Genomic DNA, 72,089 nt, shown 5'->3' on the forward strand with positions numbered 1-72,089 from the left:
AGCATCTCGTGGTGCAGCTGCTATAGTGGACGCTATAAACACAGGACTGGAGATGGGTGGTTTAAAAAACATCCCAATTGTTGCTCAGAGTTATGACGGTGCCTCCGTAATGTCGGGTCACATTTCAGGCGTGCAGCAAAAAAAATTAAACCCCGTGCTGTGTGTGTGTGTGTGTGTGCGCACACACAGCACTACGGGGTTTCATTAGTACAGCAGGTAGTAGTGTGCTGCTGTACTACCTAAATAACTATTTTTTTAGGGGTTAGGGCATTGTAAAAACGCTAAAATAATAAAATAAAGGTTTAAAAAATCGCTGGTCGCTCGCCAAGCTGTCGCACCCCCTGGCGTCTAGTTCAAGCTCCGCCTATGTGTATATATATATAGTAAGATAGAAATTCTCCGTCAGTATCCAGATATGATCTTCCCCTATTTTCATATTATTTTGAAATGTAATTTAATGTTTCAGTTGGTATGGTTTCCAGTTAGTACAGTAGCTTGTAATATGTCCATGTCAACATTATTGTGCTCTATTGCAGATCAGATTCATAACTATTGATCTGTGAGAAGTTATTATTGTTTTTCTTTCTTTCAGTGTTTAGACATGGCCAGCTCTGCCAGCATGCTCCTGTCTGAAGAGCAGTTCCTGTGTTCTATCTGTCTGGATGTGTTCACTGATCCAGTCAGCACTCCATGTGGACACAACTACTGCAAAACCTGCATCACACATTACTGGGACACTAGTGATGTGTGTCAGTGTCCACTGTGTCAAACAATCTTCTGTAAGAGACCAGGCGTCTTTGTCAATACTTTCATTTCAGAGATGGCTGATCAGTTCAGGAAATCCAAGCAGCTGAACAAAACTTCCAGCCCAAACCAAGACCCTGCTGAACCAGATGACGTGTCATGTGACATCTGTACTGAGACCAATAAGCTCAAAGCCTTGAAGTCCTGCTTGGTGTGTCAGATATCTTACTGTGAGACTCACCTGGAGCCTCATCAGAGACTTCCAGCATTACAACGGCACAGATTAGTTGATCCTGTAAAGAACCTGGAAGGCATTATGTGTAAGAAACATGACAGACGTCTGGAGCTGTTCTGTAAGACTGGACACATGTGTGTTTGTCAGATATGTACTGAGACAGACCACAAGTTACATCAAATTGTATCTCTGAAAGAGGCATATGAAGGGAAGAAGGCTGAGCTGGGAAAGACAGAGGCTGAAGTTCAGCAGATGATCCAGGAGAGACAAGAGAAGATTCAGGAGGTCACGCACTCGGTACAACTCAGTAAGAAAGATGCAGACAGAGATATAGCAGACAGTGTGCAGGTCTTCACTGATCTGATCAGTTGTATTCAGAGAAGTCAGGTTGAGCTCATTGATGGGATTGAAGAGAAGCAGAAAACAACAGAGAAACAAGGTGAAGCATTCATCAAAGATCTGCAACAAGAAATCACTGAGTTAAAGAAGAGAAGCTCTAAGCTGAAGCAGCTCTCACACACTGAAGACCACCTCCACTTCCTCCAGAACTTCCCATCCATCAACATCCCTCCACCCACCAAGGACTGGTCAAAGGTCAATATCCATCATTCATTTGTGGGGACTGTGAGTGTGAGGACCACTCTAAAGACACTTAGTCAAGAGATGGAGAAGAAGCTACGTGATGCTGAGCTGAGAAGGGTCCAGCAATATGCAGTGGATGTGACTCTGGACTCTGATACAGCACACTGCGAACTCATCCTGTCTGAGGATGGAAAACAAGTGATACAAGGAAACATTATGAAGAATCTCCCAATCAACAAAGAGAGATTCTCTATATGTACACGTGTCTTGGGTAAACAAAGCTTCTCCTCGGGAAGGTTTTACTATGAGGTTCAGGTTAAAGGGAAGACGCATTGGACTGTAGGAGTGGCCAGAGAGTCCATCAGCAGGAAACAATCAATCGATCAGCGGCCCAGCAATGGTTACTGGTCTTTGACGCTGAAGAGAAATGAGTACACGGCTCTTGCTTACCCTCGTGTCCCCCTCCGTGTAAGGGAGAAGGTCCAGACAGTGGGAGTGTTTGTGGATTATGAGGAGGGTTTGGTCTCCTTTTATGATGTGGAGGCCAGAGTTCATTTATACTCTTTCACTGGCTGCACCTTCACTTGCAAACTCTATCCAGTCCTTAATCCATGTTTCAAGGATGGTCAAAACTTTGCTCCTCTGGTCATCTCTCCTGTCAATCGAATCGATTAGATTAATTTAACCCTCAATCAGTTTTCAATTAAGACAATACGTGTATAGTATACTGAAGGGTTAATTTAAAAAACTAACGTCATTTTTATTGTTGACCCATTTCTATAGTGCAACTTTCGTTAAACTTTGACCCCTCTGTCACATGGAACTATGGGTTTGTGCTGCTGCTGGTGTAGTGATACTGAATACAGAAAAATCACGTGTGAACTGAGTGGTGCAACTCCCCTCTCCCCCCCTTCTCTCTCTCTCTCTCTCTCTCTCTCTCCCTCTCTCTCTCTCTCTCTCATAGCAGGCAACAGTGCAGCACTATCTCTCTCTCTGTTTCTGGCACAACAGCGCCCCTACTGGTACTAATAGTCATACTGGTGCTCATAGTCACATAGGTGGGTTAACGTCACATAGGCGCATAGGTGAACACGGACATTGCGGTTCCTATGGAGTGGTTGCACCACTCACAAAGACAACCTTTTTGTGATTTGGTAGCCTACTGTCTTTATGTATAACATACCTAAACCGAGTAGGTTGAGATAAGTTCAATACATTTTTCAACAAGCTTAGGTTTCAAGTTTAAGTTCATTACAAAACATCATTGCATCAGTTAATTCATACTGATGCAATGATGTTTTGTAATAAACGTAAACTTAAAAACATTCAACGACTCCTGTATTAATATTATGTGGGGTTATGTTTTACATTTATTTATTTTGCCAGTTTGTTTAGTTTTTCCTGAAGGTTGTTTAGATTAGTTCCACATGTGTCTACTACAATGTAGAGACAGCAGTGTGACATGCAGGGATGTCATGACAAAGATAAAAGACATGGTCAGGTAGGTGACAAAACATCTCTCAGGAGAGAATATAGTCATTTATCAGCTTAATTAGTGTTCCAATTGTGTCTGCTCATTTCTTTGTGTCACCTTGTATCCCTGACTGAGTTCTCTATCCTGATTGGATACAATTGGTATCCCGACCTGTTTAATAAAAAGCTGGAAAGACATGGAGACTCCTGTTACTGAACAAATATAGAGCTTTTAAACACAAATGAATACCGACCATGAATCATACTGAATAATGATACTGACCATGAGTGTGTGTGTGTGTGTGTGTGTGTGTGTGTGTGTGTGTGTGTGTGTGTGTGTGTGTGTGTCTATTAATAGGTGGCTCAGTAATGGACACTAAGGTTTGAATCTTCCACAGTGGTGCCTACCCACCCAGGTGTTGATGTAACTGGTGCATGTAGGCTATACTGGGTAGTAGCAGTTATGAGAACAAATGACATGTCTGACATCTCTCATGATGTTATTAGTGTATGGCCATATCTGGACCTATTTTGTTCTGCAATTCACCCGTTCACACTGGCAGATGCAAAAGATACAAAGATGCAAAGCTACACAGCATATTTATATAGCTTTGTATATATAACTTTGTTGTAGCTATTGTATGTTTTGCAGCTACAAACGTCAGATGTATATCGTATCTTCATGTCGCTGGCTTCCATTGAAAATTAATGGTAAACTGTATCTCCTGTACTGTATCTTTGCATCTGCCCGTGTGGACCCAGCATAATAGACACAGATTCGTGCTGCTACACAAATACACAAGTGTTGGAGCAGCTAGCACTGCTCAAAAATTAAAACAAACACTAGCAGTATTAAATAATAGTTAAATAATTAAATGGCAGAGGTTGGACAAAATTGGATAATTTTGTTTCTCACCTGATTCTGACAGGACATTAGGTCTACTAGACAGGATAAAACAATCTCCTAATCTGCTCACTGCAAATAAGGCAATATTCTCTACATTTTATTATGCTTTAAGTATCATGTGACGTGTCAAACTAGGGGGTTTTCATGATTCTGAATCCAGCCTTAGTTTTGCACAAAAAACACACAGCTCATTTTGGTGACATTTGGGCAAGTGGCTATGGCCAAATTTAGTCCAAGGAGTGTTTTTCATGCAAAACTAATGCTTGGAATGGATTCAGAATCATGAAACCCCCCTAGTTTGACACGTCACATGCTACTTAAAGCATATTGAAATTTAGAAAATATTGCCTTATAATAGGGCCATCTTGGATTAAGGCAAATTCAGGGTATTAGCAGTGAGCAGATTAGGGTAGATCTTTTTATCCTGGCTAGTAGACCTAATGTCCTGTCAGAATCAGTTGAGAAACAAAATAATCCAATTCTGTCCAACCTGAGAGGATTTGTTTAACTCTATTTACATACAGTAACCTCTGAATAAAGTGAAGTGAATGCAGCAATCACTAATCAAATCAAATCAATCAAATCAACCTTTAATAATTATATAGCACATTTAACACAACCAGCTAGAGTTGAGTCAGTTGACCAAAGTGCTTCACAACAAAAGATTAAAATTAAGTAAAGTAAAAATCAGATAACATTAAAAGCCAGGGAAAAAGGGTGCGGGGACTTAAAAATGTCAATGGATTGAGCAGTTATAGGGGGGGGGGTGCACCATAGCTCAGGGGCTGCCACTGCAAAGGCACGGTCACCTCTTGTTCTGAGGGTAGGGTTGTTGGCACAGTCAGCAGTGACTGGTCAGCAGAGCTCGGGAGGGGTTCACACACACACACACACACACACACACACACACACACACACACACACCTGTGGCATACGCCTGCGCATATGCTGTACAAACACCTGATATGGCATCACCACTCAGTTCACGGGTGTGTAGCACCGTACATTATCTAGGGAGCAAGAGTAGCGTCCACCTTTGACTGCAATGAAAGAGGCAGCCATGCGTGTGCCACTGACTTTCTCCCAATGCCGCGATGGGAGGATTGAGGGATCAGCCTTGATGAAACGAGCAGGCACTTCAAACAATGTAGCTGTCAGTCAGTGATCAGTGACTGAAGCCCCTGTGAGTGGTCAGAACTCGGTCTTTTGTGGGGTTTTTGTATGCTTCTCGTTCTCTGTAACCTGGAGGAAGGGGAAAATAATGGGAAAGCGATTAAAAGTCCCATCACTGGCACTGCTACAACTGCTGGTAACATGGGATGAGTAAAAGACAAACAGAATGACAGAATGTGAATGGTTATACTCTTTCTGCAGTACAGTAGAATTCTATTGTTTTACATTTAACCTTTATTTAACCAGGAAGACTGGCAGCAACACAATGGCCAAAGTTGAGGACATACTGTAACTAAAAAACAAACAAAACAAAAATAGGAAAGGTGCTCCATGTCAGGTACCGGTAGGTTATAGTGGGCCAGCGATGTTTGGAATTTGCCAATCGGGATGGAATATGAAAAATTGGACAGATCCGTTGATTACATGATTATAGAGATAATGTGTACCGATAAAAGTAAATGTCAAATAATGTGTTTTGCAAAATTCTGCCTGATGGTGACGCTAATAGGTCAATGTGAAAAGGGTGACATGTCTTCCTCAACCTAATGGGAATGTGCATGCAACAGTCCACGACAATTAAACACTGCATTCATGAACATGTGTGCATGTCAGCAGAAGGTCAAGGTGCAATATGAATCTGTCAAAACATTTACAGCACAATAAGGATAATCTAGATTCTTATAGCACTGTCCGGCAGAAAACAGCTAACTCCATATTTCAGGTTTGGCTTGCGACCATAACATATGGTTACCTTAATGTTTTGTTTTAATTTTAAATTCCTTAGCTGCAGCCTCTTTACAAATTGAGTAAAATTACAAATAAAAACTAAAGGTCCAAAATATCATCCATAAAGTTTTTAATTGTATTTTCATGAACATCGTTATTTGGTCAGTTGCAGAAGAGACCATGCTGCACAAGGCACAAGCTGTAGTGTAAGATTTAATCGCATAACAACACTATCTTTCTATATTGTATAGTTTTGAACAAAACAGGTAGGCCTACCATACCATACAAGTGTTCCTGTCTGATGAAAGCTATTACAAAATGTGAAAGCAATTATTCAGTTGAGGATTGACTACTGACTTATTAGTGATGTTCTCATTGGGGGCATCTTGTGTGCATGTGTGTTTAATAAAAACACGCAAAAGATTGTTATTGACTTAAATGTTGTTTTTAATTATAAGTGTGTGTGTGTGTGTGTGTGTGTGTGTGTGTGTGTGTGTGTGTGTGTGTGGGGGGGGGGGGGGGGGGGGGGGGGCTGATTATGTTTGTAACCTTTAGAAAGCTGCCCAATCTTCTCCAGGAGTTTTCACCACGCTTTGATACACCAACCCATTATAGATAAAGTGACTTTTTAAAATCAAGGCTCCAGTCTGTCAGTCAATCCCTGCTCTTCTCCCTACTGGACCTGCAGTCAATGATGTCCCTCTTTTCTCGGACTCCATCCCATTCACCCTTCTTCACACCGTCTTCATTGTGAAACGATTCGATACTCTGCCCGTCTTGGAGACCCCGTGCGTCTCGGACTCCATCCCATTCACCCTTCTTCACCCTGTCTTCATTGTGAAACGATTCGATACTCTGCCCGTCTTGGAGACCCCGTGCGTCTCTGACTCCATCCCATTCACCCTTCTTCACCCCGTCTTCATTGTGAAACGATTCGATACTCTGCCCGTCTTGGAGACCCCGTGCGTCACAAAACGAGCCATGCCGCTCTCTAGCTAATCTGAGAATGCAGGCGGCTGGAGTCTGAGGCGGAGGTGGATGGAAAAGGCCAGGTTTTTCCACATAGATAAAAGGTTCTGCTTGTGCCTGGAATCAAATACCCTCTAACTTGACCTTTAAATGTAGCCTAATAAGTCCACAGAAAAGGTGCACTCGTGTGTCTCCATGTCTGGATGTTCTTCATCTAGTGGGCCCTTTCTGGAGTGAAGTTGAAGTTTAACCATTTAAACCCCTCCTTTTTTCCCTTCTACACACTACACCAAATTTCTTTGTGGAAAATAACAGATCTACACGTTTATGAGGATATGAGACTGATACACATGCTACTCAGCAATATGACCACAACAAGCATTTTTATTTAGTTCAACTTTGTAATTATGAGTTGTTAGTTATAACTATTAGTTAAATGAGTGCATATATAGAGGGTATGCGCGGTGTGACGGTAACACTTGCTATGCATCCCATGTTCATAACGCATTATGAACACACTTAAGACATTATAATCTTCTCATAACCATGTATAATTATATTTATAAGCGCTCATAAATATTCATAATACTTTATAACTTGCTATCTGCTACGTATTCATGTTTATAACGCAAAACATAAGACAATATAATCTTCATGATTACAATGATAAAGTTCATGATTATAAAAATAATCATGAACTTTATCATAACACATTAGAAAGCTTATGTGGGATGCATAGCAAGTGATACCTACATTTGTATTCATCTTTAGGGCCTCAAATTACACCTTATGGTGTAACTAAATTGGTCTGATGAAGAGTCAAGAGGCTTGAAACGTCCACTATAGTGTGTAAAGAACCCTGCAGGCATTATCGAGTGTGCTGACCTTACCTGTTTTTCTAAGGACCACTATATTGACAGGTGTTTGATCGCGTAGCCACATCTGAAAATGTTTCAGGTCAGTGACCCCCAGCTCTGTATCTCAGAAAGGACATTGAGGGGGCCGTTTCTGGTGAATACAAGGGTTTTCAACGGGCTGTTGCAGGCGGGCTGACACTCGCGGTCTGCTTTTTCCACCACATACTGTACCGACCCAACAACATCCGGGCATGACATCATACACAGCAGTTTGTCATTGTAACATTCGGTTACGGATATTTGGCTCTTCAAAGAAAGTGTTGCGCGCGATAAAACCTTGGCAATACGCTATCGAGGGATTAATTATATTAATATTAATGCTGGCGCGAATTAAAAAAATCTAAATATACAATACTTTCAAAAAAAGGTTCACAAATAGCTATCTGCTATTTTGTAATGGCCAACATATAAAATACAGAAAAAGCAGTTAAAGTGATTGTGATGATGTATTAACACATTTTGCTGGGGACCCCCTGGAAGCCCCTCAAGGAACCTTGGGGGTCCCCAGACCCCAGCCATGAGCAGTTAAACACAGTAAGCTGATGTGAGCATGTGGCAAACCAGATTTCCTTTGCCAGTCTACTCTAATTAGTCCCTCTGTTAGTTTTCTGGAATCACAGCAATTATGGAAATTACTAAACCATTAGATCTTGCCCCTTGGTAAAAAAAAAACAGTATCCTTGAATATACAAGGATGTTATTGCAACAGCTTGAAAAGATGGCAAATTGTGATTGAATTATAGCCTGAGAGAAAATACTGTTTCCTCAGGCCCTTGAGTATTTTTGTATATGTCAGTCGACGATACATTCTGATTTACATACTGTTTCTGCATGTATGTCTTCCTCTGCAAACTGTCTTCCTCTGGGCATCATAGCATGATGCAACTCAACAAGAAGTAAATTAAACTATGTGTGTGACTGGAAGTTAAAGGACCACTTCACCACTTTTCAACCTATCTTCATATAATAGGTCCTCACTAATAATCATAATAATAATCACTAATTGCGCAATTATTTTCTACTCAGTCTGTGTCTCATAGGAGGGCTGTGGGCAGTTAAGAAACCGTCTTCCAGTGACATCATCGATGGGGAATACAAGCTAATAAAAACTGCAGGCTTTCTAGTCCTGAACAGTTGCAATGCGAAAATGGAAGCCATCGTTCTCACGATAATGAAAATCTAAACATTTTTGTAAAAAAATCTTGTTTAAAAAATAATCTGCCTAATGATGATGTCACTGGAAGACGGTTTCTAAACTGCCCACAGCCCTCCTATGAGACACAGACTGAGAAGAAAAAAATTGTGCCATTTTATCATGATTATTAGTGAGGACCCATTATATGAATATAGGTTGAAAAGTGGTGAAGTGGTCCTTTAAGGTGGTGGAGACCTCGGGGCTCGGATAGGATCTCTCTCTCTCTCTCTCTCTCTCTCTCTTCCTATCATGTACATATGTTCATTTGTCTCACAGGCTGGGTACCGCTCAGCTTCACATTCCACCAGATGACTCAAGGAAGACTCCACTGCAGGGAGTGGAATATACTCTGTTAACTTCCTGCAGAGTGCTCTGCCAGGTTCTGTGATCATGTGTGCTACTGAGCCTGATTCTATGACAAAACATACTAGTCATTAAACATACTGTCCATTAAAGTTGATGATGCAGTCAGCTCCAGCTATGCCCTGCTTGCCGTATAGGCCTATGTCCTGGAGAGCATATACGGCAAAGCGGTTAATAAGATTTAAGATCTCCCCTGATCTGCACAACTTCTGATGGAAACTTTCAATTATGTGTTGAAAAAGTACTGCTTAAAGTAACTCAGCCTTCCATTAAATAGAAACTGTGGCTCAGGCTCTGCTTTATTCCGTCGTCTATGCTGAGTTAAAACACGTTTTTCCTCTGCATTAAACAAGACAGATCACTGACTGAAACTGACGATGTCAGACTAATGGGCAAGAGAAGATGGAGGATTGACAATCTCAGAAGTGTGTGTGCGTGCGTTGCCGGTGGTTGTGGTGCGTGGCCGGTGGTTGTGGTGTGCAGAGCCGAAGAGTTTGATCAATCCTCAAGGGGGCCCGTCCCCCCCCCGCAGCCCCGGGGGGGGGAATGCTCGCCAAGTCTGAGCATTTGAGCCACACAGACACAGACACACACACACACAAAAAAAGGTTGACAAAAAGTTGCGACAAAGAGTCGCGACAAAAAAGTTGCGACAAAAAAAGTTGCGACAAAAAAGTCACACAGACACACACACAGACAAACACACACACAGACACACACACACACACACACACACACACAGACAAAAAGTCGACAAAAAGTCGCGACAAAAAAGTTGTTCTTATGAATTATTTGATCGGCCCAAAACATTGTATTCATTGTCATGATTTGTCACGATCCGAGTTGGCTTTGTCCGCGGCGTAACCGTCTTTAAATAAATACTTAAAGAAAATCCTATGGGAGAAATGCATTGCATTTCATTTCCTGGGCCACTCGTCATTCTGAAAGGGGGAGGGACTGCGACGCTCTATGGGTGAGCCTGGTCAGAGGAGCCAATCACCAGCAAGGTCCACCTGGTAGTTAGCCACTCACATTCATGCACCACTCAGTCTACTCACACAAGTTGGCAACCACCCACTCACTCAATCACTACTCATCCCACATTCACCCCCAGCTGGTCCTCTATCAGTCACTCCTCACTCATTCACTCAATCACTACTCATCCCACATTCACCCCCAGCTGGTCCTCTATCAGTCACTCCTCACTCATTCACACAAACACTACTCATCCCACATTCACCCCCAGCTGGTTCTCTATCAGTCACTCCTCACTCATTCACTCAATCACTACTCATCCCACATTCACCCCCAGCTGGTCCTCTAGCAGTCACTCCTCACTCATTCACTCAATCACTACTCATCCCACATTCACCCCCAGCTGGTTATCTATCAGTCACTCCTCACCCACTCACTCAATCACTACTCATCCCACATTCACCCCCAGCTGGTTATCTATCAGTCACTCCTCACTCATTCACTCAATCACTACTCATCCCACATTCACCCCAGCTGGTCCTCTATCAGTCACTCCTCACTCATTCACTCAATCACTACTCATCCCACATTCACCCCCAGCTGGTCCTCTAGCAGTCACTCCTCACTCATTCACTCAATCACTACTCATCCCACATTCACCCCCAGCTGGTTATCTATCAGTCACTCCTCACCCACTCACTCAATCACTACTCATCCCACATTCACCCCAGCTGGTTATCTATCAGTCACTCCTCACTCATTCACTCAATCACTACTCATCCCACATTCACCCCCAGCTGGTTATCTATCAGTCACTCCTCACTCATTCACACAAACACTGAGGGGAAAAGACAGAGCAATACAGGAATATACACATTATGACCCACAGGGCCATAACAGCTGCAAGTTGTGCATAGGGAAGAAGCTATATTCCACGTCGAAAAAATCTACTTCAAATAATATTTGAAGTAGATTTTTTCGGTCCATTTGTACACATGTGTGTACAAATGGACCAATGGACCAAATGGACAAATGGACATATGTGTACAAATTTGTACACATATGTGTACAAATGGACCCATCATCATGTGTACAAACTGTACACTACTATACAGTACACTGTTTAGAGTTAAATAAACACTGCAGAAAAGGGGAGGGGGGACTGCTAATGTTGAAAATGCAAAGTAATACTTTTGGGGACAAAATATGCAATTACTGGGGGCGAGAGAATAAAGTAATGTGTAAAGTAATAAGTAACTAGTTACTTTTATCAGGGAGTAATATGTAGTGTAACTGAGTTGGAGATCGGGGTTCGACTCGGGCTTAAACGTTACAATACATAACCCTCGACCAAAACTTAGAATTATAACCCTCGACCAAAACTTAGAATTAGATGATCAATCTCAAGCACAATTTAATGTCTCTGCAAGTTGATTTGCATAATACTGAAATGAACATGCAGAATCCAATGATTCCAAGAGTGAGTTGTAGCCAGATGGATAAACATTCCAGTCCTTTTTAAGACCAAGTCCTTTTTTTTCTGCCAATATCTCCAGATACCCAGGGTGATTAACATTCTTCTGATCAGTCACTGTGGAGTATGTGTGTGTCTACGGGTTGGTCTATGCATGTACAATACATGCATACTAATGTGTGTATGCATGTGTAAGCCAATATGCATCAATTTGTTTGTTTGTGTATGGGTATAGGACTGTGTCCATAATGTGTGTTTGTGTACTGTAGGTTCATTCAAGGTATTATGCAGGTACAGTATGTACCTGCATACTTTCCTGTTATGGCAGCCAAGATGCTTAATTAAGTTTTTCCTAATCCTGCTTCTATACTACGTCAACAGCTGTGTATATTTATACTGATTGTACTATGGTTTCCCTAGAAACTGTTTAGCTCCTTTTGGCAAAGGCTTAGCACTCCAGTTATGTTCTAATCGAGGTTCAGAAGGCCACAGCTATATAGAGACTATTATTTTCCTGACCTTTTCTCCACCAGCATTCCACCCAAAGAAAATAATATCAAATATTATGAAAAGGGTAATTGTGGTTATAGGCCCCAGGCTACATCGTTTGACTCTACTACTCTAATAACTGTATTCCTATCATCTCAAAATCTATTTAATTTAGGAAATTGTAATAACCCCTTCAGATCAATTCATTTATAAATGCAGTCACATAGCAATACCCTGGGGAAATTGACAGAAATAAAATGCAGTAACATAACATATAGAGTCCGCAATGAGGCGGCCCTCCGTTATCCTTGCATTTACAATACTAGAACGGTGCCTGTGGGGCCTCTACAGCGGTGCCCATGGGGCACTGGCCTACTTGGAACGATAAAATGGTAAATGGTAAATGGTGCATTTATATAGCGCCTTTATCCAAGGCGCTTTACATAGATTGTGCATTACATTCACCCATTCACACACACATTCATACACCGATTGCGGCGGAAGCCATGCAAGGCACCAACCAGCACATCGGGAGCAATTTGGGGTCCAGAGTCTTGCCCAAGGACACTTCGACATGTAGACAGGAGGAGCCGGGATTCGAACCGCCGACCCATGGATCATTGGACGACCTGCTCTACCTCCTGAGCCACAGTCGCAAGTTGGAAATGATTGCCCCACCCAGATATTATGTCTGTCTCCCTTTTATGCCCATATATGGAGTTCTTTGTAAGGCATGCCCAAATATGGAGTATATATGCAGCCAGCTTGTGGAGTTATGTGTCAGGCATGCCCAAATATGGAGTGTTGTGAGGTCAGGAACAGGCCAGCTCCATATATGGACACTGGGCAGGAGCCCGGTCCAGAGCTCGGGCAGAGAGAGGCCTTTTTGAGGCGGTTCTGGACAACCGTGGGTCCGACCGACTCGACACCGGGCACTGCACCCCCTGCAGGGTGCCCCAGCTATGGAACACCTATACAGCAATCTCATCAAATTCTACTTCATTAAAACATTTCAAACATAAGTCCAGGACCCACTTAATTGACCAATTATATTTCTCTGTATCATCTATTCTTTTCTCTAATCATGTAAGATAACCAAAATCATGTTCTTGTTTTTGTTTTGTTGTTTTGTTCATGTTTTATATACTGCAATCATGTTTTCTGGATATTCTATATCTCACGTACAATGTGTCATTATAATTTATATAGGTAGAGGCCTTGTATAAGCCCCTTAAGGCTTTTTTGCCTCAGCCTAGCACCTTACCCTTCTTAAAATGTATATGTTCACTGTGTAGTTTTTATACTGTGCTGAATAAATAAATACAAATACAATGCTGTGGTGTGGAACGTGTGTGTCGAATTTGAAGTCGGGCTTGAAACGTGCTTTTGAATAAAATATACCGGTAATCACATGGAATGTGAAATAATACATGGATTGAGTTAAAAAAGGCTTTTTTTCTCAACACGGCTATAATTGCGTACATGAAAAGAACTGAGCAAATAACATTGTTTTCAACTTTTAGGTCTTCATCAGGGTACACAGGACCACCCACCAAACCAAACATACATTTGTATAGACTTGTATGGGGGTGTCACCCAATCCTGATTGATGAGTGAATACAGGTGGGTGGCAATAATGGATGACAATGAGAAAACTGCACACCACCCAAGGCACTCACTCACTGTACAGAACAAATGAAACTAGATTTCAAGACAATAGAATATACGATACAGCCATCACAATTTTATGCATTTAAAGACAATCAGACACATTAACCATATTATTACTGTTCTACACCATTCTGACCTGAGATCAGATTCTAAAAATGTCTTCTGAATCCTGACAGTTTTCTGAAAAAGCTATGTTTCTATGTCAGTCGCTCTTCGATTTTTCAAAATAGCAGACCTACAAGCTCGTAGCGCGCAACTCGGAGCTTGTAGATCTGCTATTTTTCAATAGCTAAAGCATGACATGATGCTAACACCAAAAGGGGTTCCCGCCCAAAATGGGTTAATAGAAACGAAAGGCAGTATAATTATAAAAGCGGGGAAATAACATTGTATCAAGTACAAAATTATTGCTACCTCTGATGTATTTACATTATCCTAAATGATCATCAATAAGGAATGATTGATTGTACTGTATGTACCTCTTTGAAGTGTTTGTTTGATTATTCATTCACATTCTGCAATCTAATTGTGTATTATTTATGAGGCACTGGGAAAAGTTTTCCCAGTGCCTTTTTTTCTCTTCCAAACTTGACTTTGGTAGCGGTGGTCTCAAAAACATAAGAGAAACTTTGACAGAAAAAGACTCGCTCACCGTATTGAAAATAGAAGTAAAACTCCTTAGACTGAGACTTTATTTAATATTATTTCAAAAGCAAACGTTTCGGTCCCAAGACCTTCGTCAGTGCTATCTGACGAAGGTCTTAGGACCGAAACTTTTGCAGTCTAAGGAGTTTTACTTATATTTTCTATACGGTGAGCGAGTATTATTTATGAGAGAATGTCCAACATGGGTCTTGTTTCCGTGTGTCCTACTGTGCATAAAAAAACAATTATATGGACACTTGGACATATACTGGACGATATACTGCACGATATGAATCTCATTTGAGGTTTCTTACTCCCCCTGCAACTACTCCTGACTCTTTGAAATTGTCCATATAAGAGATACAAATTAGTAAATGTGGAGGGTGAAAAGAATGATAATTATATCTGTAATGTCTTATCATATAATCTCATTAAGTACATTTAAATAATTGTGAAAGGATCATAATTCAGGCTTACTTTCTGTGAGTTGTGAATACTTTATTTCTTTCTTTGCTTTTCAAAAAGTTTTAACTTTTGGCCCCTTATATAATTACTTGAGATAGGTTGCTATGGTTCAACTGCCCATCTCCATCACCTGTTAAATACAAAGCTTTCAACCAAATATCTGAATAATAAAATATCACATAATAAGAAGGACTTATCAAGCATGCATGGAGGATTGGCATGAGCGTATAAAGGTCTTTCAATTCGGCTTGCCCTCGTCTAACCCTTCTGAGAGAGATCACCCAGCCATGCTAACTAATGTAGATTCGTACAGAGAGAATATTAAATATTTGTATCTTGTGACCGATCATCTTTCTCTTCATTACGTTTTGTTATTTTCCCCCCATTACAGCATATACTTCAATGACCAGGTCACCCCCCATGGGGTCTGTACTTGGTCCAAGGTTATAATAGTTCATTATAGTTTAGTTTTATATAGTTTTGACATTTCAGTTTTCTCATAGCGGTTTCTATTCAGTTGAGCTCTTTGCAGGGAGAACAGAGAGTGGCACCCACAGTGCTATAAAGATGCAATTATAGTTACATTATTTCACTAAGTGTTATGTGACTTTTCCCCACAGCCTGGCAGCAATTGAGGCAGCACTATTCATATTCTTGATAACAACCTGACGCAACTCTCCAATGTACCATTGTGAATACAAATGCCAAAGACGCAATAAGCCGCAAGCAATGCAGGCTAGCACAGAGGAGGTCGAATGAAGATAGATGTCAGTGAAGGAAAAAGATGAACATTGGGTGGGCTCCCTGCATGGCACCATGCATGGTTACCTGGGTGGGCTCCCTGCACGGCACCATGCATGGTTACCTGGGTGGGCTCCCTGCATGGCACCATGCATGGTTACCTGGGTGGGCTCCCTGCATGGCACCATGCATGGTTACCTGGGTGGGCTCCCTGCATGGCACCATGCATGGTTACCTGGGTGGGCTCCCTGCGTGGCACCATGCATGGTTACCTGGGTGGGCTCCCTGCATGGCACCATGCATGGTTACCTGGGTGGGCTCCCTGCACGGCACCATGCATGGTTACCTGGGTGGGCTCCCTGCATGGCACCATGCATGGTTACCTGGGTGGGCTCCCTGCATGGCACCATGCATGGTTACCTGGGTGGGCTCCCTGCATGGCACCATGCATGGTTACCTGGGTGGCCCTCTCTGGGTGGGCTCCCTGGCACCATGCATGGTTACCTGCACGGCCCTCTCTGGGTGGGCTCCCTGGCACCATGCATGGTTACCTGCACGGCCCTCTCTGGGTGGGCTCCCTGGCACCATGCATGGTTACCTGCACGGCCCTCTCTGGCAGCTCATTCTGGGGCCCTGTCAAATGCACATGGAAATGCATACAGTCTGGTCGGCGCTGCAAGTTTGCAACATACTGTAGGTGTGAGGGCCGCATAGCACATCCCCAAGGGATACTTCACCCTTTTTGCAAAAAAATATATGTTAATGACGTTTAGAAGCTTTAGAACACTTTCCGGTCTTTATGTATGTAATATGTGGTTTTAGATATTTTAGATTGTAGCAGTGTCTCTGATGTCATGGACACTGGACTCACTTCCTTCCTGGACTACATGTTGTCTCAGTAAGACAGCTCTCCCCCTATCCACAAGGAGGAGCAGTGCACCAAAGAAGTATGGGAATTGTAGTCCAGGAAGGTAGTGAGACCAGTGTCCATGACATCAGAGACACTGCTCACTGCTACAATCTAAAATAGCTAAAACCACATATTACACACATAAAGATCTCCAGGAAAGTGTTCTAAAGCTTCTAAACGTCATTAACATATATTTTTTTGCAAAGTTAAGTTGCAAGCATAATGTAAATTATGAATCTCTAGAGCTCTAGAGCTTTAATTACATTTTGAAATAAAACAAACAAATACAACCTTGAGGTATAGTTTCAAACAGTGTTTCCCCCAATGCCTCATGCAGTAAATTGGCCAAGTAAAGTGCCAACAGAGAGAGAGACAATTATGTTCCAAAGCCTCAGAGCGGCAAATAAGAAAATACTTTATACCGACACATTTAGCCGGAGGATCTGAGTGAGCTTTTTAAGATAATAAAATCATGTTCAAACCATTGTGTCGTCGATCTGTTGGGGTTTACTTTATCCCATAACTGACAACGTGGACTTGGAGAAATCACACTACACTATAGCTGTGAAAGCAAGAACTCACGCTACAGAGAGACTGACCAATCCAGGATGGCAAGCAGGGACGCTGACTTCTTATCACTGCCAAGGGTGCACAATAGGCTGGTTCTGCAAATGAGAAGGTGATTCACAATCAAGGTAGAGGCCAGGGTTGGTCAATAGGCCAGAGTGTGGCTTCATAAGAGGACTGTTATTGCACATTGTGCAGAGAATGGCAGACAGCGAGGAGAAGCTGTGCTGGTCTGTTCTACTTGAATGTAAGACAAAAGCATGAAGAGAACATAAGAGTGTCAGTACTTATGGTGGATAATTGGAATATACATAATTTATTCATACATTCTACTATTCATCACTCTTCAAAAGACATGTAGGCCTATGGCCTTTTTCATGATTATGCCTATATATTTTGTTGTTGCTGTTTCATGTTACTGGAAGAGAACAGGGGCTTTTAGTGAGTTTTAATTTATTTCTTTATGCTTTCAATTGTAGCCTATAGTTTGTTTGGCTTGATCGATGTACAGTAAATAACAGAAAGAGAAGGGAACATTGGGGATCACATCTTTCTGCTGGTTAAAAACATGCACTAATACAGTAATACTGTCTTCTGTATACAAAAAGCACACCAGATTCTCAACCTGGTAATGTGTGGGAAGAATTCAAGACAAAGGGTATGAAAGAATAGGTATGAAAACATGCCACACCAACATTTTGCTACAGAATAAGTGACAAAAACAACAACAAACTACTAAATCTCCAAGTCTCTAAGTCTCCAGACTCTCCACCACTATTTGCATACTGTAGCCTACATACTGTATGAATGTATTCAACTTTGACCCCTCTTAGTCTTCCAATTATTTCCACAAATCTGTGGAAATAAAGAACACTGACTGCTGCTTGTGAATAGTAAGAGGGCAGGACAGGCTCTGAGTTGGACCCTGTTGTAAACAAGTGTAATGCTTAATTGGGTCGTCCACAGTTAACAGTCTTTGTATTGAGTTTGTGCTTGAAAAATACTGTAATTCTGCAAACTGTTTTGCAAATAAATCAATCAATCAATCAATCAATCAATCAATCAATCAATCAACATGTTGTACACATAACATGTATGCCCTCATGTATTTTTTGCTCTGTAATAATTGTTACATTATCCAACAGGGTTAATTGCGAACGCAGTGAGCACTAACTATGAGACCCTGCAGATCATTGCGAACGCAGTGAGCCACTTACTATGACAGCAAGGGCTGAATGTCTGTGTATGTGTGTGTCTGTCCCGCTGTTACACCACCCGCCCGCCACCAGAGGGCGCAGCTGTAGCACACACACACACACACACACACACACACACACAGGGCGCAGCTGTAGCACACACACACACACACACACACACACACAACCACACACACACGAGCTGCGTTCGCTTCCCGCGTTTGCGCGTCTTACTTGTGTCTGTCTGTCTGTGTGTCCGTCTGTCTGTGTGTCTGTCCCGCTGTGACACCACCCGCCCGCCACCAGAGGGCGCAGCTGTAGCACACACACACACACACACACACACACGCGCACACACACACACAGTAGAAAACTTAAAAAAATTACTAACTAAAAAGAAAAAAAAAGTACGTAATTTATTCTAATTGTTGTTATTGCAATTTACGAGCTGCGTTCGCTTCACGCGTTTGCGCGTCTTACTTGTACAATATTATTCAATTCCCACCACCGCCCTTCTTCCTACAGTCAGCCTAGCTGTCACTCCTTGCGATTGCGTATATTTCGCTTAGCGGCAGAAGCTGGGACAAAAGCACTGGTGCATGCATGCAGGCACAGAGGTGATATGGTCTTCCACTTGAGTGAACTGCATGACGTTGCCTCTAGCGCCACCCTCGAGCTAAAACATCAACTTTGCATACAAGATATCTCATATAGAGGGTATGCACATGACATCATCGTACCTGGAAGTTATGCGGCAACGCCCACCGAGTGGCAAAAAAATTACTTTCTGGCCTTGACAGCCCATTCATCCAAACAGAAAAGTCCTGTCTGATTGCATTAAACAATGTTAAACTCGCCAACATTGCAGCTGTATGAAAAGCTTGAATTATCCTCTTTCTATCTGCAAAGTTTTTGTTTCATAAAAATCCACCATAGAAACGTTATGAGCTACTTTCTGTCAAGAAATGCCCTGCATTTGATTATTTTTCTAAGTGTCAGAGTTTGGAAGTGCTTGTTTTCAATAACACAACATTTCGCTGCCTCCTGCACTATGTGACATTTAGAAACAGGTGGTACGCAGGACGGTCGAGTAATTTCCAACGAGCGCTTCCAAACTCCCAACACTCCATGCTGCTCAATGTTTTGCCACTCAGTCTAGATGAGGGGGGCGTGTCCTGATGGGAAAATCATGTGCATACTCTCTATTCTACAAGGCAGATTGTAGGATGAACTCTTATTGATTTTGGTGACCCCAAGGCCTTTTCTCTATAGTGCCTCCCATGAATATACCCACACGTTTGGGTGGTGCAGTGGTGGTAAAAGACTAGTATGTGTCCCCCTTTGTGGTTGTGGCCCCAAGCGACCGCTTATATTGCTTATGCCTAGCCCTCCAAGCAGAACCAAATGCTACTGAAGTTTCTGACATTTGTTAGACCCAGTGCATTGGGTCCTGTTGCATCAGTACCATGCCACCTGGTACGCGGACATACATAAAACATAAACAACATGGATAACGCCTATCTGCGCTCTTTGACGACATTTTTTCGTGTGAGGGTTTCTGAATATGTGAAGTATAAGTACCCATACATGCCGCTGCGAATATCTCCTGTGGCGCGGAAGCCGTTAAGTATTTTTGTTTGACCGATTTGGTTGCTTTGATTCTTCTCTTCCTTCCTTGTTTATTGACACCTCATTGTACCGCCTATCTGGCTAGCTAGTGGCGCTATAGCTATGACAGAGCAGATCAGAGGCAGGGACGTAGCCGGCACTTAAAGTTCCCGAATTCAGAATAACGCAAACAAAAAAAAGACCGTCAAACGCAGCAGATTCGTTCTTAGAGAGAATGTTTATGTCCGCGTTTCAGAATTCCCATACGGAAATATAGTCATGAACAGGGACCCTACATAAAACTCATCAAAATTTCAGAAAAGCTTTATGTAGGGTTCCAAGAGGGGCTAGCTTATGCCTAGAACCGGCCCTGCCTGCATGGCATTGCCAGGGTAAAAGGGTTAGTGTGCTGACAGTTTGTTGACCCTCTCCCTCGCCCCGTCTCTCTCGCGCTCACCTTGTTGAGGTTTGGCCCGGCACCCAGGATTGCCCTCTCTCGAGTTCAGTCAGACATCATCGCGTGGGTAGTCGCTCTCTCTCTCACCATTTTTGTCATCCAGCTCATCATAGACAAACGTATTGTACACTTCAATAGCTTGTGGGCCTGCCATTGTAAGAAGTAATGCTACTGTCCTTGCATCTGACTTTTCTTCCAGTCCCATAGCTGCAATATACAGCTGGAATTGCTGTTTGAAGTCACACCAATTGCTTCTAATTAACGCTCTGGTTTATCTATATCCATGTTGATTGCCGCAATTTCTTCTTTGCTTTATAGTTGAGGTTTTACTCCTGGTACCATGTTCTGTTTGTTGATTCAATGATGACCAAGTACTTTAACTCCAAGGCTTCTTTATTCAATCAAACAGGTATACAAATGTTTGTCCTTGACATGAACTCTAGTATCTGATCTGACTTCCTGTCTCTGTGTGCCCTTCTATGGATTTCACTACTGACACTGACACTACAGACACTGACACCTTGTGGTTAAAGATAATAGATAATGATCATGATCATCACATCTCTCTCTCTCTTGCGCTCTCCAGTTCTGGACAACTGTACCTCCACATGCCTATACGTGAGCGTATCAGTTGGATGGATCATCATCATCATCATCATTAATCATCGTCATTACACAAGTTTGAATTAATTAGGCCATTCTGGGCGGGGACCCCTTTTGGTGTTAGCATTATGTTATGCTTTAGCTATTGAAAAATAGCAGATCTACAAGCTCATAGTGCGCCACCGAGTGGCGCGCTACGAGCTTGTAGGTCTACTATTTTTGAAAAATCGAAGAACCAATGACACAGAAACATGGCTTTTTCAGAAAACTGTCAGGATGTAGAAGACATTTTTTGAATCTGATATCAGGTCAAAATTGTGAGAAGCATCTCAATCTGCTCATACAATATGTATAGTAGTTGTTGCTGGTACATCTTGTGGGGTGTGATTAGTTCACCTTCCTTGGTGAGTGGCTTTGATTAGCACCCAATGACCTTTATACTGTACATACTGTATATGACACCTTATTATATTTATTTTCTTTAAAATGGACCACATTAGGTGTTATAGTGGATACAGTATCTGCACATTAATTTGTACTGAAAGGTATTGTCGGGGGAGAGAAATTAATCCTGCATGTTTCAATTCCATTACCCTCCCATGCAATTTTCTTTGTGCCTGGCCAACACAGTAGCCTATGTGTTAATGGATTTGGATGGAATGCCTTAGAGACATTAAATGTGAAATATGTATGGATTTCATCAATCATTAATGCATGTATTCCGGACTGCATTGGCTTTATGTGTGTGTGTGTGTGTGTGTGTGTGTGTGTGTGTGTGTGTGTGTGTGTGTGTGTGTGTGTGTGTGTGTGTGTGTGTGTGTGTGTGCGTGCGCGTGGGCATGTTTTAGTTAAAACCTATAAGCTAACAGTAGCCGAGTACACAATCATGCATGCATGTTACGTGATGTGTGCACACAGCACAATCAAACTGTGTGTCAGTGTGTGTGTGTGTGCGTGTGTGTGTGTGTGTGTGTGGGGGGGGGGTTTCATAGTCACATTAGCTTAAAAATAGTGACTATTTTGGGCATGTCATTATAGGCGAAATCTTCAAACAGAAAGACTATAATTTATTTGTGCCTTTTGCTTTATCTACAGCATATTATTTGGTTGACAAAGAGGGAGATGATTGGCAGTTTCCTCATTCACTGCATGCTTTGCTTTGAATGATATAAAAGTACTTTCTAAAAAGTTTGGCTTAATTAGGATTTAACACGTCCGCTTTGTGTCCATTGTGTGTCCTTTGTGTCCATATGTGTAGCCCCTGATTTTTGAGGGCTCCTATATTTGGCTATTAGTGTAGATTATCGTCTTACACAAATTCCCATCGACAATGAATGGAGAATATACGCCAATTATGTGGACTGGCGTATATTCTGGCGTGGAATCTTTGTCCTACATCAAAGTCAAAATTCCCATTGACAATGAATGGAGAATTTATGTCTTTTCAAATGCATTTTGTGCAGGTTCAGAAACACTAAACAGGTTTCAAAGAGAGTGTTCCTGCCAGGCGAGTATACAGGTGATGGTCAACTCAGACTCCCACACCTGGCACCAGGCACCCCATGAGACAACGGCATGCATTTGCATTCCTATGGGCGAGGGTCGCGCCACGCGGAGCGGGTGAGGAGCCAAATCTCTCTTTTTTTCCCCCCAGTGTTTTTCAAAGGGAGTTGGGGAGTCAGCTGCCTTCCTTGCCTCTGTAGTACATACTGTAACATACGCCTCTGGTCCGTGAGCAAGACACCGAACCGAATGCATGGTTTCCTCCGCTATCGGTACATGAATGTGTGTGTGTGTGTGAATGGGTGAATGTAATGCCCAATCATTGCAAAGCGCCTTGGATAAAGGCGCTATATAAATGCACCATTTACTGCATGGCTGCTGACAGGGCCTGGCAGGCATGATGTTGGGGTCCTTGATGATTATGATCTAGAATACTAATATGATCTATTGGTTCAAATAAAGTTTCGGTCCAAGGCCTATTATTAAATCCAACCCATGATGTGGATGTGCAAAATGCATGGCACATGGCCACAGAGCTTATATCTAACCAACGCAGCTCATTATAGGGTCACGTCAGTAGGATTTGTCATGGAGTGAGTGAGATATTAGAGAGGGGATAGTCCCTCTATCCCCTCTCTAATATCTCACTCTGCCACGTACAGCGCAATAGAGGGCTGAGAACAACATAGCCATAGACATAGAGCAACATACGGTGTGGATTTGAACTACTTTCAACCTGGCATATCTATTTTTGGGCAAAGGTTGAAACTTTTCAAAACATTTAAAAAACTTTCAAATAATATTTAAAAACATTTCTGGCTTCACTCACACGGTCACAACAGATTGTTGTATAGCTGATGCATGAGACTTGTTTACTGATGCGGGGGGAGGGGGAGGGGGGAGGGGGGGGGGGGGCAGTCGAAACACAGCCGAAAGCCGTACAACAACATTTTTGTGTCAAACCATGTGACTTCCATTGGAAATGCATTGACACTTACCCTTTGTTTACATCTAGTATCCAACAATGTTGTATGCTAGATGCGAAGGTGTGAGTGAGGCCTAAGGACTGACTCACACCTTCACATCAGATTGATGTATAGCTGATGCATGAGACTTGTTTACTGATGCAAGCTCGCAATTCATTTCCAATGGGAGTCACATGGTTTGACACAACATTTTTGTTGTATGAGGGGGAGGGGGACAGTCGAAACACAGCCGAAAGCCGTACAACAAAAATGTTGTGTCAAACCATGTGACTTCCATTGGAAATGCATTGTGGCAAGATGTAAACAAACCCTTTGTTTACATCTAGCATCCAACAATGTTGTATGCTAGATCGAAGACGAAAGGTGTGAGTGAGGCCTAACACTGCACTTGTAACGGGAGTTATTGCTGATGACAGATTATACTGCGGAGCTGTAAATCTGTCTTGAGAGATTACTTCCGACTTGACAGGTCTATTGTTGAGGATCCTAGGAAGGAAGTGCAGCGTTGAATGTCAAGTCGATAGGATCAGCAGTCCCCCAGAACTGGGCTGACCCACTCCGAGCACACTTACGTATGTATCTCATGGCCTGCTCATCTGATGGACTTCACACTGTATTGCTAATGATTCACAGACAAGACATGCAGTATTGAGTATGAAGTTGATTACCGGCACATAGGTACAGGCACTGCACTAGTAGGAATTACTTGAGACAACTTTCAGGTGGCTCCCGAGTCCCAAAGGTAGAAATCAATATCTAGTCAGCTCGTTTCGATTATGTGTCATTTGAAGCTATGCATTGTTTTATTTATCTAACATAACCCTCTTAGAATTCAGAGAAAGCACTAATTTTGTGTTCCACCGCAAAGGCCCTATAATTAATTTGCCACAGCCGAGGTCACTGTAAAACTGGATAGTAATTGATTACTTAGCTAGCTCTAATCAATATCTTATTTAGGTTGTAAATGGATTGTCTTATGGTAAAAATAGTACTCCCATTGAGCTCTGTGCATGTCAAATTGTAGATTTACAGAAGGGTCCAGCTGGCAATGGCCCATAGCACTTACCCTACCCCCTTAGATAGCATTTCTGTAGACTTAGGTGCAATTTACACGAGGAGGGTGTTCATAAAAAACGGCAAAATAAAGTATCGTTTGCTGCTGTCATTTAGACGAGAACCGTGTTCACAGGAGGTGAGAACGCAACGAAGTGAAACCACCTCCCAGAGTGGAAATCTTTTAGAACGTCGTTTCCTATGGTCTCCATATAAACAGGCAAAACGGTGGATCCGCAAAACTTGTGACATCATGGCTTACGTCAGCTCTGGTCGGCTCGCCCCGTGTCCTACGTTTTTACATGGTGTGTCATAGGCATGCGTCAGTTGCTAGGGGAAACGAACAACAACAACCATGTCGGATAGTCCGGTTTGCTGGAGGTGTGATGAGGACGCGACGTTTGTTTACTTTCTGTGTAGAAGAATCGCTCGAAGTAGTTCTACGCATGCGTGACTTATGTCTATGGTTTATATAAGCGCTGCGTCACACGGACCCCACAAGGACACGCGCCACCTAGCGACCTGGCATATATATGCATGCACTTTGTAGCGTGTTCATTCAAGTGTGCGTTCTCATGTAAATGGTCCAAAAAAATGAGAACGCAACGGGACTTTGACGTGTTATATGGAGATGGTCGCCGTCTAAAAGAGGCCTTAGATAGTATCTGATACAGATTTATAGCATGTTATGTAGACGGCACTATAATTGCATTGTATATAGTCATAGCACGCCATAGTACATATGTATAGCATAGTATAGTATATATATATAGTTTATATGTATAGTCTCATAATATAGATATTCCACTGTTACTTTCTTAGCTTACGCATGTTTTATGATAAATGCTTTTGTGATGTATTCCCATGCTTTTGTTCTTGATTATTGTAAGTCGCTCTGGATTAAGAGCGTCTGCTAAATGCCTAAATTGTAAATTGTAATGAAGATTCTCTAAATTGCAGCATGTTAATATTGCATCATAGTAGGCCTAAGAGGCTATATCTCCCTTACTCCATTTCTTTCGTTGAAGGGATGTCCTGCATGATTGCACTAGCAATCCCACTGATTGCATTAATATACCACTGCTGGCAGTCATGATAAACCCATGAGGAAAGAAAGAAAGAAAGAAAGAAAGAAAGAAAGAAAGAAAGAAAGAAAGAAAGAAAGAAAGAAAACCAGTTTATATGCTTATGCTACTGTATGCTACGTATATCATGGAGTTCGTTAGTTTATGTATATCATGGAGTTAGTTAGTTAGGTAGGTAGGTAGTTAGTTATAGTTAGTTAGGTAGTTAGTTATAGTTAGTTAGTTAGGCTAATTGAAAGAGCCGAAATAATGGCGTGACCAAATGAAAGTGCATTACATTGCTGTGTCGTCTCTCCAGAGGTGGAAATTGTCTCACTTATGTATTCACGAAGAGGCAAAAGTGCTTGTGTAAAGCTATTTTACAGTTTGAGACCAGTTTGCAGTCAAATGTAGAACACAAAAGTGTCTATAGTAACCATGCAACCATATCAGATATGCATGCACATATCTGTACATGTACAAGTGTACATGCCTCCAGAAACACCCACACATACAAACATGTATGACCAAACCAATGCTGAGAATCTACAACCGATAAGGAAAAGTTAACCACTTTAATAAGAAGCCATAGTATATCTTCATACACTGTACGATACACATAGATTGTAGATCTGCAATTTTCACTATTACATAATTATATTATTCATTTATTTACTTTTGTTTTAGTCATTTTGGATTTATTTTTGCATATAATAACATGGCCAAAATAGACATGCCATGTTGAACTTGGTTAAGCCATTCTGCAAAAGGTACTCAACTGCACAACGAACTCCATTGGCTCAAATAGGTATCCTGTCAGTAAAGGCCTATTCATAGTCTGGATTTTCGGTGGTGAGGTGACCACCGCTCTGAAATAACGTTGAGCACTGGGTGCTGGGTGGCACTGGGTGAAAAGAAAACTGGGTTACAAAATCGTGGGATAAAAATGTAAGTAAAAAAAAAAGAAATAACGTTGAGCGGTGGTGAGTAAAAACAGAAAGAAGGGCTGGAGCGGTGGCGGCGGTTTGCTCTTCACCACGGCTCGTGACGTCATGTTTGGTGGTCACCTCACCACCGAAAATCCAGACTATGTACTGTATGAGCCTTTAGCAGTTAAAGGCCCTTGATTTGGTGAACATGTTTCAGTAGACATACTGATCAGCTGATTTCAAGGTACTATCCATGGGTTAGGAGACTGTGCAAACATACACCCACCAATACATATGACTAACTAAGGGTGATTATTTTAGGAAATCTCCAGTTATATAAATAACCCGATCTACTGTTGAAAACCTACATAAAGAAAAGAAACAAAATGTAAATCAAGGATTCGTCGTGGGTGGCATTTATTATGTTTCCTGTTGTGATTGTATAAGGAACATGTATTATGTAAGTATTTGACGCTTCAAGTAGATAACGACATCCGTCTGTCGTGCTGTACTTCAGTAGCAATTCAGCCCACATATTTCCCACTCCCCACCAATGAGGCTCTCAGGTCACTCTTTAGTGTAGATTATATGTGATATAATGGGAATAGGCCCCTCTTTGGTATTTTTTTTTTCTTTTTCTAGAATTTGAATCCATCCATCCATTCTGTCCCCTCAGTGATAACCATTGACTCGTGAGTCATGGCCCATAAAAATAAGCCAGTGTATAGGGACTTTAGCAGTCAGAAAATGCTATAAGCAAAAATTAAAAACATAATAATCTAGGATTCTTATATACACACACACACACACACACACACACACACACACACACACACACACACACACACACACACACACACACACACACACACACACACACACACACACACACACACACACAAAACACACAATTGTACAATAACACTGGTAATTTGATTTAATCTTTATACTGTATAGTCTAAATACCTCACCACAGAAACAGTATGGAAGCTGCGGTACATGAGACACAGTATTTGTGACAACATACATTTCATGGCTTTTCATTCCCACAGGACTAAATCCAGTCATCCATGGAGTTTCCTCTCCTCATTTAATGCAGCAGTCCTCATACGTTAGAAAAGGCTTCCTTTCTCCATAGCATAAAGAGCTGTCTCCTTTTAACATGAAATATACTTCAAAACCCTTTCTTTTATTTGCAAGGTGAGTTCAGTAGTCCTTGGGGTAATGACAGACACTCTCTGTCTTTTTTTTTCTCCTCCTGCAGAAATACATGCATAATTTTCTAAGGAGGATATATATCTATGGAACAGATCCCCCAAGAGTTGTTTCACGAATGTCCAATGTGGAGAAAGAAATACATTTCAAATACCTTTGACGATGTGCATACATTTTAACATGAACATTTCACGTCACAGCGATACCAATATCTAATTCCATCCATTTGTCATGATTTCTTAATATATTAGCCTATATATATATAAATGTTTTCATGGACACAAATAGATATCTCTATATTAATATATACATTCTTCATCCTTTTTGTGCTCCATCTTTATCACTCAGTTCATCTTAAAATTGCCCAAACTCCTCTGAAATATGCCAGTTCAATAGCAGTCTGATTGCAACGTTTTCAATAGCACCTTTTGAACTTGATGAGCTTTTGGAAGGCTTGTTTGAACTCATCGTTGAATGCAGTGTAGATGACAGGATTGATGAGGGAGTTCAGGTAACCCAGCCAGGTGAAGGCATCAAAAAGCAGTGGTTCAGGCCAGCAAGAATCGTGGCAGATGCTCACGACCAACGTATACACGAAGAATGGCAGCCAGCAAACAATGAACGCTCCCAGGATGATGCCCAGTGTCTTGGTCGCTTTCCTTTCTCTCGCTGCACACAGGCGTTTCCTTTCCACCATGCTGTCCGCCAGCTTCACTTTCACGCTGTTCACAAAGAGAGGCGAGCCTCCTCCGCCTCCTCCTGGCCCGCTCACCAGCGCACCTACACCCTGTAGGTGCGCTTCCTGGTTGGAGGCAGAAGTGAGAGAACACAGAGAGGAGCCGGCAGATGTCTGGATAAGCTGTGCTGTGGTGAAGCGTTTCCCGGAGGATGCTGGAGTCTTAAAGATGCGCGAGCGGGCAGCCACATAGATCCGCCCATAGAGGATGATGAGGAGGACTGTGGGGACATAGAAGGCGCCAAAGGTGGAGTACAGCGTGTAGAAAAGCTGATCTGTGTTCACCATGCACTCTGTTAGTTCCTCATGGGCTAAGGCTTGGCGCCAGAATAGTGGAGGCATAGAAATCGATATAGAGATCACCCACACAACACCAACCATGACTGCTGCCCGGCGCATCGTGCGGCGTTTTGAGTACTCCAGGGCATCTGTAATGGCCCAGTAGCGGTCCAGTGCAATCACACAGAGGTGCAAGATGGAAGCCGTACAGAAGGTGATGTCAGATGATAGCCATATGTCACAAACTATCTGTCCCAGTGACCAGGTCTTGCTTACAGTGTAGACAATACTTATTGGCATAACTAGGATCGATACCAGCAAGTCAGTCACAGCCAGCGAACCAATTAGGAAATTGGCAGGGGTATGGAGTTTCCTGGTGAGGAAGATGGTAGCTATGACGAAGGCATTGGACAAGACTGTCGCCAGGGTAACAATGGCCAGTAAGGCAGATAGGGAGATCTGAAGGCCCAGTAATGTGGTCTCGTCCCAGGGTGCAGGCGTAATGCTTTCAGGAAACTCTGTGGTGTTGGTGGTGTACAACTCCAGGGAACTGTTATACAGCTCCATCTTGTCTCTGCCTCTTGGGCCCCACCGTGTACAAGTTTTAGACAAGCCTCATTATCACCACCTCTGTACATGGACTAAGTCAGACTGACAGTCTATTTCTGCATGGCAGTGACGATGGTTTTATTAATTTGTGGTTTTCACGTGGTTCTATAAGTAATTTCAGTCACAGAGACAAAGTGTTTCTTCATTTTCCGATCTTTGTAATGCAATTACCAAATGCCTAATTTCGGGATTTTCAGTCCAAAACGAATGACGGCTGTAATTGAAGCCGTATCATTGGCCCATTTTAGTGCACTGCTTTTGATTTATTGCGGTGGTCCTGCTTAAGCGGTTGAGACTGGATTCTAATTTGTATTCAGCTGCTGATTTTCTCTCCAACCAACGCTCTTCTTATCTCATCACCAACCGGCAGCCTGCCAGCAAGGACACCTTCCTATCTATTAGCAGCTGCAATAATCCGTTCCTTTTCAATAACTCTGTGCTGGACAGCGGCAATCCACATGGAGATGAGGACTGCAGATACACACGGGTTGGATTGTTCACGTTCTATCTTTCTAAAGGCAACACGAGCTGTTCTAAATTGAGATTGGCGCTCGTCGTGAGGGATCTACAAAGCTATACTTTTAGCGGATCACAGCAGCAAACATTGTGAGAGACCCTTAAAATCGTTGAGAGCCCTGACATGGTTTGCCAGTATATACTGTAGGTGACTGAAATGAGGAAATAATCAGCAGTGATTGGAGGTACTCCAGCAACCCAAAGTGTCCCTGTATGCCAGATGCCAGAAGATCAGCCAAAATAGGTGCTTGTCTTCTCTCAAAACGTCATGTTTCAGCTGCAGTGTCCAGGGGGGGAATATTGGCAGGATTTGTGGTCTAGCAGGTCAGGTTAGGTCAAATCTCTATCGAGCCTCTTCAGCGACACCCTAGGCAAGATAGAACAGAAAAGAAAGAAAAGTGTGAGTTTTATACAAGTAATGTAACCACACACACATGCACAGCCACACACAGGCATGCACACACACGGGTGCACACACACACACACGCATGCGTGCACACACGCACGCACGCATGCGCGCGCACACACACACAGAGCCTCCTACATTACAATGGATAGCCCACACATTACAATAGGTAAAAACAACGAATGCATAAACAGTTTCTGAACTCAATGCCATCCATGAAAATGAATCATTATACCATAAAAGAAACACTTAACGCCTACACACACACACACACACCTCACAACAGTATGTTCAGTTATTGCCTTTATTGAAATCCTGACTCCTGAGGGAAAGGTAGAACTAAAATGACTTCACCAAACAATGCAATTCCATCAATGAGTGTATTATTAATTTAACTAGAAACTGCAAAACGCCCTGAATTAGTTATTAATTAAGTCTAATCACATGGTCTGCTATCACATTTAAGAATGTGCGCGACACCTGTTTGAGGTACAGTATTATGATCAATAGAGAAGAGAGGCAACCCTTTGTTGTGTGTATTTTACGTATATTGTCTTGTTTTGTTTTGTTTCTGTTTCTGTATGTATTGTCAATGGTCATAGTCGTTTCGTTTACATGTACAGTATGTTTGATTAAAATGAATGTGCGCGAGAACCAGTGTGAGTCGCAGTCCTACATAAACCAATGTTCTCATGCATGAAGTGAAAGCTTGCAAGCTTAAAATCAATGGGAGCAGCATTAATAATGTATAGTGATGTCAGGAGACATGCATGGGAAAGAAAAACTCTTTCTGTGCTGACACATCATATGGAAATGAGGTGTCCAAACATGCAGTGGCAGTGTTTCTTCGCTCAAAATCATTGTAGTCATCTCCAACAGGAATACCAAACCGCTCGCCCCCAAAACACCCTCGCCCCAGAGCAAATCCACCCCTGTGTGGTCTGTCCTGTGACCCGTCACCCCGCAAGCCGTTCCATGCATTTCCACACAGAGGGGAATCGCCCCAGAGCCCCTTCCAGCTATGGTGCGGATTTGCTCTCAAGTGCATTGGTGGCGGTGCCAAGTAACGTAATGAAAGGAAGTGCCATGAGTCACGTGACTGGATGCCACCATGACACTCATGTCCATATAACTGGGTGCAACTTCCGCCAACAGTTCGATACAGGTCGCTCCAATGAATTGCAGCTGCCTACTTTTCTATGTCTATGCTTAAAAGAGTTTTATTGTTTCCTCAGACCATCTTTTGGTTTTATTAGGTATACGTGGTAGCATTGGTAGCATTACCAATTAACTAGCCAACTACATATGTAACCATTTATGTTGCAGGCGGCAGAGACATATAGTTTATACAACTGATTGAAAAGGGCAAATTGCGCCCGCTGGCCAAGTGGTCCAGGTGCATGCCATATACTGTATAGGCTTTGGCCTGACAGCGCGTCGCGTGTTCGAGTCCCGTTCACGATGACCTTTGCTGCGTGTCTCTCCCCTTCTCTCTTTCCCTCTTTCCTGTCTATCTTCACTTGATACTATCAATAAAGGCAGAAAAGCCTAAAACAAATCTTTAAAAAAAGAAAAGGGCAAATAACATACAGTAATTGATCTTAACAATGTGTTATTTGAAAGTGCAATGGAGGATGATGATTACCACTTGACCAGTATACTGTAGCTGTGTAGCACAATGAGCAGAACTTATGCTGCCAACAAGAAACAGATGGTAAGGTACAGTATGTATATGAAAATGGTCTACCAATCATTATTAACTGTTATGTACATCCTAATACATTCCTTGCCTTAAGCCCTTGTTATTCAAGTGTGCAAAGGGTAAGGGGTATGTCTGTGACGTCAAATCAACATAATGTGATTGTGGATTAAATAATTCTATGAGATTAAGTTACTGAACCAGGGATATGTAAAAATGGGAATGTTTATTTCCACAGGAGCATGTCATGTTTTCATACATCAACAAGCGTAGAAGTGCTCATCGAATGCTAAGGAACAAAAACCACTAAGAAATGAGCAGTGGTGTTTGTCACAGTGATTTTGTGTGAAACAGGTTGTTTAATTAGAGACGCCACAGCTCCGGTACACGAGTGTCTTTTCTCTCTTAGTTACGCAGTCTTCTGTTGCTGAACACTGATGTTAATGTTCCCTGAAGTGTGCCTGGTAATTCTCACATGACAAGACAAGAACATTTTAAAAATAAGCTGATTCTGTTATAAAGAAAAATTTCTAATTCATGTTCAATTCATGTGATTTTACTGTTTGAAGATCCAGATCAGTATCTTCTTCCTTCTTCAACAGAAAACGCTAAGGCTTCGTACACACCTACACAACAAATGTTCGGTCCGTGTGTGATTGCTGTTTGATTGCTGCTCCAATTAATTTTCAATGGGAGTCACATGGTTTGACCAAACATTTTTGTTTGATGAGGGGGGAGCAATCAGCAATCAAACACGGCCCAAAAAAAAACAAAAAAATGACCAAACAAAATGATTGGTGTTTGGTACGTGTGAATGAGGCCTAATGATGCCACGTGCCTGAGCTCCCCTATGTACTTCTCATCAACAAATTACAGGGTGTAGGCTTAATTGTCAGACAGAATACAAAGAAAAAACTAAGAAATTAAGTGCTACAAAGTATCAATATAAACCTACTGTAGCATCGGCCACTGTCAGCATCTAAATAACATTCTTAACGTGTGTGGATAAGCAGTATACTGTGCCTACGTATGTCTATGTCAACATGACATACTGTTCAAGCCTCTACCAAAAAATAGACGACATGAAGGGATACAGCTGGGGCTAAGTAATGTACGCACGCAGAGGCACACACACACACACACACACACACACACACACACACACACACACACACACACACACAGTATTTCATGTTTAACCTATTCTGACCTGAGATCAGATTCTAAAAATGTCTTCTACATCCTGACAGTTTTCTGAGAAAGCTATGTTTCTATGTCAGTCGTTCTTCGATTTTTCAAAAATAGCAGACATACAATCTCGGCGCGCTACGAGCTTGTAGATCTGCTATTTTTCAATAGCTAAAGCATGACATAATGCTAACACCAAAAGGGGTTCTCGCCCAAAATGGGTTAATATAGTCATTGATTTATTTTTTAATATACTGCAATCTATCCAGCACAATTCAGATTTCCCTAAAAGTTCACTTGTGCTCACGGAGGCCATGGGCTGGATAATTATTCGAGTGCACGCCCACACAATACTGCTAATTAAATTGATGCAAATTAAATTATTATCAGTCCGCACAGCATGTGTCTGCATCGACGGAGTGTTCTTTTTAAGGGCATCCCTCATGCCGTGTGTGGCATGGCTCCTGTTCCCCCTGCCCCACCATCGATTTGACTCAAGTGCAAATGATCACTGAAGTAAACTTTTCAGGGACTCGCAGAGGAATGTGCAGTGGTAACACATTTTTATGATGTTGACAATTGTGATGTATGTATGTGTCCCTTTAAGGGAAGTGTGGGGGCATTTCAATCTTATTTGAAGACCTACCTCTACACAAAGTGTTTTTCATAATTTGTTATTTATTTGACTGTACATATTTACAGTAAATATTGATACTGTATTTCCTGTATTTTACTGTATTTGCTTGATGTGCTCATTGCTGTTTTTTGACCCTGCTCTGTGCAGCACTTTAGAACATTGTTTTAAAAGGTGCTATATAAATACATTTTATTATTATTATCATTATCGTGCTTCATATAATGATAACAAACAGGCATATAAAGGTGGATGAAAACAGCCTGATCTGTTTCATTCGAAGGCTACAGATGAGCCGGAAATATTGCAGTCGAAATATATCTTGATTTACTCTAAGACTTATCTATCATTTATGGCCCATGCATGTTTAATTCTCAGCAGAGGTGTCATCAGAAATGCAGAGGAGGAATTTCCTTGGGGGTGTTGGTGTAGGACCTGGTGCCTGTAGCTGATAGCACACAAAATAACATTATACGGTATGCATGATATACAGAATATGAGCTTTGCATCAAGTTATTAGAAGCAGTCTAAATTAGAGACCACATTTGCCTAGGGTTATAATATAACCTAAGTCCTTCCACACGCCAGAATGGTACCTACCAGTCCTGGCAGAGTAGTTCAGGAGGAACGGATTGTGTGGCCCTGGTTTTTCCCTAATGGGACTGATCGAGGGTAGCTACTGGGATGTAAATCGGGACTTGATCACCCCGGCTGGGTCACCTGAGTGAGGGGTATGATGTCGGGAGACCCGAAACCACGATGACCTTGGGATACATCACTGAGGATATGTCCCAGGTGCATCCATGTATGTATCTTGATTATTTATACTCAACATAAAATATAGAAGTCTTTATTCATGACCAACTGAAACATTACATATGTACTGTAAGATAGCATGGCTGTCTAAGAATAAGCAGCTGGTTGAGAGGTGGAGAGATAAGGCACAAAAGTGTGTATGTGTCCAGAAAGATTGTCCATATAATATTCATCAAAATAAAAGTAAATTATGCCAAAAATAAATAAGCTATACAACAGGTTGCATCAAGAGACACTATCATGCGATGGAGTATAAATAGGTATTACTCAATTGTTCAATTTCAAATACTCTAATACTCAGCCTCCGTAAGACGAGAAGAGAAAGAAAAACTGGTGACTCAAGTACAACTGAGAAAGCCATTTCCCCTAAGTGAGGGAAACAGAGAGAGAGAGCAAAAAGAGAGGAGGATAGTAAGATAAAGAGGAGAGAGAGAGAGAAGTGGCAAGAGAAAAACTCAACAAAGAGATAAAGAGGCATTCTTTATACATCTCATCATAATTATATAGAGCATTTAGTAGTTGTGGCAGTAAGGGGATAGCTTGCAGAGCTCTGCTCTTTTCAGTAACTTTGGCAAATTGAATAAAGCTTGTGACGGACAATAAAGGACAGAGCATGACTTTTGGGGGCTCCCAAAAAATGACTTAAGGTACTTTCAGACGGGCATCGATTAACACAGACGACAATGCAAGCGTAAAAAGAAATCAGGATCAAGAAACAGGATCCTAGTCAGTCACGGGTGTGTGCACGAAATCACGGGGCCGCACTCACGTAAATACACGTGCGTTGTTGCATACAGAAAAGAAACACAGGTCTCATTGAAAATGAATTACTAGGCGCGTTAATCGCTGCTCATCTGAAAGGACCATCATTTTGTAATTGAAAATATGTACTTTAAAGGTATATTCAGTGATTTCACTCAAAAAACCTTAGGTTTCGTTTTTGGCCTGGGACCCAGCCTTTCGTCCAATCAGGATAGAGAGTCAAAAACGAAACCTAAGGTTTTTTGACCCCCAGGGGACAGGGAGGAACTCCTTATATGGTCAGCACACCCTATAGTAGGGAAGATTATCACAACAAAACAAAAAAATAAGTGATATTTGAATTAAGTGAAATCACTGAATATACCTTTAAGGCCCTCACCAACAGCAAGAACCAATATTATCAGTTGACTGACAGGATTTCCAGGGCCCAGATTTACTGTGTGCACTGAATGAACTTGTGATTTATGTATTCGGTAGAGTCAGTCACTGTTCCCAGCATGTCTATGCTGGGATACAATATTTATGAATCTGAGTCTTGGAGTTGTCAACTGGAGTGGTAGAATATCTTGGGTGTCTGGCTGTGACACATGGCTTTGTACTGATTGAGGCCATTGAGTCAATCACTGAAGTGGATGTGCTGCATGGTTATACATTATTTACAACAAAATGGAGAAAGATTGTTTACACTCTTCTCACGATTCGGTACAGGTGCATAAAATTAAATTAAATGAATGAAAAATCCTCACACTGAAATGGGAACGTCCACATTTATGTATTGATGTTTCCAGAGGCAAACATGCTGAATTCTATGTACATTTTCAATAATCCATGGTAATATACAAAGCAAAAGCGCTAACGTAGCCTAAATACCAGTGAGCCAGGATTGTGGAAGATCAAGGAATTCATGTAAATTCATGTCAATTCACGTTATATGGTGCAGTGAGCTAAAATACAGTACAGGAATACTTCACTGTAACAATGTTTTTGCTTCATTTTCCATGAAGTCAATTTGTACATCAATCAAATTAAGAACACAATTTATCTTCTAAAGGCTCTGGTTTTACAATGGGTTTAATGTGAGACATAATGACTGGATATGAGAAAGAAAATCCTGCAATGAAGAACAGGCCTTGGCCAAATGAGGTTGTGTGCTGCTGTCTGTTTGCTTGAAATAGATTAGGCTCTACATCTGGCTTTGAAATCACAATTAGAATACTATACTGTATGGCACAAGTCATTCCAAGCACAGATGAACCCAGAACAGCATAATTTTGACCTGAGATCAGATTCTAAAAATGTCTTCTACATCCTGACAGTTTTCTGAAAAAGCTATGTTTCTATGTCAGTCGTTCTTCGATTTTTCTAAAATAGCAGACCTACAAGCTCGTAGCGCGCCACTCGGTGGCGCGCTATGAGCTTGTAGATCTGCTATTTTTCAATAGCTAAAGCATAACATAATACCGGTATTATACTACCAGAACTCAATAGTCAAAACTCCCATTCCACCTGACTGGGCCATCATGAAATTACTGTATGCTGTATAATATCCTATATTAGGTATTCTGTTCCATTTTATACCTGCCCTGAGGACATCATTTATTTTTCTCTATGTCAACCAGGGTCAGAGGACCAGAGCTACATACAATAGTATTCGCAAATAGTTAGAAATACTGTTACACTGAGCAAGCCTGCGGAATTCTTACTTCTTCCTTAATGTGGGTCTATGAAAATCCAAGGTGCAGGGGAGCTTATTTTTCTGAGTTGTGAAAGAGTACATCCTTTTTTAAGATAGGGTAATACCTCCAATTGTGTCAAAATATATCCTGTGTGCAGTGGGTGCATATAGTTTTTTGCTAGAGTCTGCATCAGCAACATAATAACGTAAATGGCATTCGTCCAAAATATTATATTATACATATCCCCAGGACACAACAAGCAGCAGCCAAGAAATGCTACCAGCAAGTTCTCTAAAACAACAGTTGTTAGTTATAATCCGCTCAGACTAAGATTGACAGGGTTTAGCACATCAAGAAAACTCATTTAAACACCCACACATCTGCACATAGCAAGGCATGCTTTTTTTATATAGATTTGTTCAAATACTTCCCTGCAATCTCTTGAACTCATAGATCATCATCAATATGGTATTGATTGCAAGCAGCAAGAAAGAAATATTGAATTATTTGCAAATAATTAAATTAGTATTTCAGTCAGAGCAGGTTAAAGCAAAAATACAGCTACAAGTCCAACATTGTGGTGAGAACCCAAATGCTGGACAGCCAGGAAAGGTGGTGTTTAAAAGCCATTATTGGGTGTTTTAATACACACAGGTGAACAAGTACATGACAAACTAAAACATGTGACTGGATACAATTACTCAACAAAGGACTGATTGGGGAACGAGACTTATATACTGTAACTGTACACATGAGGGGTGATTCAGAAACAGAAACATAGAACCAAGAATACTAGACCCGGGAACAAAATTCATAGAAACACAAGACCTAGAAACTACAATCAAAAACAAAGTCTGTGACTGTGTGGCAGTTTTGCTCCCAATCCGATTTCCAATTACGTGGTCGGATCGGGACAACTCGATCGTTATATAGCCTACATACAGTATATATTATATACAATAGGCCATCACACGCTTAGCACTCACAATGGCAAGTGACACTAATCGTCCCTTTAATTCTCTTTACATCATCATCGAACTTATGCCATCTATTCTGTACGAAGATACACAACTTTGAAATGGGAAAAAGTTTGTCTTAGTAGAAGTTTTGTTCCTTTAGCCATTGCAGCACTAAACAAACTGCCTCGCTGATGGGATTTTCTTTTGTGTATCCTGAGACGTGAGATGTTTTATTGTCTTGATTTTATGTTGGGGGACAATAACTTACATTATTATTATTATTATTATTAGTCAATGACAAAGTCTGTGACTGTGACAATACAAGTCCAACCTTACCTATTTTAGGGGGATATTTTTGTGACTTATTTTATTGTGACCATGTGACTTCAGTTTCATTCCCTTCAAGCTTAGGGCTAGTCCAGCCAAATGCTCCTCCCGTCTGTGCAGTATATTCCACTTACATCACTAATACCGTCTGACCTTAGAGCCCATGATGGCCCCATAGGACATAGGCAGACAGGCTAATTGATTCAGCTAAGAAGCAATACCCCCTCTGTGGAATTATGGACATTGCTCACCCAAGCCTGTAAAGCCAGTAGGTGAGAGTCAGTGGAGTGGATCTAATGTGTTTATGTGAACATCAATGGAAGGAGAGGCATCAGGCTTGATGGAGTGATAAATGGCTAGCTAGATAAACAGACATAAATATGCATTAACTGGAGCCAGGGGATCTATTGAAACTGATGCAACATTATTGCACATCATTAAGTCTGAAATGCTTCTGTGAGCAACACCTGTATAGCAATTCTATTGTCTCATCATTAACTTCCCTTATCTTTATAATAGGCAGACCAGGATGCTGTTGTTTGATCTGGCTTGAGACAGAAACAGTTGGGCAGTATTGTGTTTGATACATTGAACACACAGTAGTCTGTTCTGTTGATTCAATAATAGGCAGTGGGAATCAATGGTACCAATGTTGACATTTAGTCCGTACTGTCCATTGAGTACACCAAGATTTTATGTGAGAAATGTTGAGTATGGGTCCCCAGCATGTAGAAACTGCCGGATGCTAACTTGCATATGTTGAGACCATACTATTATGAGACCATACCATTAACCACCTATAAGGGGGGGGGGGGGGGGGGGGGGGGGGGATATAAATTTCATCATGCTTTAAGTAGCATGTGACATGTCAAACTAGGGGGTTTTCATGATGCTGAATCCATTCCAAGCATTAGTTTTACACAAAAAACACTAAAACGGCCATAGCCGTCGTCACAAATGTGATGATGTCAGCTATGGCCGTTTTAAGTGAACTTTATACTCAGGTATATAGTTTGTCGCCGTCCGACCTTCCTAGCCCATGTTATTAAAGAAAAACGGGCGATAATGGCCAAAACTCAATCGGAAATATGTGTTTTCAAGATGTTTTGGCCAATATATCTGGAACGGAAAGTCCAATCTGCTCAGTTCAAAGCTTGTTGGATGCATGGCTTTGAGAACATGTTCAGGGGGGCCTCTAGCAACACCCGGGGTACAAAATGTTACATTTCGAACCAGTTCGAACCCGGGCTCCCCCAGAGTTAGTGTCGAAGTGTCCTTGAGCAAGACTCTGAACCCCTAATTGCTCCTGATGTGCTGGTTGGTGCCTTGCATGGTTTCCGCCGCCATCAGTGTATGAATGTGTGTGTGAATGGGTGAATGTAATTCACAATCTATGTAAAGCGCCTTGGATAAAGGCGCTATATAAATGCACCATTTACCATTTACCTTTTTTATCCGATTGTGCACGCACGCATCATTTACCAAATCAGTGAGAGAGAAGAGAGACAGATGCCTGAAGAGGTTGATAGAAGGAAAACAATGAATGGGCCCTATCTTGCTTCAGAGACAATTTAGCATTGTGTAAGAGGCGTTCCCCTCAAACAATTGCTATCTTGACCCCAGCGAGCTCCATAAGTGGACACACAGACTGGTATACCACTTTTAACCCATTTTGGGCGGGAACCCCTTTTGGTGTTAGCACTATGTTATGCTTTAGCTATTGAAAAATAGCAGATCTACAAGCTCATAGGTCTGCTATTTTAGAAAAATCGAAGAACGACTGACATAGAAACATAGCTTTTTCAGAAAACTGTCAGGATGTAGACATTGTTTGAATCTAATCTCAGGTCGTATATCACTTTTTGTAGAGTGGTATACCAAAGACCACTTTGGAGCTCGCCCGAAAATTAGTTTTTATAGAAATAAAAACAGGAGAAGATTATTTTTACTGATTGTATATTATTGTAATACATTAATAATTTGCTGCACTATAGAAAATTACAATCATGGAGATTTGTGGAGAACGAGACCTCTGAGCTGTGAATGTTCTGCTGTTGTTTGTCCAGGCAGCTCCACTCCCGAACTGTCTATTAGAGTTTAGAGTTTTATTGGGATCCCCGGCCATTAGCTGGTGCATTTACGTGTTCTATCAAACAGAATTCACATTGCGGCTGGTCTGAGGAGGCGCTTTCCGCTGTCCTAAACCTGTCAACACGCCCACGGGTAACACATGATCCACCCGCATATATAGGAGTCGGCATAATGTATAGTGGGTAGTGTGGCCGCAAGATAATGTTTACATATAGTGGAAGGTTCTAAACCCAGGTAAGGCATCAGGCATGGCATGGCATGGCATGGCATTTAGGGCCCAATGTGTCTTCTCTGAAATATATCTACATTATCCACCATTCAGAAACACATCTATCTACTAGGAGGTACCATAATGGTAGGCCTACTGTATTTATGTGGCCTAGTCCAGCATTAATCTAGGACACCTCCATTGAGAGACAGTGGATATGCTGATGTGACCATTATGTGGGTGCGTGCACACGTGCGTGTGTGTGTGTGTGTGTGTGTGTGTGTGTGTGTGTGTGTGTGTGTGTTTGTGTGTGCAAGCACGTGCACATGTTACACGTGCCCATTAGAGAGACAGTTAGAGAGAGAGAGAGACAGAGAAAGAGAGCATAAACGGGGTACGGGGACCTCCTTCCATCCATAGTGAATGGTGACAAAATGTTTCCTGCAACTGGAGCTCTGCTGACACCAGCCATTATTCTGCTTTCTGTCAGAAAAGCTTGCAGCTTGAAATGTACACTGTACATTTCTAGAGATCAATGAGCACCCTGATATGAGGGGGAAAGGGGTAAATTTAAATTTAAACAACGTGTCGCGTCTTGTACCCGTGTTGATTCCAACATAGATAATTCATTCATAGATACTTGGAGAAGGAGAAAGCACCCCGCAATTGGAATAATTAATGTTGGCGGATAACGATAAACAGGAAGGATTTGATTGGTATCTCTGTATCTCTTTGTATGAGTCACACATGTGAGGTCCCTAGCTGGGAAGCGAGAGTGTTGGGAATCCAAGGGGGGGGGGGGGGGAGAAGATAAACTTGAAAGTTGCGGTTGAAGATAATTGCTGCCGTACAACTTTGGCCTTTTTAATCTTTTAATCAATTTGACAGAGCCTATGAGGGGAAGTGTTGTCAAGTTGCAGACACAGCTCTGCATGGTTTTCGAGGAGAGGCCAAATTGTCAGTATAGTCGTGTACTGTATAGCCCATTCTGGGCGGGCACCCATTTTGGTGTCAGCATCATGTTATGCTTTAGCTATTGAAAAATAGCAGATCTACAAGCTCATATCGCGCCACCGAGTGGCGCGATACGAGCTTGTAGGTCTGCTATTTTTTTATTTTTAGAATCTGATCTCGGGTCAGAATGGGTTAATCAGACCAGTGTGTGTCCAGTGGAAAACCTCGTATGAATCTGATCTCAGGTCAGAATGGGATAGAGACAGCACTGCTAGCCTGTAGTGAAGTATACTACAGGACCAAACACATTCATCTGTGTCAGATACACGTGGCAAGGTGCCTGCTTCATTTTCTGGCTCACTGGCTGGTAAAATACTACATCACCTCACCACCTTGTTATCAGCCCTGGGAAGGGTCTGCTGACACAGTGCAATCTGGGAGAGTGTAGTAGTGTATGTTGTCTTATCACTGAAGTGTTTTATTAACCCATTCTGACCTGAGATCAGATTCTAAAAATGTATGTTTGAAAATGACAGTTCTCTGAAAAAGCTATGTTTCTATGTCAGTCGTTCTTCGATTTTTCAAAAATAGCAGATCTACAAGCTCATAGCGCGCCACCTTCAATAGCTAAAGCACAACATAGTGCTAATACCAAAATGGGTGCCCGTTCAGAATGGGTTAACTCCGTGGAACAGATAGAGAGGTGTGTCTGGTGTGTGAGGTTGTATACAGTAGATCTATAGGGTTTCAGGAAGCTTTTTGTCAGGTGAAACCTGACCTAACATCGCTCATGAAATGTACGCGACCATTTCATTTTGCCACCTAGTAGTTAACCCATTCTGGGCGGGAACCCCTATTTGTATCTTACCCCCTCAGGCCGGGCACCCATATTTGGGTTCTGTACAGTATGTACAGTATTCAAAAATGTAAAAAAACATATTCTGCTATATCAATATTTGAAGTTTTTCAGAAACCTTAGGTCAGGATTTAGAGGCGTTTTTAGAATCGGCCTTAGGCCTGAATGGGTGTAGACTTATCTGATTGGCTCCTCTGGCCAATGGGACACCAACCAACGGCAAAGCTGCCTTCAGGCCAATGGGAAGGGAAGGGAAGGGGAGGGTCAAATATCCCTACAGTGCAGAGCCAACGCCAACGCAGGCTTACGCAGTAGAGAAGCATGCTCAGCAGCTCAACACTCACGGGGCGACGGGGGCGGAAGAGACGAGTATCGATATAAATAGTACTCGATTTAACTTATAACCAACGGCGGCTGAAACAGCGCAGCGTAGCCAATGCAAAGCCGCAACAGTCATTGAACCACGCAACGCGAAGCACGAGGTTGTGACACACAAACATACACGCAATAATCATACTAATATGGACACACACACACACACACATAACGGAGACAGCGCTTCTTTCACCTGACAAATATCACTATGTGATAATTTCTTGTTTAATGTTGGTCATTTGTCTTTTTTGCGAGCATAGGTCGCAGATTACTGTGAAAACCTGCAAAACTCTTCCGTCACTCCGTCACTCACACCTCCATATATGGTTGTCAGTCCATCACGCCTCGTGACATCACGCCTCCTAACACTCTCCATATATGGCCGTCTCCATATATGAAGATCACGACGATGACATCTGACATCATCAAACCCTCTACACTCAAGACACGCTATATGGCCATAAACCCTGGCCATACCTGTTTTTTAAGGCTGTCACGATTGTCGATACGTATCGAAATCGAATCGAAATTGACGTTCGATACAATGTATCGAAATCACCAGCCGACTTACGATATTTCATTGCATGCGCACGTCCGTCCGTTTATTCACCCCGGAAGGCTTCTCACAGGACGAGTTTCAGCCAGTCGGACGTATACCGGTGCACCAACCAGCCTGTAGCTCATAGCAACAACAAACCCAAATTCACCCAAAGGAATCATTCAATGAAGAAGCCGTTTATATCGCTTTTGTCCCATGGATGGGACATTTAGATTTGGAAAACTATCGGATGGAAGTTAGTCTGGACTGGCGCTGGCCTCCACGATATGGCTGCTTCAGCGTGTCTCGCATCGAGACGAGGGACACCGGAGGCTTGTCGTGCTTCGATGATTTATAGCATAATATCACCGCAGCGCGAGGCTGTCTTCGGTGCGAGGCATGCTGGGGCAGCCGGCGTGGAGACTAACGCCAGCACAGCCCCATGGCACCTCCCCCTGAGAGGCTGCTACATTATAGCGGAGTGAGCTCCTTTATAACTCTATGGGAGTGAGAGGTTCCATGTGGGGCTGATGTTAGTCCAGTAGGAGTTACCAAATGTTGGTAATGGTAAATGTTATGGATGTTGATGTCCTCTGAAGCAAAATAGATGTTTTCTAACGGTCAGGCTCCAACTGTTCTGGAATTGCTGCCTCAGCTGCACTCTCCAAAACTCCCCAGCTAGATATGGTACACTATGGCAGGTGTTCTCAACCCGTGGGTCGCGACCCCTCGGGGGATCGCCAAATTATTAAAAATAAATAAATAATAATAATAATTTGTGTCTGGAAAATGGAAATGAAGAGTTTACATTATAGTAGCCTACACATAGTACATGCATACACCTTCCCTAATGATTATATCTGGTTTCAGTATTTATGGTGTATTGTCTCCATTATTAAGATTATTGTAGCAGTCAATTTAGATTGGGGGTCGGGAGGGGGCAGGGCGGGGGTCCCGAGACATTGCCAATTAAGCATTTCCGGGGGTCCCCGGCCAAAAACGTTGAGAACCCGGCCTGCACTATGGTACAGTGGTTTATAGGCCATTGTCAATTATGCAGCCAGTCCCAATTATCCCATTCTGACCGGGCACCCATTTTGGTGTCAGCATCATGTTATGCTTTAGCTATTTAAAAATAGCAGATCTACAAGCTCATATCGCGCCACCGAGTGGCGCGATACGAGCTTGTAGGTCTGCTATTTTTTGAAAAATCGAAGAGCGACTGACATTTTTAGAATCTGATCTCAGGTCAGAATGGGTTCATCAGGACCAGTGTGTGTCCGGCGGAAACCTCGTGTGAATCTGATCTCAGGTCAGAATGGGTTAATACCACTTTATACCTGTTATCATAATGCTACCATGAGATCATAATAAGGACATACACGAGTGCTGACACAACCAATATGGCATCAATTTGGCAGTGATCAACATCGTCATCATTGTTTGTAATTACCAGGTTAGCGTCTGGAGAGGCCATGTCTTAGGAAGCAGCTCTAATTGCATTGGCAGCCCAAGACACAGATTACACAGAGATCCAGGAATACACTGAACAAGATCTGACACAGGAAGACATAAAATGGGATGAGATAAAGCGGGGAGGGGAGGGAAAAGGGAAGGGTGTCGGCAATTTAATCGAGTAGATTGTATGCACTGCTCTCTCCCAAAAATATAGTGACGACAGGAAAAGGCATGAAGGAGTACAGACATATGGACAACGGTGATGGAGTTGTAGCTACTGTAAACATTAACAATGATCAAAAATCACACTCGTGTGAAGTGAGGGCCGCTCTTATCATCATACATTACATTCCGTGCTCAGCCAATCAAATCATCACAAATATCATTCTGGCAGTGTGGCGTCTTCACTTTTCTGCCCTGACTTTTATCCTCAATATGTACAAATAGTATCGCAAAATCATCGCTATGGCCAATGTTTGTGTTCACACAAACAGACAAAGCTGGGAAACTAAAAAACGGGGAGGCATCACACTGCTTCTAATGATCCCAAACATTTATTCATCAAACAACAGATAGTGATCTTCAAAGATTACATATTTTTCCGGATCAAAATGTTGTTTGCAGAATTAACTTTTTGGAGAGTTAGAAAACAGACCAAAAAAGAAAGACGCGTAAGACCAAGAAACTGTGCCATTGTCTAACTGACTCCAATCCCCTGTAAATAATCTTGGATTAAAGTCCAATGGGATTACCACTGATGTGGTGTCAATTTTATGGTTCGGTTTAATGCTGGTGTTAAAAAGAAAAGCTGGGTGCTGAGAGGATTTTGTGAAGAAGCAAAGAATACTGCTATAACATGAAATAGCAGTATGAAAAATGGGAGTTTGTTGCTTGAATGAGGATGTGTATGTACTGTCTTCACTATATGTGTGTGTGTGTGTGTGTGTGTGTGTGTGTGTGTGTGTGTGTGTGTGTGTGTGTGTGTGTGTGTGTGTGTGTGTGTGTGTGTGTGTGTGCTCAACCCTTTATTGCAGTTACTTCTTGAGTCATATCATAATCAACTCCTGCCACGCATGGCATAAAAAATAAAATATACGTATTATGCTCTTTGGGGTGAGCTATTCCTATCTACGACATGGCCTGTGAATATCAATGAGGAGGGAGGAGAGTTCTGGCTTCTTTTTTTAACAGTGAACATAATAGCTATGTACATACTGTATGGTCTTCCTACTCTAAATGGTAAATGGTGCATTTATTTGTAATGCATAATCTATGACATAGAATGGTGCATTTATTTAGCGCCTTTATCCAAGGCGCTTTACATAGATTCTATGTAAAGCGCCTTGGATAAAGGCGCTAAATAAATGCACCATTCTATGTCATAGATTATGCATTACATTCACCCATTCACACACACATTCATACACCAATTGCGGCGGAAGCCATGCAAGGTACCAACCAGCACATCGGGAGCAATTTGGGGTTCAGTGTCTTGCCCAAGGACACTTCGACATGTAGACAGGAGGAGCCGGGATTCGAACCACCGACCCATGGATCATTGGACGACCTGCTCTACCTCTTGAGCCACAGTCGCCCAGGATCTATTGAAACATTTAGATCCTGTGTCTAGGTTGAACATGACCTTTTTTTGATTGATTGAAATATTTATTAACAGTTTGTAGAATTTACAGTACATTTTAAGCACAAACTCAATACAAAGACTGTCAACTGTGAGTGGACGACCCAATTAAGCATTACACTTGTTTACAACAGGGTCCACATTGTTCAATTCATCAAAAACCTTTGACACAATCCTGTATGTGGTTTGACGCGAATTTTGACCTGCAGGTCAAAATATAATGTCTCCTCAGAGCAAGCTGAGCTGAGCCCTAGGCTCAATGTCAGCACTTGTGCAGGAGACTGTGTTCAAATCCAGGTGAGAACAAGAAAGATAGGGCAGCTTTCAAATTAGGGTCAGGAGGATTGGCTGCAGTTAATGCTAGAGTTAACTTCGACGAACAGGATAATGAAAAGTGCAGTATGTGCGCGTGTGCAGACAATTTGTTCTACTGAAATTAATGGAGGGGGGTGTGTTAACCTCTATCTGCCCTGCTTTCATTCCCCATTCCACAGCTCTCGTCTCTCGTCTAACGGCCAAATCATTTCAGTTGCCCATGACTGATCGCACTAATGTAGCCGGCCAGAGGCGAGAAAGTCCTGTGTAGGTGAGGAGGAACCATCCCAGTGGTCTGTTCTGTATGTGAAACACATAACATGCTTCCTACAGGAATAGGGGGTGTTGGAGAAAGAGAGAGGGTGGGAGAGAGAGCTACATCTACTGAAAAGGTCTCCCATACAGTATGTGCTTCATAGATAAAACGACGTAATTGCAGATCAGTGGTCGTATTTGCGCACCGAGTGCTCTCTCTAAATCGTTGGTAGGCATTAATAAGCTGTCCCCACATTAATTATTAAGTGAAGGTTTCATATTTTGCCTAATGAGATACAAATGAGACTTCTACGTGATCCCCTTCCCCTTGGGTTGTTTGAAGGAGAAGAGAAAGGCGAGATTGTGATAGAAAAGAATGTGCTTAATGGCATTGTTAGCAGGTCTCCCATGTGCCATTGTTCCTAAATCTTCTAATTTCAGAATCATTACAGTGGGTCACACTGGTATAAATGGGGTGTCTTTATTCTTAATGGCTTTCTCATGCAATCCCCTTCATTCACACCCTGAAGATCAGCACTGTGTGTGCGTGTGTGTGTGTGTGTGTGTGTGTGTGTGTGTGTGTGTGTGTGTGTGTGTGTGTGTGTGTGTGTGTGTGTGTGTGTGTGTGTGTGTGTGTGTGTGTGTGTGTGTGTGTGTGTGTGTGTGTGTGTGTGTGTGTGTGTGTGTGTGCGCACATGCGTGGGTGGGTGGGTGGGAGGGAGGGAGAGAGAGTGGATGAAGAGAGCTACAGCTAAAAAAATGGAAACAGGCGGCATTTTGGTATGCATAAGATCTGGTCATCGCAGCTTAGTAAGCTGTTAAGAGTAAAAAATATTTAGGACGACCGTTGAGCCGATTCTACTCTATAGCTCCGACTCCAAGACATGGACACTTTCAAAGACACTAGAGAAACGGCACTTACACCCGCCTTCTAATGAGAGCGCAAAATCTGTCTTGGAAGAGCCCCCCATTGACTAATCTAACATAAGGCAACCTTCCCCGTGTTTCTTCACTGGTCCGATCCAGAAGAACACAGTTTGCCGGCCACTGCTACAGAGCTAACAATGAGGTTATATATTCCCTTATTCTCTGGAGTCCTGCCTCAAAGCAGACCAGAGGTAGAAAACTGTCGTTCCCTGATGTCATCGCTAGGGACACATGCATCAGTAAGCAGGAACTGGGGATGGCAATGAAGGACCGGAAAGTCTGGCGTGGCATTGTGAAATCCATGATCTCGACCGTGGTCGGAAAATGATGATGATGCACTTTGGTAAAATAGAACATTGACTGGAAGTCTGCTGGGTATCTCCCACACCAATACTATAATTTAAAGTACAAAGTGCACCACTTTCTGTCTTTCCCTATTCAGAAACAGGTCTCATGGTCGCAGCTTACGTATTTCCTGTAGGCAAACTCGACATAGCTGCGGGGTTTAAACCCTCACCAGGCGCACCTCTGTAGCGCCGGCTGCAGCTAGAAGAATATGCAGGCTTTAGACTCTTTATAAGGACAGATGACAAGGACTTGTATCATTGGAACGCCACCGGTCGCTCCGTTTATTCAAGCCTCCTCCAACAAGTTAACAACATCAACTCTGACGCACCACAACACTGCGTCATCATAGCACGCCAGCCTTCAGGCAAAACCAAACAATCCCCGAGCCTACACCTCTTCTACTACAGTGAACGGTAGAGTCTAGAGTGACTGATGTTAGTCTGCCTCAAGCGTTACTCTTTTACCTGCTTTTTACTAACATTACAAAGATGCCCAGAACATCGAGATGAACCTGTGTAGTTTATGGCTGCTCCAACAGTAGTGGCAACATTTAAAAAAAAATGGAATGTCAAAATATCCACCGCGGTGGCTGAGACCAGAGCCAATGAGTAATGGTTGAGACGAAGCAGTGAACACAAGGCTGCCGTACTTTATACCTCATACTTTAACCCATTCTGACCTGAGATCAGATTCACACGAGGTTTCCACAGGACACACACTGGTCTGATTAACCCATTCTGACCTGAGATCAGATTCTAAAAATGTCAGTCGTTCTTCGATTTTTCAAAAAATAGCAGACCTACAAGCTCGTATCGCGCCACTCGGTGGCGCGATATGAGCTTGTAGATCTGCTATTTTTCAATAGCTAAAGCACGACATGATGCCAACACCAAAATGGGTGCCCAGTCAGAATGGGTTAAATGCTTAGTATGAAGTATAAAGTACAGCAGCCTTGTGTTCATAAAACCCCGCAGCTATGTCGAGTCCACCTACAGGAAATACGTAAGCTGCGACCATGAGACCCGTTTCTGAATTCGTCTATACTTCAAATGGCCATTCAGGGGACTGATACACCCCTCTCCTGACAGGCCAATATCCAGTTGAACATTTTGTTGCCTCATTCTTCTTTCTTTGAGCTTTACGCAAAATTCACTCAACTCAAGAATGGAGTGTAAAAATGGAACCTCAGTAACGGCCTGGGCCGTGGCTCAGCGGTCCAGGCACTTTGGCTGGTAGCCCGAGCCTGGCAGTGTGCCGCGGGTTTGACTCCCGATCCCGACGGCCTTTACTGCATGTCACCCCCCCATCTCTCTCCCCCATTCCCTGTCAGCCTACTGTCTGTCCCTCTATAAAAAATATAAAATAAAGAAGAAAGCCTCACAAAAAAAAAAGAAAAAAAGAAAGTGGAGAGCACAGTAAGATATTATAGATTGGGCTCCATCTTGCGGCAGGGGCCCTTTTTCCTTAATTTGGGGATTTAGTATTGTGTTAGAGGTGTGGCCCCGTAAAATGTGTTATCTTGTGCCACAGCCTAGTAAGTCCCTAAAACACCTCCATTACCCTTTACATTATGCATAGGTGTGGTTTGGGCGTTACCATGATTAAACCAATCACAGTGACACCTGCCATTACCTTTAAGAGATCCATTATCAATTTAACATTATGCCCATTGATTTACACTATGGCCCAACATGGCCATGGAAGAGCGACACACGTTGCTGCCTTGAAATAATAGCCTATTTATATTTGATACAGAGGCCGGGTTGTTTTGTGTCCAGTAGCTCCAACACAGCCCTCACTCATGCGACTCTAATAACTTATTTGACTAGACAATTAAACACAATGGTCCTGATTCTTCAAAAACGAAATGCGCCAGAGTGTAACGGTGGCGGAAACAGATATCGTATTTATCCGTCCGATCAAGCTACGTTGAGATGACGTGTTATTCAGAGAGTGGTGTGTACCACAGGTGCGCAGGTGTATCGCAGGTGTATGTCATACTGAATGCAGCGGGTGCAAAGTGATCGGAAAAGCACCCGACAACCTCATCTGCATTGATCCACGCCCAATTTCATACCATAAAAGGCTTCAAGCATGACTCAGCAGACAGCAGTTTGTCTGAGATCACAGCCGCGGTCACTGCTATCGAAGCTTGCAACGGTGCGTGCTCCGCTGAAGCAATATAATTATAATATATTTAATTAAGTTCGGGACCAAGGCGGGTGCTCTCTATGCAGAGGTAAAACATATCCGATATTTAAAATATCTGATATGTCAATGCAAAAGTCGTCTTTTCAGAGAGAGCGAGAGAGAGAGAGAGACGAGAGAGGGAGGGGGGCTGCATGGGCCCTCGACACTGTTGCGCGATAAAGAACAGTAGCCCATAGCCCCATACATTCATAAGTAAATATATTATAGGCCTACCTCGTAGGCCTGGGATCCTCTTGTCTGAAGAAATTATAATCCAGTGAGTTTATCCAGTGAGTTAAACTATTCTGTGTGTGGCATCCATGTGATCAATATCAATATACATTATTATAAATTCTGTCTGTCTGTCCGTCATGTTCACGAGTGGAGGTGAGCTGGTTTAAAACTGATATGACTGGCCGACTTTCAAACACGCTGCATTCATTAGGCTATAAATGTGGTCTTCTATTTTTTTATATAGGGCTAATTAGCCCTATTCATTTTCATTCCCCCCCCCCCCCCCCCCCCCACACACACACACACACACACCGAAACAACGTTAGATTCGTACAGTGCAAAATGCAGATAAGTGTAGGCCTATGTTCTTATTATAATTGTGAGTTTGTTTTTTAACATGCAGTCCGCGAGAGCCGATCTACAAGCTCACAACGCGTTGCACTGCGAGTAGCCTAGAGAAGGCTGTCCAGTGAGCAGCGCAATCGCGCATGGCATGCTATAGAAATATCCTAATAAATAAATAAAAAAGGTGTCGGGGCTTGCAGGGGCAGTTTCCTTATGGGACTCTATAGGCTAACTTGCCTCTAGAATGCATGCATTAGGCATACAAGTGCACTCGGCTTTTATATATATATATATATATATATATATATATATATATATATATATATCGTTTTTTTATGTGCTGATCGACCAATATGTTGGGGGCACATGCCTACATATTTTATCTGAGATTTGGGGACTATTTATTGATTCAGCATGAAGACTAAAGCCTTCTGAATAAATCTATATGCAAGTGTATGCTTCCGCAAATTTCTCCGCCACCTAAAGAGGTGGCGGAGGATTTAGCGGAGTTTCCGACGAACCAAAGTAAGCGTCAAGTTCACGGCCATTTCCATGAATTCCAAATTAATGTGGGAAATCCACGTAAATGCCTTTCCGCCAGCGTCACGGCAATATATCAGCGGAAACACGTTGAAGAATCAGGCCCAATAAGCGCAAGGAATTGACACTGCTGATTATAGTAAAATTCCAATCACAGAGATTTGTGGAGAATTAAGACAGAACGAGATCTCTGAGCTGTGAATGTTGTGCAACATGACTCAAGCCGAGGCAGCTCCAACTCAGGTCTCACCGTATCAGAGTCAGGAGCACATTCTTTTATCAAACAGAATTTTCATTATGGGTGGTTTGAAGAGGCACTTTCCATTGTCCTAAACCTGTGCGCATAAGATAGCAAATATAGGGAAAGCGCATCAACACGCCTACAGACACACCTCCACCCGCAGATATAGGAGTCGGCAAAATGAATAGTGCGTTGTGTGGCCGCAAGATAACGTTTACGCATAGTGCAAGCTCCTAAATGCATAATTCACGGAAAATGTTTATTATTTGAGGATAAAGCATGGCATAAGATGGAGCCCATAGAATGTTTGGAACTATATAGTACCAGTGCCACATATGCAATATACAGTATATGCAATGACTTTAAATACTCTTATATTCCTGACATTCAATCACCCTACAATTTACAATTTACAATTTAGGCATTTAGCAGACGCTCTTAATCCAGAGCGACTTACAATAATCAGGAACAAAAGCATGGGAATACATCACAAAAGCATTTATCATAAAACATGCGTAAGCTAAGAAAGTAACAGTGGAATATCTATATTATGAGACTATACATATAAGCTATATATATACTACTATGCTATACAGTACATATGTACTATGGCGTGCTATGACTATATACAATGCAATTATAGTGCCGTCTACATAACATGCTATAAGTCTGTATCAGATGCTATCTAAGTCTACAGAAATGCTATCTAAGGGGGTAGGGTAAGTGCTATGGGCCATGATGGAGTCTAAAAAGGTGGGTTTTCAGACTACGGCGGAAGATTGGGAGTGATGCTGCAGTTCTGACTGCAATGGGAAGTGCATTCCACAGTTTTGGAGCCAGAAGGGAGAAGAGTTTGGGACGTGTGGAGCGTTGTCCCGGCGTTTTTAGTGAGGGTACTTCCAGCTTCCCTGCGTTGGCTGATCTGAGTGCACGGGAGGGTTTGTAGGGTTCAATCATACTTGCAAGATATGGGGGAGCCATACCTTTGGTTGCCTTGAATGCCAGCATCAGAGTTTTGTATTCTGTGCGGGCAGCGACCGGGAGCCAGTGGAGGGAGCGGAGCAGGGGGGAGACATGTGAGAATTTTGGCTGGTTGAAGACCAAGCGAGCTGCGGCATTTTGGATCAGCTGGAGAGGCTTAAGTGCACATGCTGCACATGCTGCACATGCTGGTAGGCCAGTGCCAGACCCTAGCCCAGTCCTCACTTAAAATGACGTTTAAATGCTTACAAAACAAACCATTTCCGCATACTGTTCAGCCTAATACAATGTCCACTGACTATATCACAGCACAGAATATATTCATTTGGTATAGAGTTTCCACTGAAGAAAGTCAGTAGACCGAAAGCTTGCCAAAAATAAACTGATTGTGCGCAGATCTGAGTGTGCGGAGCTTCCCTTTATTTTTTCCTCATATTCCTTTTGTGGCTCCAGAACCTCTCTAAAGTTTTTTTCAGCAGATGAGCGGTGGTTCCTTTTCTATTTTTGTATAGTTTCCACAAAATATCTTCGCCAAGTCCAACAATATAGTCTATCTCTACTTGTAGATCGGCTATATCTTTGGAAAACCAGTTTCACGGTGCAACACAATGTGAGCTTGTATAGATCTGCTATTTCCGGCATGTGATATTGTTGTACGACACAGGCAGTAGCCTATGGCATTACACATCATGAGAATCAGTTACATTGTCAGTGTTTGCTACAGATCCATATTGGATAAATTCAGTATGAGTGCTCATTAAGGGAACTGCATAAAATCACAACACAGTTGTTACAAATTGATTCTCTTTCCATGTGACCGCACCTGCATTCATCTTAAAGCTGGTTGTGGTGTTTGATATGATTGCGAATAAACATATAGAGGTCAAACAAACACGCGCAATCGCGCACGCACGCACACACACACACACACACACACACACACACACACACACACACACACACACACACACACACTGAGGGAGGCGATGACCTTTTTTTGTGGCTTTGGGTGCAGTTTGTGCTTTGTCTGTTTTGTCCATACCAAATTGAAGGCATTTTCAACAACAAAAAAGAAAGAAAAAATTGCATCTTATTCTTATTCTTTAGTCATTAACTCAATTATGTGTCCCGATCGAGTTCGGGTAACATATAACCCCATCATAATAACCTCAGGGTGGATGCGCCCCACGCCGCGCGCGCACTGGGTCTGCTCCTATACTGAGCCCAAAAAATATCTATGTTTCCCATGGGCTATTTCACGAGTCAAAGTGATCTGTTTGAATTATTGTTTAGGGTTTTTTCTGTGTGTGTGTGTGTGTGTGTGTGTGTGTGTGTGTGTGTGTGTGTGTGTGTTTTCTTTTCCTTTCGTTTTTTGTCATTTAGCCTATGCGTTATAACGCAACTTAAGCACTTCTCGATAAATCTTTTTCTGTCCATCATCATTTATTCTAATATGTAACAATCATCCGATAATCCCTGCAGGTTGCCTTCCAATAAATAGCCATATAATTTGTTCTTCGGGGAGACTCGTGCGTAAAACAGTATAGCTCCAAAAATATTGTCGTTGTCAAGTTCAAAAGTATGTATACAACTTACCATGTTAACGATTTCGTTGATGACTCATTTCTTCCAGCTACTGTATAGTTCTGTGATGATGGCATTGGCAAATATGGATGCAATCGAATGATCCTGGGAAAGTTACATCCTTACGCGCGGGACGTTTCCATTACTACATTAAAATATACAGTCTGGTCTTCTGGACACCAATGGGTTGGAAGGTAGGCTACCGCAGAACGTGTAGTCTTTTATATCGCAAACCTCGCTCTACGCTCTTTTTAAATTTCACCTTCAGTCGCACATATGACGCACACAAGTGTCCATGCATTCAGTGTCAATTTCCACAAACATCCAAACGCCAGTGGTGATGATGATAACTCCTCGACTCCATGATGAAGACTTTTATATAGCCTACTACAACAACCCAAGGTGCACTTTTTTCCCCCTTCGACTCACAAATTATGTATAACACGTGCACCACATGCTCCCTGTCTGTCGTGCCCCTACTGTAGGCTATAATGTGCCGGCTGCAGCGCGCATGGTTTCACATCAAAACCGCTGTTGTGCTTCACTGCTCCCCCCCGGGGGAAACGGCGGGGGTTTCTTTTAATGTGGTAGCCTACATGTATGCACTGCTCTGCACTGCTGAGGTGAAATGGAGAAAAACGTTAACAAGTTTCTGAAATGTGCGCTTCACGCTGGCTATAAGTTTTCGGAGACACCGTCAGCCCCGCATGACCTACAGTACCACGTGCGTTTGTATGCAACCACTTATGTCCAGTAATCGAGTCACTTTCCGTATTGCCACTGCTGATAGGGAGAGGATGTTCTGACTGAGGAGCAGTGTGCTCCTTTTTACCACATTAACCCTGTCCCTGGCCACCATATTTTTTGGAACATTCATAAAATAAAATTTGTGCACAAAATGTTGTTAGCGGCTAGCAGATGTACAAGCTTATAGGCCACACTACAATGCAATTAATTGTGAGCTTGTAGATAAGCAATGTTCACTTTGTTTTTGAACAAGGGAGCCGGCCCCCTTCCCCCCTCCCTTGGGTCAGACCATTAATGTGATCAGTGAATTCTTTCAGATCAAAGCCATATCCATAGGACCAGGGATGAATTATTTGCGATTTGTGCACAGGCCAGCCTATACAGTTTGTATATGTAGCTTCAAGAAGGTCATGACATGAACCTTTGGCTTTTGATTGATTGATTGACATTTTTATTTCACAGTATATGCAGAAGGATACTCGTGGTGAAGGACCACTTCACCACTTTACAACTTCTCTTCCTATAATTGGTCCTAACTAATGTTCATGATAAAAAAAATCCTACTCTGTGTCTCATAGGAAGGCTGTGGGCAGTTCAGAAACCCGTCCACCACTAGTGACATCATCGATGGTGAATCCAAGCTAAAGGCTTTCCTTTCCTGAAAAGTTGCAATGCAAAAGTTGAAGCCATCGTTCTCACGATAATAAAAATCTAAATATATTTAAAAACAAATCTTGTTTAAAAAAAATCTGCCTAATGATGATGTCACTGGTGGACGGGTGTCCGAACTGCCCTAGAAAAAATTTGTGGTGTTTTATCATGAGTTAGTGAGGACCAATTATATGAAGAGATGTTGAAAAGGTCCTTTAAGCGAAAATTCTTCATCAATGTCTTCATCGTTATGCTAACATTCCGTCTTCATCGGCGTAGTATGTCAAACTCACAGATGTTATAGTTCATTTCCAAAGTGATCAAATTATTTTGTGCAATTAAATGGTCAGCTAGATGATGATAAAGAGGTGAGTATGTGAATACCAATGATAAGTAGGCCTATACCATTTCATTTCATTGTTTACTAATGAATTACACTGTTTTGGAACTTTGGTGTTTGGTTTAACCGTTGAATACGGTTATACGTTGAATACGGTTAAACCTAGACATGTAACGATTCACTCAACTCACGATACGATTCGTATCACGATACGATTTTTCACGATATTAAAAAATATATATATATTTTAATTTTTAAAGAAGAATACCGTTTTTTTAAATTTTATATAATGTATCTTCCCCCCTGATATTTTTTATTTAACTGCATTGCAAAAGAAGTAGCATTGCTTTTGACAGTGCAGAAACATAATTGCCTTCCTTGATGAGCATCAACGACCATCATCACCTGGGCACAGTGCAGACACACACAGCTCCCCTCTACAGTCACAGACACACACAGCTCCCCTCTACAGTGCTCTACTACTGAAAGTGACTATAATTTCTCTCCAAAAGCACTTGAATATGATGGAATGTGACTAAAGCTCACATTTCACATCACACTAGCCCGGAAATCAATTTTTTTATTTCAATGAATCGATTCAAATCGATTCATATCGTCAGGATTAATATCGATATATATCGATATACGATATATCGTTACATGCCTATAGTTAAACCTGAATCTGATCTCCAACGCAGCTGTGTTTAGTATGAGGAACTATATGTGGGTGCACTGCTATGTCCATAATGTTCTGCTTTGAGGGGTGACCATGCCATGTTGGTTGTTGTCTTGTTTTGGCGTTGCATGTTTGTCTTGTTTTTTTGTTTCAAAACTTGATTCAGGATATGCTGTTTGTAACTGTCACTTCCCTGTTAGTGTAGGACAGTGGTAAAATGCGGCCAGCGGAGCGCCCCCTTGTGGCCCCTATGCAGCTCCCCACAGGCAATCATTCTACAGTTGTGGCCCCCGGCCTAATCTAGTTGAATACCCCTGTTGTAGGACTATACAATTATTTTTATACTACCACACTATTTTGCATATAGTGGTCATATGACATTTATATGTAAACATTATCTTCTTTGGTATAAGTATGTTCTGTATGGGTGTGTCACATATATTGTGTTATTTGATTTGATTTAATGTATACCCTGAAATCTTGAATAAACAAAACTGTGAGTAAACAAGAAAAATAAAAAAGAGAATGTTATCTGGCCCACACACTTTTAGGTCAGCGGAAAGCACCGCCTCAAACCACCTGCAATGGGAATTCTGTTTGATAGAACAGAACGCTCCTGAGTTGGAGCTGCCTGGATGCACAATATTGCAGAACATTCACAGCTCAGAGTTCTCATTCTGTTTATTTTTATTTTGTATAAAGTATATTTATTGTTTTGTTTTTTTAAGACAAACAGACATTACACAACAAGAACATAATAACAAACAAAAGAAAATAAAAGAAAAACAGCTCAGGCACAACACTATTATAAATAAAAAGATTGAATATACAAAGACATGACAAGGACAATGAACCATAATGACAAGTGACTTTCGAATTTTCATAGTCTCCCAATCAGGGAATACATCCATACAGTACATTAATACATATATTAAAAAGGCAGACAACAGTTATCATAGGCACCAAATCATTACAACAAGAGCAGACCCATGCATGCTCCACTCAAAGGCGGCAACCGCCACCCCTCCAGGCGGCAGGGCCACCGCCCCAAGAAGAGGCCCCGACGCAACGCTCTCATTCTGTTTTAATTCTCCACAAATCTCTGTGATTGTAATTTTACTATAATCAGTGTGTAAATTCCTTATGTCCATTGTGTTTATATAATTGTCTATTCAAAGAAGTTATTTAATTTGTGCCGTTCATTGTGCGCAATTTCATTCGCTTATTCAGTTTCATCCATCCATTGCATAGTAGAATCAGAATCCTAAAACACGGGACGTGATGTTAAGACTGTCCATTGTGCCAATAGATGGTTTGGGCTCACATGAGATTTGCCTTGATGTTAAGAGTGGCATTAAGAGGTGTATTTCTTAACTAGGGCATGATGTCAATTTCGGGACACATCCTCAGTAGTGTGCCTTTGAATCAGCGGGTGTTTCGGCCTTCAAACACTATACACCCTCATCAAAGGTGGCCAGCTAAAGGGTGATCAAGCCTTAGCTCGTATCCCATGCCTCCCACGGGACTATGCAAGGCACGGGCGTCCTCTTCCCTGAGCCAGCCAGTCCAGTAGCTCCTCTATGTATCTATCATCCACTCCACAACCAAAGCAGTCTCACGCGAGATAAAGCTGGGACTTTGTGCCGTACAGCTTAAATTCACTCTGAGTTCTTTCTACAGATTGAAGGCTTGTTTTGTCAACAACTTGCAGATAACTATATTGATCGAGTGGTATAATCAACAACCAAATCTTTATTTTAATGATGTTTGGGAGACAAGAAACACTTTCCTGGGGTGGGTAATATGTGTTTTAGATATTTTAGTATTTCAGGAGGCAAGGCACAGTCGGTAGTGCTGTCGCCTCACAGCTAGAAGGTCCTGGGTTCGATTCCCGCTGGGGACGCTGTGGCCGCTGGGGGCGTGCTCTCTTCTCCGCGTCATCAGTGCCCATGCACGAGGCGGGGTTGGCGAAAGGGCCCTTCTGTTTGGAGTTTGCATGTTCTCCCCGTGTCCCCTAGGGTAGGTACCCCCACAAAAAACATGCAGTAATCCTGGTTTCTAAACTACCTCCCCCTGGCCAGCCGGGGCGCCCGATGGAGGGGAAAGGAACTGGTCGGAATAACGTGTTCCTTCCATGCGCCACGTCCGGCCAGGGAAACTCCCCCCTGTCAGGTGAAAAGAAGCAGCTTGGACTCCTCATGCATTAAAGGAAGCATGAGGTCAGTCCGCTGCCCCCCAGGTTGGCAGAGGAAGTGTGCGGGGGGCGTGCTCTGATTGGTTAACCAATATTTCTCCAGGGCTTGCTCCAAGCGCACCTGCCCCTCAAGACCAGAAAGCATGCTGGCTGGGCCAGGCTACAAAAGGGGTGAAGTGGCCCTTTAACATCTGCTGGCCATCAGTTACTTAGCAACAGTCCCAGTGCATAGATGTAGATGTACTTTTCAGATTATAGCTTACTTACAACTTATTCAACTATTCTGTAGCCGATCCATGAATCTTCAAAAAGTTAACATTTTAAATCATTTAGAAAATCTCCTAAAAGTGATGGGCTATAGTTATTGTAATTCCTTCAACTTTTCTTTAAACTTTAAAAACATGCAGAGGGAAGGATCCTTTTCAATGATGCTGGGGAACAACACTTATATAACTGTACTGTTCTCATGCAGTGTCCTGCTGGCAGGCTAAATTAAACAGCTAAGCCTTTTCCTCCACAGGGGGTTCAGGTTACCACAGGACAGGAGAATCTGAGACTGAGTGTGTGCTCCTAACTTCCTAACTTCACATGATACAGTTTATATTTTTGATAAAAGGATGGGATTGATTGGGAATTCTGAACAAAGGGTTTATGGAAATGAAGTGGAAGTGAGCCTGCAGAATCCGTATAAAATTTGAGTGTGTGGTTGATTTTCTGCAGCATGTCAAACTTGGGAACTGGCCCATTTAAAACGTGTTCATCATTTACTTTGTCTGCCTAGAGCGCCAGCTCCTGAATGTTTAGCAGGTAAATTACAGCTCATTGCCTGCCTAGAGCGCCAGCAGGTTCAGGATCCTGAATGTTTAGCTGGTAAATTACAGCTCATTAGGAACCATGTCTCATTTGCAAAACAAAACTCATTGTCTCATTTACTGTGACACACTGGTTGTAGAAAGCACTTTACTGTTGCAATTCATGAGATCCAAATGGGCTCGGCTGAAAACTACCGGTATATAAATGCCTTCAGAATAATCACATCTTCAAGTTAATTCCCCTTGTTTGAGAGGCACAAAGCACCAGCAGCAGCTGCAGTGAAACAATATGACGGGGTCGACAGTTCATGTTCACTCAAGGATAAACATGGCACCTCCTCCTCCACACAGACAAACTGCCTACAACAGCCAAAACAGAACAGTATTTGGCAAGTTGTTTGGCTTTGCTCTTTGTCATGCCAGCTATTCTTAGGCCACTCATGGTCAGTTTATGCACATGGCCCAGGCTTCCGAATAAAAGTATGGCAAATCTACATCAATACCCCAGGTTTGTTATGGTTGATACTTAGAATGATTATCTTGGAATGCCTGGTCCATGTACAGATCAAAGACACAGCCCACCTCCAGAATCAGGACCTCCTTGTGACTGGTGTCAACAAAAACAACATCAGGTGTATTTGGGATGTTAGCAAAGACATCGCATGCACAACTAAACCAATCTGGTGACACTCTTGAATGTTTATACATTGCAGCACTAGATGGCACATATTTTAGAACTGCATCAGACACTAGGTCAACAATACGGTCGTGGCGAGCAATATACAGATTTTTGTGTGCACTATATTCATTTGTTATGTGTGCGATGGATTCTAGGTGTTGTTCAGAATCATGGTGGATTATACAGAGTGGGGTGTAGGTGTCGAGATACCAGATTGACAGATTGTACTTGGTTGGTGTAATAATCATGATCGCCCATGTCTGTGTACTTGAACGTGAGACACAGTGTACTTGATATGTATTGTGTACTGCCTGATCTGTAGCATACTTTATAGTTAGGCTACGAGAGACATCTCAGACAGCAAGGTCAGCCTTGCTGCAGTAGGCACGTTATTACGTATGTCTGATATCTTGTTGTCACGTCATTATGATCCAGCACTATATGTTCCTGTTTGTGTAATAAACTTTGTGAACCTTTAGCGTGATACTGTCTCGTGTTGCGTTATTGTTCTCCCGGGCCCGCCGCTGCAGTCGCCGTACCGAAGGAATACTTCCACTGGATTATCACACACCACCCAGCCTGCACACACTACCTGTCTGTCAAACCAGACGAGGGTCCAGTACTTTCTTCCCCAATAGCAGCATTTTCGTACATCGAATGTGAAACAGTGATCAGCTTAATCAACACAGGCCAGCTTTCCCTGCAGTCGAAGTCCACACCAATGTTGTTTGGGTTCAGTCTGTTTTGTATTAAGCAGAACCCTTCTTGCTGTTTCTTCCTGAATTTAGTGTCCCCTCCCTGGTGGGCGAGGGTAGCCTCCACTACCACGCTGGAGTCTGTAATGAATCCATCAGAGATGGGCACATTTTCGTTGTTTTTTGCCAATCAGACCAGATCCCGAAGCCCTTGGTGTGTGAGTCCAGTTTGGCAGTTTCCCAGAGTCTTTCCTCCTAAAGCCCAGGAAATTATTCTGGTCTGCAGCACCCAGGCGTACTTTCCTCCTGTGCAGGTCCAGTAGGAGTGATGCCCTGGACATTTCTCTGACGGTACCATCATCATTATTGAGCATGTGTAGTGGCTTAGCCTTGTTGCTGCATAAATCCACTCTACATTTGGGACCCCCAGCCCCCCTTCGCCATATGAAAGGAACACACATGCACATGCACACACACACACACACACACACACACACACACACACACACACACACACACACACACACACACACACACACACACACACACACACACACACAAGAATAAGGATGGGAGAAAGGTCAATAAAAGGAGTCCCATTAGGGTGCCTAGTCATCCATGACTCAAAATGATAACTCAAGAGAGTTTCCCTTTATGCTTGAATGGTCTTAATCAAAGTAATAATAATAATAATACATTTTATTTATAAGGCGCCTTTCAGGGCACTCAAGGTCGCCGTACAGATTAAAAGCAGTACAAGAACAGTTAAAAGCAGAAAAAAATAAAACTAGGGCACGGCTTGCAGCAGAAGACACAGAGGTCACACAGAGTCATAAGCCTGCCTAAACAGGTGGGTTTTGAGGTGAGTTTGAAATATGGTGATAGAGTCTATTAGGGGATTCACACTATGGTCCCGGGTGCGCACTCGGGACCACTTGGCAGATGTTGTGGTAGTGTGAATGATGCGTACCGTTCCCGGGAGCGGATCGCCCAACCGTCCCCGGGACCGCATGGGGGGAGGGTCTCTGGACCGTTGAAGTGTATTCAGATACGGATCGTTCCAATGTGAATGCACGCAGTCGACGAGCCAAGCGTCAACAAAAACAAACACAGCCTCTGCACGATGCGTAACACCAGCGCATTTCTCAACGCCGCCCTTCTCCTGTTGAATCTGCTTATACGCGCAGCACTGCGCTGATCTTATTCTGCGGACTACACGTGGCTCTTGGGCTTTGCTTGACACAGTTTCCAAAGTAAAACAAAATAATAATAATGCTAAAGTAGAATCCATAGCAAACTAATTCACTGGAGCACAGAACTGACTGACACAGTGAATAGCAGGCAGGCTGACAGTGAAGTAGTATAACGGCAAAAAGCCAAAGAGGCAATGCAATTCAGTGTGTCTGGATTTATTTGAGACAATGTCGCACAGTTGATGGTCAGTGTCCGTGCGCGCCAGCCATCAAGCACACCGTCATCAGGAGGATTAAAGTGTGTTATGCAAGTGTACCCGGGTGCGCTGTTGAATCTCGGGCAATGTGAATCATGGCCATCGGGGACCAGGCAACCGTATTCGGAAACGGTTCCAATGAAACGGATTCAGTCCGTCTCAGTGTGAATCCCCTATAAGTTTCTGATGTCAGGGGGGAGGGAGTTCCAGAGGTGAGGAGCAGAGCGGCTGAAGGCTCTTGAGCCCATGGTGGAGAGACGGCCTGGGAGGACTTTCAGGGTGAGGGACGAGGCAGACCTGAGGCAGACCTGAGAGACCGGGTGGGGATGTTAACGTGGACAAGGTCAGACAGGTATGGGGGGGCGAGGTTATGGATGGCCTTGAATGTGTGGAGAAGGATTTTGAAGTCGATACGGTATATGATGGGGAGCCAGTGGAGTTGGTGTAAAACAGGGGTGATGTGACTGATGACAGGGGTTCTGGTGACGATACGGGCAGCAGCATTCTGGACTAGTTGGAGTTTATGGAGGAGTTTGTGGGGGAGACCAAAGAGAAGGGAAGGGTAGACCTGTAAATTCCCATTGAAAGGATGTGTCGCCTGACACATCCTGCTACTGACACATCCTACTACTAGTAGTAGTAGCGATCTCGCGGGATGGGGCATTTTCACCTTCTAATACAGACTGCAAACCAATTCTGCCAGCCAACTTAGTATATAGGCTAATGGTCTAATTAGACTACGGATCCACACCTCCCAGGATAGAATCCCACTGCCGTCTGCCGCCACTACTTTTTCCAACAACAGACGCCTAGTTCTTTTGCAGATAAAGTATAGTTTTAGACCACGACGGAGGGCCGCCGTCTCTAGCAAACTTAATCCACGAGAGACACCACCGAGCCTGCTAAGGCGTGCGAGTTGCCATGTGGAACATTTGCCCTGTTCGAGTTGCAACCCGATAGGCACAGAATAGTAAATTATTACCCCCCCAAGACAATGCAAACACAGAGTAAAAACTGAGGCAGCTATTCCTTCTGGAATAGCTGCCTGTCACTCAATACAGCCAGGAGCACGCCTCCATTTGCTTTTGCGGTAGGATTTTGAAAGCAGGCTCCACTTTCCTTATTCTCCTTTGTATAAGGAGTATAGTATTTTGTATAATTTAAGCAAAATTACATGAGCGTGTACTTTACCATGATTATTGGCACGACGACATTGCTGCAGTAACAAGGCTTTAGCCAAGTTCTGTGTGCCAATTATCTTGGTAAAGAACACCCTTGAGTATTGTCATAGCATGCTATGGCAAAGATTGGGAGGCAGGAGACGAAGCAACAGTGTGTGGAACATGGTGTGGTGTGTGTGTGTGTGCATGGAAGTAAAGAATAAGTAGGACATGGAGGCAAGCAGGGCGTGGCGGCACAGACAGCAGGTCTGCCTCCTCTGGATCTCTCAGTGTGAATGGCAGGGAGTCCAGGGACATTGCTTTTATAGCTCTCTGGAGGCACCGGGCCCAGGTGCTCTCCAATGAGCAATCAAGATGGAATGCCCCACCCAGGCTCACCTATAGGGAGACAATTAGGCAGGTGCTCCCTAACCACTACACATACTCTGTGGGCATCACAGTATAATATTGTGATTATACACAGTTACCCTGAAAAAAACCCACATCAACTTAATTTCATTGTATTAGATATTCGATAGAAGTTCATCATTTTTAAATGCCAGATTTAGAAAATACGACCGCATATGTCCCATGCAAAGTTAATGTGACTATGTGACTTTAATGAGTACCACAAATAGTAGATCTACAAGCTCACAAAGTCACAACGCACCACGATGAGCTTGTAGATCTCCTTTTTGAGTGGTGCAACCACTCCTACAACCAGCTTGCAATGTCCTCGTACCTGTTTGTGTGTGTGTCTGTGTGAGCACGAGTATGTGACTTAATAATAGCAGTAGGGGGCGCCAGAAACAGTGAGAGGGGTAGTGTCTCTAATGAGAGAGAGAGAGAGAGAGAGAGAGAGAGAGAGAGAGAGAGAGAGAGAGGGGGGGGGGGGGGGGGAATTGCACCACTCAGTTCACACGTGTGTGATTTTTTTTTAACTTAACTTGGCATAGGGACATAGGTTAATTAATTTTAGCTACTTTTCCCCCTCCTAGAAATGTAGTGTAGTCTTGTCTGCAGTGGAGTACAAGTCAAGTATTCAAAAACTACAATATTCAAGTAAAGTGATAAACAAAAGTACTTTTGTACTTTATTACAGTAATGTACTTTGTTACTGTCTACCACTGGCTTGCTCTCACTTGTCTTAACATCTGCAGCGTTGGCACAATCAGGAAACCCTCTGGCTTGTTGGCTTTCAAAAACGCTCCCACAAGCTCAGCTTCCCTAGCGACTAGGGAATTACAATTTTGTTAAATTAGCGAAATGTGTGGCAAATCTGCAAAAAGAATGCTTACCACTAGCTTTCTTCACAAATGTGTGCATAATGCTGTCTACTATAACATATACATTTGTTAGGAATATTTTTCGCACAAAATTTTGATTTTCTTTTTTTGCCTTATATGGGTTGATAATGGTACCCCAACTTTCAGCAGTTAACTTGTCACAAAGTTTCCCAAGGGAGTTGGGTTGGAAAACATTGATATGTGATTGTAGACACCTTTATGAACACATCTGTGAAGAAAGCTAGTGGTAAGCTTTTTTTTTCTTCAGATTTGCCACACATTTGCAAATTTTCCCTCATTAATTTACTCTCCAGCGTGGATCCAGCATGTGTTTGCATTAACCGTGTGCATGCGCATGGGTATGTAAGTCTGGGTATACGTGTGAGAGAGCGAGAGCGAGAGCAAGAGAGAGAGAGAGAGAGAGAGAGAGAGAGAGAGAGAGAGAGAGTGTGGATATGCTGACTCAATCCTGTTGGACAGGTGAGTCAAGTGGAAGCAAAGTTACCCCGGGGCAGGATGAAGACAAAATTCCCAATAGGATTAAAACCATGCATAAAGAATGGAAGGAAGTCACTCAGGTCGGTGTGTTCCTCACATCTGTAAAATGAAGGAAACGGGGTATACCTCCTCTCACACTGGTGAAGTAAAATAGAGCATATAGCAGTGGCAGCCATTTTGTGGTTCCACAGGTAGAAAGCCCATTTCTAGAAAGCCCTTTTCCCAGAGTTTTCCGAAAACATTTATATTTGGAAACAAGCCATCCAGGCTCCTGGTGAATCATGATTCTGCGTCATAAAAGAAAATGCAAAGTTAGTAATAGGCAACTAGTTACTAACTTTGACTTCTTTGCAGTGCTGCTATAATCTTTGCTGTCGGGAGGAAACCACCTAACTCCAAAATGTTCCTTTATCAGGAAATGAAAATGATACATTTTTCAGGAGATTTAGAAAACCTTATATTTTAAAAACAAAGCAACACTGCCTCATCAAAGTTGGTGTTGTGACTTTATATATTGTCAATTGCTTGCATGAGACAAGGGGAGGTGGTGGAGCTAGTTGTTTTAGCAGACCGTCTTAGGGTAAGATTGAGTTAAGACATATGGGCCCTCATTTATCAACCGTGCATACGCCAAAATATGGGCACACGCCGAAATTACCGACATTTTCGGCATTTAACATTTCCGGCAAAGCTTGAAATTGAACGTGACAACGTTCAAAACCTACGTCTGCTCGTCAGCTGTCGTACGCTTTGTCCTCACCTGTTTTTCTGTCCTAGAACAGCGGAGCAGCATTGTCTGACCAGCTGAGAGGCTGCCAAAGGCATCGAAACATATGTATTCACTCCTAAAATGTTAATATAAAACTGTATGTATATGGGCTACATGTAAAAAAAAAGAAAAAAAAAAGGAACAAAAAAAGGAAAAGAAAAAAGGAATAGACCTACAAGATGTGTCTTTGTGTCATATGAAATTTGTAGGAGCTTTCCAACTTTACAATTAAAAGCGCACTTGATTTAAGCCATTTAAACAGTGTTTTGCATGAGCGTATACATGCGAGGATTTGGGCTGTCTGTGCTGGAATATTTCCATGACGTTGGAAAGTAGCCATAGTGCAATGCAGCTGCGGAGAGTCCCAACGTGGTATATAGCCTACTGTAGCCTAATCTACAGCAGGCCGATGTCTTTCTGGAGTTACGGTATATGTGCAATATAATAAACCCGACGCGTCGCTCAATGCCAAATGTACCGTGCCTGGCTGCCAGCGCAAGTGGGAACTGCATCGGAGATATAGGTATATTACCCAGCCAGCCCACCACCAGCCACACATGAGGCTATATTCGGTTTTGGCTGTACATTCATATAATGACAGTTGACAGCCCGGCCACTGCAGTGACTAACGACTGCGAGGCAATCTAAATAGACTGTCGAACGTGCATGGTCACTTGGTCAGTTGGTCACGGACGGACCACTGTGATAGAGAGAGACAGTTGCTTGCAAATAGCGATATGTGCGTGCGTGCGTGCGGGGGGTGAGGCGGGCAGCAAGGGAAGCGAAGCGAGAGGAGAAACAGACAGCTTTATTTAATGTGTCATGTAGGTGCGTGCGTGCATGACAGCAAGGCAAGCGAGGTGAGAGGGAAACAGACAGGGTAGGCCTACAACTTTATTTAATTCATGCAGGTGTTCGTTGTTTATTTATTTAACAACACACCAGTTAGTTGGGCTTGCAAGTTGCGTGTGCGTGCAGCGTGTGTGCGTCTGTGTGTGTGTGTGTGTGTGTGTGTGTGTGTGTGTGTGTGAGAGAGAGAGGGGGGTGAGGCGGGCAGAAAGGCACGGTAACCATGGTTTCCAGATCGTATAGCAGTGGTTCAGGTCGCAAAAACGAGGGCGAGGCTTGATTTCTTAGGGCGTGCCAGATCAAATTCAGCCGTGACATTTATTAACGTGAGAACAAAATTAAGGAAGGATCAGCTGTTTGCGATCACTTTATAAATGCCGTGGCGACGTGGGTGTACTACGAAACCTGCACTCGAATCTGTGGCAGATTTTACACTCGATTGATAAATGAGGGCCATGGTGTGAGTGTCCAGTACATTCAACAGTGTGGTAAAACAAAACAAAATGTGAGTTACTATATTTTCTCATGACCCTGCAGTCCCATATATGACTATTCACGATGGAGAGTTTGCAGCATTTTAGGATGGTCTCACTGATATTTCAAATAGGACGAATTAAACGGTAGGAAAGCTGCTATTGCTGTGTGTAAGTGTGAGTGCGTATGCGAGGGAGAAAAAGGCAGTTTGAAATGCTCAAGTTGTACAAGCATTGTATAAATGCCCCTCCAGGGAAGATGAGCTGTGAGTAACCTTTATACTAATTGAAAGGGAGAAGCAGTACACCTACTTGGACTGAAAATGATTTCATTTCCTCCACCCACTCTCAGCCTGCTCACTTCCCAACTTCGGAACAGTCCAATTACTGCATAATGCCTTGTATACATTTAAACAGAATGTAGTTCTACGTTACTTCAACATGAGTTTGCAAGGTGATACTGCACATGATTATGTTATAATTACTAGCATTACTATATATAGCAGGAGAGGTAAAAAATAACTTTACTGTTTCTAAAATTGTCATATTGTTACAATTGGCTCAGTTTGTAACAAAGAGGGAGCCCACACAAACAAGAAGCAGCAGCCTATTTATTTAGCAATAACTGCCGGAGATTGACGTTAATTGCAGCAAAATACACGTTACCCTCCATCAACCTTTAAAGCAAACAGAGGAAGAATAACCCTTTAAATCGCGAGAGCCCGGAATGAGGCTGCATGTGCTCACAATCTGGTCGTTTGTTCTAAGGAGCATTAAAACCTCTTGCTGTTAAGCTTCAAGCACAAAAAAGTAGTATATAATAAGTATATAAAAGAATGCAGCCAGCTGTGTGGACTGTGGGGACGCTTAATACCTTGCGCAGGCTTCTCCTCAAATACCTATACTCTCTGAAGGGGAAGTCATGCGCTATTTATACACTCCTTGAAAATGTCACACCTATAAACGTAGACGTTCACCATAGCAACAAATCACATCAGCCTATATCTAAATATCTAAACTTGTAGGCTACAAAGTTCACATGTGCTATGACAGGATAGAGTGGGCGCTTAACAGCACGACTACAAAGAACATACATGTATCGTTCTGTCGCATGGAAGTGCATCGGTGACCCATTGCCCAGCAGCTTTCAGCACATTCGTTTCTGCCGGGATGGATCTACTAAGGGAGACGAGCATAAATGACAGGCAGGGGGAAAAAACATGTTGTGGCCACCAGACTTTGTTTGAATGTGACAAAGTCTGTAGCAACCTCCTCTTCTTTTTTTCCTTTTTTTTTATCCCACGATTTTGCAACCCATTTCTTTCACCGTTATCTAATGTAATCCTGGCTGCTACACTTCCTCTGAAAACCTGGAAGGGGGGGGCAGCGGACTGACCTCATGCTTCCTTCTATGCATGAGGAATCCAAGCTGCTTCTTTTCACCTGACAGGGGAGAGTTTCCCCAGCCGGACGTAGCGAGTGGAAGAACACGTTATTCCGACCAGTTCCTTTCCCCTCCATCAGGTAGTTTCGTTTTTTGTGAGGGTACTACTACCTAGTACCCTATAGCAACCTCTTCTATACTACACTTCTCTGAGTAGTGCTGGACAGGTGAGCTGTATCCACTGTCCATGAACTGTGCGCTGTCCACGGTCAGTAGTACAGTGGACAGATGAGCTCTGTCCATGGTTCTGAATCACATGAGCTGTCCATGGTGCTGAGTACTGCTGGACAGGTGCAAGGAAAATAAAAAGAAAGAATACTGCAGCTGTGGAATACATTGAAGTCAATGAGAGCCAAAGTGTGCAGAATGCATTATTTGAATCCATCAATTAAAGGATTTGGCATGAGGAAACACACACACACGCATGCATACTCTAGTGTGCGGAATGCATCATTTGAATCCACCAATTAAATTATTTGGCATGAGGAAACACACGCACGCACGCGCACACACACACACACACACACACACACACACACACACACACACACACACACACACACACACACACACACACACACACACACACACACACACACACACACACACACACACACACACCATCAACAATGGAAAGTGCCTCTTCAAACCACCCATAATGCGAATTCTGTTTGATAAAAGAATGGGCTCCTCTGAGACGGTAAGACCTGAGTTGGAGCTGCCTCGGCTTGAGTCATGTTGCACAACATTCACAGCAGTGGCGTAGGGAGGTCATGGTGGGCCCCGGTGCGAGAATATTTTGTAGGCCCCCCACCACCGCCATAAACAAGTGTGCGTGAGTGCTCCCATGCACACACACACACACACTAGGTATAGACTAACATTACAGGTGAGGTGACCGGCCACACAATTAAATTATTCAATTAAATTCAAAGGGGCTTTATTGGCATGAGAACATATGGTACAGCATTGAGTAAACTCATCCACTCACAGTTAACAGTCTTTGTATTGAGTTTGTGCTTGAAATGTACTGTAATTCTGCAAACAAACAAATATTTCAATCACTCATTAAAACAGCCTTTCAGCACCACATGCAGACAGCACCAGCTTCCAAGCTCAGTGTCCATACAGTATATTCCTCAATAAACAACCTGCCCTGACTTGGGCACAAAAAATGTCTCCAAACTATCAAACATAAATAAATAAAAACACAGCTCATTATATGCAGTGTTGGGCATCGTTACTTTCTAAAGTAACGTCGTTAGGTTACTGGATTACTGCCCATAAAAATAATCCCTTTAATACCGTTACAGATTACCTTCTGAGAAAAGTAATAAATTAGATTATTTTCCGTTATTTTCCGTTACCAGACAATTAAAACCCATTTTTTTATGCTTGCGCAAGTTGGTTACATTGTATTAGGCTATAGCCTACTGCCTACCTTCATTGCGCCACATTATCACGGCCCTAATTAACTCTATGGTTAAAAACGAGAATGATACACACCATGAACTGACCATAGACAATATCCCCTTTACAGCTCTCTCTTTATTAACGAATATAAGTCGCCACAATCGCCAGCCTATACACGTAGGACTGGACAGAAAGAGCTAGTGCAGAGAGTAGGCTACAGACATTCAGACAATACCATAAGGCTGTTGCGCTGCTCTGATGCCCTCTCCATGGCACGCCGCGCACCGTGGCGCATGAACAACAATAACAACAACTCCACGTGTACCCACGACGACCCACGTATGAATTAGATAGTTTATAAGAAATGGCACGGCGGCCATCCTTGCAGGCAGTGACAGTAACATAATGAGAATCCTGTAGGCTGTAACCTGTTCATTTTGGGGGGCATCGACAACAGCCTGTTGATGATGAATGATACTATGAAACTTAACAATTCATTTACTAGTACTCACCTAATGACGCCGCCACGGAGGATATACCATGTTTAACGTAATTCCAAAGTGTTTAGCCCACATTGTTTAAGTCATAGACGCATGCGGTTTTTATGAACTTTGGCTAAAAGCATGTTGTTTGTATTATTCCACTGCCACCCGCACCGGTAGACTGTCATGGCAGCTGGCTACAACCGAAACAACTTCCTCTTCCTCTTCAAAATAAAAGCTGCTTGTATCAATACTTTTATTTCTTAAGTGAACTACAGGATGTAGTAGACGCAGGATGTATATTACATGATATAGTGGGCTTGGAAGGATACTTGCTGTCTCAGGCACTCACGGAATGATACACGTTGAATGGGGAATTCACAGGTTAAATCGTGATTGTATTTTTCTACAATGGTTTGCGACGTAAAATCAACCTCAGTTAACAATATATTGTTAAGGGGCCCGGCCGCCTCTTTATTTTTTTTTTTTTTTTTAATTTGCCACCTCTTTTTTTTTTTTTTTTCTCCCGACCTGGGTGTGCCCTCAGGCGTCATGGGCCCCCACGCAATCGCGTTGTCTGCGTCACGGTAGTGACGCCCCTGATTCACAGCTCAGAGGTCTTAATTTGACTATAATGAGCAGTGTCAAATGTCAATTCCTTGCGCTTATTGTGTTTAATTGTCTAGTCAAAGAAGTTATTAGAGTCGCATGAGTGAGGGCTGTGTTGGAGCTACTGGACACAAAACAACCCGGCCTCTGTATCAAATATATAATTAGGCTATTATTTCAAGGCAGCAACGTGTGTCGCTCTTCCATGGCCATGTTGGGCCATAGTGTAAATCACTGGGCATAATGTTAAATGGATAATGGATCTCTTTTTTTTATTTTAAGATATTTTTTTGCGGCTTACGCCTTTTTTTTTATTGATTTTTGAAGGGACAGACAGTAGG

At 42.6% G+C, this 72,089-nt stretch overlaps 2 protein-coding genes across 2 annotated transcripts; one reads left to right on the top strand and one right to left on the bottom strand.

Annotated features, from left to right (window-relative positions):
* The first annotated feature begins 599 nt into the window (after positions 1–599).
* LOC310878002 (zinc finger protein RFP-like) lies at positions 600–2,245 on the top strand. Its single transcript, XM_083792043.1, has one exon. The coding sequence runs from the start codon at positions 602–604 to the stop codon at positions 2,234–2,236; it is 1,635 nt and encodes a 544-aa protein (XP_083648169.1). The 5' UTR covers positions 600–601; the 3' UTR covers positions 2,237–2,245.
* Positions 2,246–28,250: 26,005 nt separating this feature from the next.
* htr1d (5-hydroxytryptamine (serotonin) receptor 1D, G protein-coupled) lies at positions 28,251–29,417 on the bottom strand (the record flags this gene model as incomplete). Its single annotated transcript, XM_083792056.1, has 1 exon — positions 28,251–29,417. One exon carries the CDS (start codon positions 29,415–29,417, stop codon positions 28,251–28,253), a length of 1,167 nt encoding a protein of 388 aa, XP_083648182.1.
* Positions 29,418–72,089: the final 42,672 nt, after the last annotated feature.

Source organism: Protomyctophum parallelum (assembly GCF_964188405.1).
Source record: "Protomyctophum parallelum genome assembly, chromosome: 20".
NCBI lineage: Eukaryota > Metazoa > Chordata > Actinopteri > Myctophiformes > Myctophidae > Protomyctophum > Protomyctophum parallelum.

Excerpts from the sequence above, each read along its gene's own strand:
- LOC310878002 (XM_083792043.1), top strand. The coding sequence starts at position 602 with ATGGCCAGCTCTGCCAGCATGCTCCTGTCTGAAGAGCAGTTCCTGTGT.